The sequence below is a fragment of the Cinclus cinclus genome, chromosome 1, assembly GCF_963662255.1.
Source record: "Cinclus cinclus chromosome 1, bCinCin1.1, whole genome shotgun sequence".
NCBI classification, from domain to species: domain Eukaryota; kingdom Metazoa; phylum Chordata; class Aves; order Passeriformes; family Cinclidae; genus Cinclus; species Cinclus cinclus.
This window is the reverse complement of record NC_085046.1, coordinates 41,525,035-41,588,966: the sequence shown is the minus strand read 5'-3', so window position 1 is coordinate 41,588,966 and position 63,932 is coordinate 41,525,035. Positions and strand designations below refer to the sequence as shown.

The 63,932-nt window shown below is 43.2% G+C and overlaps 1 protein-coding gene across 1 annotated transcript; it reads left to right on the top strand.

Annotated features, from left to right (window-relative positions):
- The first annotated feature begins 4,996 nt into the window (after positions 1-4,996).
- Positions 4,997-32,307, top strand: ABHD5 (abhydrolase domain containing 5, lysophosphatidic acid acyltransferase). The gene is made up of 7 exons (XM_062509017.1): positions 4,997-5,127; positions 17,880-17,965; positions 18,242-18,614; positions 22,047-22,201; positions 26,418-26,529; positions 27,054-27,240; positions 29,236-32,307. The coding sequence occupies exons 1-7, from the start codon at positions 4,997-4,999 to the stop codon at positions 29,323-29,325; spliced, it is 1,134 nt and encodes a 377-aa protein (XP_062365001.1). The 3' UTR covers positions 29,326-32,307.
- Positions 32,308-63,932: the final 31,625 nt, after the last annotated feature.

Genomic DNA, 63,932 nt, shown 5'->3' with positions numbered 1-63,932 from the left:
AAAATGTTAAGCAAAGCAGAATTCCTTGCCAGGTCTTGCAAACTCTAATCCTCATAATACATCCTACCAGAACACTTACCTTTTTTTTCGGCAATAACAAGCCATGGTTGACTCACACCTAGTCTATGACCACTCACAGCCTGAGTTGTTATTGTACAGATTTTCTGCCTAATCAGTTTGCCCCACCAGCTGATTATTCCTGCCCAGGGCTGCATCAGTTTTGGCTTAATAACTTTCCATTTTTTTCATACTTCTAACTGAAGATAATTTTTTATTTTGTCCCTGTCCTCTAGCACACCTACTCCCTCCCAGCCTGATACATATGTGAATTGGATAAGCATTTTCCCTTTTATAAGCATGCATCCATGACACCAGATTCTGAATCTGTGCAGTCCAACTTTGATGGACAATTCCATTTTGATAGAAAACCACTCTGTAACTTGTTTTTCAACAAGTGTTGCACGCACCTAGCTGCAGACCAACATGGAACACACATTATTAACCAACATGGACCACACATTCCATATGGGAAGCACATAAAAAGTTCCCTGAAAATCAAGACATATTGAATCTAGAGCTCTTCTCTATCCATAAGGTATGTCATGTAGTTGTAATGGCAATTAGATTTTTGAGATGTGAGTTCTTGTTGCCAGTCACTCATGCCTATATTATTTTTCAGGAATGTACAAATATATTTTTCACTATTTTTCTAGAAAAAATAATTTTCTTAATAATGTCATAAATTTTTTTCTTCTTCCTCTCTTCACCAGGCTTGTCACTTACAACCTCCCTCTACCCTACCAAGCACCCATAACTTCTCAAATATGCTGATTACTGACACTGGGATTCTGTTAGTGAGAGCTTTAAATACTCTAGGACATAGTTAAAGAGAGAATTCAGGCAATTTGAAAATACATGGCCTAAAGATTCTACCCTTTTCATAACTGAAAATGCACCTCACTATTGCATTCACTTCCTTATTTTGCTACCTTAGATAGTGAAATCTAGAAGGTACTGCATTCCTGACACCTTTTAGTCTTCTCACTTTACAATTAGAGTACAGTTTCTATTTCGCACAATTAATGAGCTTCTGGAGTGATATAGGCGTTTTATTTCACTCGCTAATTGCATTTCATGTCATGCTCATCTCTCTAATTTCGTTCTCACATGCTTCTGTTGTACTTTTATTCTCACCCTAACAACCAACAAAAGCTAATTTACTTTCTACTTTAGTTTAGGTTTGTCTCTCCAGTTTGAGTGCTTTAGCCAAGCTGGTTTCTTAACTCCAAGTTCATTGAAAACTGCCTTCCTGACTCCTGTGGGGTTCATGTTGATCATACTCCATGTTCTAGTCCTGCAGATCACTTATCTCTCATCACTCTGCCATGTCACGTACAGTCTCAACCAATGCTTTCCCTGACCTTTTCAGCTACTTGCTTCTTTCTAGCTGTAATCAAAACTAGAATAGTTTTATTGCTCTGTGCAGACTTCTCCAGAAAATCTGGAAGGATCAATTGTCTCCAGCCTTGTGTTCATGTAGGTATTCAGATTCACAGGTGAGGGAGAAGAAACAAGAAGGTTGTGGGACAGGGACACTGCTTAAATTAATTAAACACCCTGTGTCACGCAGTAGATGTCTCATCATCAAGAGCTCTTCACAGGGACCATGTATGACCCAGACAGACACAGTTACAGCACCCTTGGCCAGAGCACCCTTTCATCCACCCGAAAACATGAGAGCTTGTCTCTTCCCCAGCCACTCCTGTGTCTAGGAGGGAATTTTAGGTTAGTCATATGTAAATCATGAACTCTGGTATAGCCAAGCATTACAAGGTGGAAGTTCTGCCTAGCAACACAGCCTATTACAGCCTCAGCTGATGAATATACTGATATATTAATAAATATGTATCTAGGTACCCCTCTTTGCAGTTCACTCACTCCTTGAACACTTAGACTTCTTCTGGCCTTGTGGTAGCTGACTCTTGCACACAGTTACTCAACTTTCTACTGCAACTGCCATGGGCATGTTTTCAAAATGTTGCCTATAGGGCAGATAGAGGGTATGAATGCAAACCCACTCTGAGAGGGTGTGAACTGCAGCTCAGTCAGGACTGCTCTGTTCTTTACCCACATCATATGATCACGGTGAAGTCAACCTACACTCATTTAAAACTCTGCCTACACCCACGTATGTCTAGGAAACAGGATAACATGTAGCAGACACACTAGGAACACAAGCATGTTGCCACTGGTCTCAAGCTGCTCCTCCAGTTTGGAGGGGAGCACTGAGACAGAGTCCACAAAGCAGTAGGACAGAAGTTGAACAAGCTGCCCAGGGCTGCTGTGGCCCTGCAGACAACTGGGGTCTGAGAGGGACCAACAGTATGGGTCTCCAGACTCCACTGAAAATGACACAATTATGACTTTTTGTTTCTTCAATGACTTAACCAGGGCTTAAACATCCAGCTGACATAGTACTTAGGTCCAAAACCAGGTAGAAGAAGCTCAGTTAATGTCAGGATTCCTCCCACACCTCAGTAACACAAAGAGCCCTCCCCAGGGAAACACAGACAACAGGGCTCTGGGCAGAGTTCCTCACTTACACCTCCAGTCTTCCGGTGCCAGTTAGGCTTCTGCTTAGGCTTAGCCACTGCTAACTCAAATTCCTGCACCTCCAGCCCCTGAGGCAACTGACAAACAAACAGCCTTCTCTCCTGAAGGAGCACAGCAGAGGAAGTCAGACCTCCAGTGACAGCAATGTATGGACAGGAGATCCCAAGGGCATTCTACAACAGCTCCAAGGTCCTCTTGCCATCAAAACCAGGTTCACTTGCAGAAACCAATCAGTTCTATTCTGCTTTCTCCCTGCTATTCTGAGGCCCCACAAAATGTCAAAATAATAGCAGGCATAATAAATGACCTTACTTTCATATAAACATGTTTTAATAGTCTTAGTCTGTAATACTTGGCCAGGTCAACCCCTTCTGCAGTTTGTTGCTCAGACTGATTTTAGCAAGCTGCAACTGATGCGGTTTGGAGAAGCAGCTTACTCATGGGTAACATACCACTTTTTTAATAGAATGGTACTAAACTAATTCAGTAATGAGGGTCAGATACAAGCCCCACTAAACATCAATGAAGAAAAGTGAGATTAAACAGTAGCAGGGACCATTCCCTTTGAGACATTTTCAGTGTCCAGAAATTTTTCAGAAATACAAAAATGGAAAAATTCATCTGAAGTATTTGCTTCTCATTACAATACAGCTGTCCTTCATTCATTGACACTCCACTGCAACATTAGCCAAGTGATGCACAACTCTTTCTTCTACCAGTATTATCACAGTCATTTCTTCATGCACAGAAATACAGCTGATTTATCCACATAATCAATCAGCTCTGAAGAAATGGAGTCATTCCTCAGTAAGAGAAAGAGGGACTGCTAAGTGGGAGTGGGCTGCTTGTACAGTTATGCTCTTAAACAAGTGTAACCAATTACTGTTTGGGTGAGCACCACTGAATTGAAATCACAGACATAATTGTGTCTGAACACTTGCACATTCCATGAGTAGGATGTAAATCTCACCTATGAGGTTTTAAACTTACTATTCCATTTAAATCAAGAAGAAATAAAATAACAGCTTTCAGAGCTATTGTTTCAGGCTGTTTGCAAATTCTAGCAGCCGTTGTTGCAAACCTTTGACGGTGATCGTGTACTTTTACACACACTGATAGTCACTTTTCTCATAAACAAAATCTTTCAGAGCAATAATAAAAATAAATACACTCTCCTGAGAAAAATATCAGATTGCCAAACCATTGTGACACAGCCAAACAAACTTTAGCTGAGATTGTGTAATCTCAACAATCGCTGTTGTTAAATTGCAGAATGGTTTTAGCTGACAATTATTTAAGCTATTACCAAATTCACCTTATACCTTTTATCAAAGGATTTCAGAAACCAAAAGAAACAGTAATCATCATTCCATCTGGTTTTCTTAAAACAGCTTTAGAGCTCACTGGCAAAATGCAGAAGAAATGCAAGACTTAAAATCTCACCACTCCTTCCACTTGCTGCACTTTGCTGCTTTGTTTCAATAAAGATTTGTTGATTGCCTAATACAAACGCAGTTCTTATGGAGCTGAACAATAGCACAAACAATATTATGAGGACAAATGCTGTCTAAAATAAGCACATCCCAGCATTCTTCTTTCTCCCCATAGGCATGGCTGCACTTAAGTCTTTCTAAACACCTGAAAATGACAAATCACAATAGATAGTCTACTTGGAATCGTCTTAGGGACAGACAATACTTAATTTGCTCCTAATTTCTTCTTACATGTAAAAACAAACACTGCTACCTGGAACACCTAGCGCTGGCTAGTCCTGCTGCCCTCTTTGCACGCCTTGCTGAGCCAGCTGGCCAAAGATCTGTCTGTGGGGGAGCTGACGCTTTAGTTTGAGTTTTGCTCCCTCTCCTGCGCTAACACTTGTCGGACGTGAGCTAGCACGGGGCCTTCACCACCTCTCCAGTGCGACTGCCCGATGTTTTGTCCCCCCTGTGCGCCACTCGGTGGGAAAACACTGGTGAACTGGCAGCCCCTCGGTAGACAGGCACAGTATGCCCGCTGTGTACACAGCACGTCTGCACAGGGTACAGCGCGCACACTACAGGATGCACACACGGGCACCGTGCGCCCCGCGCTCTCGGGGCCCGCCCGACAAAGCCGCGGCCCTTCTGCCCGGGCGTCATCTGCGCCGCCTTCCCGGCATCAGGAGCCTACCAACAGCAGCCCTGCTCCGGCCATGCCGCTGGGGAGCGCCCGGGACCCGCTCCCATAGCCAGGGGACCGTGCGCGGCACCCACACACGGCCCGGGCGCCGCAGGCACAGCCGGGCAGCGCAGGGCGGCGCTCTGGGGTGTGGGCGGCCCCGCGGGGATGACGCAGAGGAGGGAGGGCAGCAGGAGGGAGGGAATACGAGAGGGAGGAGCCCGTGATGGCCGGTGCCGCCGCCGTCGCGCTGTCCCTCGCTGCGCTGCCGGCCACCGCCGCCGCCGCCCCTCCGCCGCTGTCAGCTCCCGACCACCGCACCGCCGCCATGGCCGAGGAGGAGGCTTCCAGCGAAGGGTGAGTGGAGCGGCCGCGGGGCGACCCCCGTCCTCCCCGCGGGTGTCCTGGACGGCGGCAGGAAGCTTTTCGGGGCGCCCGGGCCGTGCCGCCTCGCCACGGGTGCTGCTCGCCCGTCTGCTCCTGCCGCCGGCCCGTCTGCACGCAGCGATTACGGGCTGCGGGGCGGCGGCGGCCGGCCCCTGTGCCGGGGGGCCGGGGACTGGCTCCCGCCTCCCCCATCGCCCGCCGGGCTCCGCGCTCCGCTCCGGCATCGCCGCCTGGGCGCTCCCCGGCGTGCGGGCACCCTGCCTGCCATGTTTTCATGCCCGCGCAGCCCGCCTTCCTGCCGCGGCTTCCCGCCCATCTGGCACGGGCAGGCTCTCGGCAGGGTTTGCCACCTGCGAGCCCCGTGTCCCCGCTGCTTCGCCTTCTGCCCCGGAGCTCCGCCGTGGCTGGCTAGCTGTTGTCATTGCACAGCTGCCCGCAGGCGTGTCCCTGCGCGTTTCCTGCCGCTTCCCTTTGGCGTACGTACGCTCTGCGGCTGTCACCGGCCGTCCCCTTTGCGCCCCAGAGGTCACCCGGCTGTACGCAGTCCTGGCGCATGCTCCTCTGTGCCCCCGCGGCTCTGCCGGTCCGTACGGATGGCCCGTCTTCTCCTTCCATCCCTGCCATACGTTCACCTTGATTTAGAGCGGAGAGTGCGCTTGTCAGCCTCTCTGTGTCATCATTCTATACAAGGAGGAGATGAGAGGACGTCTATAAATTACGAGCATACGCCGTTGCTCTGTTTTGCTACTTTTCCAGTACTGTATGGTATCCCTGCTAACTTTTTTTTGCTTTCACTGTCCCGAGGCATTCACTTCTACTGAAATGACTCCTATGGCATAAGTTACCCTGCACCCCCCGTTCTTAACATATGTCTCTAGTACTTGTTTGTAACCACTTACATCCTTGATATGTGATTTTATTATAGATAATAAACATTCTTCTGCCTGAAATTACATAGTTCTGCACTATGTGTACATTCAAATGGTTGTATGCAAGTTACTCATCAATCATCTGTTCTTCAATTCTCATATTCTTAACTCAAGTGTGCCTTCTTAGCATATGCTTTATTTCTTGTTGCGCTTAAACTTCCATTGCAGACCCATTTTTATACTCTACCATTGCCCCCAAGTATGTTGTCTGCCCGTGCAGAATAATACAGTCATCCTATCTCTGAGTTTGTTTACCAAATGTACTTAATATATCTGCTGGTCACTTATCTCAAAGTTTGTTCCGTCATATTTTATGGTTCTAGTCCAAACAATGCTGTCAGAATATATCTAACTCTGCTTTAGTCATACATGTGCTTTATTCCTTCTGTCAGATGTGTAAATATGCTTTGTATGTATTGTTTACATGAATGTTTCCTCTCTATGCTTTAAATATCAGGTGGTACATCCCATTGCTGATTGCCTAGTCCTCAAAAACTCATTTCTTGCCTTTTCTTCTACATCTCCATTCTTGCATAACTAAATCTTGTGTTATTTCGAGAAATCAGACTTAAAATTCTTCAGCTATTTGCATGAAAACCATGCCATGCATTCACAATTTCTTAATTAAGGATATTGCTATTTTTATGTTGTCATTTTATGTGTCTGTTTTGTTATCTTTCCAAACTACCTGTATCCTCAATCTTGTTCTCTCTTTAGTACTTTTTTCCAATTTCCCTTGGGATTTTGGTATTTCATCTTACATATTTTCCTGCTCTGCTAGCTCAGTCTGACCAGATCTGGACTATTTATCTTCTCCAAATTCCCTGTTGCGCCATTATCACCATATGTACACAGCATTCTCATTTCAAATGCAAACTCCAAAAGCTTCCCCTTCAAAGCACTATGCAGTTTTGTTTACTCTGTAACTCTGCACTCTCTTCTTTAACTCAAAATAGCTTTCCAAAATCTTCCCCTCCAGACAGCCTCTGCCTTCTGCAACATTACCTGCTTGAAACTACAAGTGAAACCCTTCTTGGTTCTGTGTTCTAAGTACAAGTCTTAAAATAGCTCTGCCTCAGCCTGTTTTGTTTGTGTGTTCATTCAGCACATTAGCCTGAACTGCATTAGCTGTCTGGTTTGATCACACAGAGTGCTGAGTGCTGCTGAGACGGTGCCAAGCACCCTCAACTCGAGTTGCCTTTCAGGATTGCAGGATCATAACACTCGTTGATCTGGATAGAGTTAAGCTGAATTTTCAAGAGGACTTTTGCAAGTTCCTCATGTGGTTTACACAGCTGGATGGCTTTTAAGGGGCATTGATTTTCAGAACTTCTGAACGATTAGACGTTGATGTGGTATTTTTCAGAGTAAACCTCCCAATTCACTAAAGACTTTGAAGAACAAAATCTCACCATCCTTTTCCATGAATTAAGAGAGTGCATTTGTGTTGAAATGTTAGTGCTTGTATTGGTCAGTCTCTAGAAATAATTAAAATTAACATTTGTTCATCTTTTGAAGTTGAACAAAGCTCAGTACCCAGGGGAAGTTTATAAACAAGAGAAGTATGTTAAATATTTTTTCATTTAGAATGCCATGGCTGTGATAAGAAGTTACAATATACCATCAACCCCCTAGATTAAATTACTGGTGACAGTTGCACACAAAGAATAAATGCAAAGTTTATCCGCTTTGAAAACAGTAGCGTGACTCATCTTGTTATGTAGCACACTCGCTTTGTTGCAATTTGGTAACTGTGCAGAGCATGGTGAAAACAGAATAACAGTGGTTCAGATACATTCTGGAAGATCTCTGCTGAAAAATATTCGTGGCCCTGTCCTAACTTTGAATTAGAAGATTAACCGAACAAATGTTTTAGTAGTTACAATGACAGTGATTGCTTGGCTAACATGTCATCTGCTAGTGGTTTCCAAACCTGTTTAGAGCCTTGCACCTCCTCTGTGTAAGTTTTGGATGGAGAATTCTGTGTGTGAGGCAGACAGCCTAGTTGTGAGCCTTTTGCCAGTATTGAATTCTCTTGTTCACTCTGGATGCAGCAGGACTACTTAAAGCTTGTAATATAACTAGGAAGAACAGCTACTAAATGTGTGTATACATACAGAAAAACCTCTCCAAACTGCAATACTGGGGACCTTTTTCCCCCTCTGAGATAAGTCAAATAATTTTCTTTAAAATAAAACTGTAAGTCATCTGCATTACGAGTCCACCTTAAATTGCTTGTAAGTGGCCTTTAGTCTCACAGAAGTGGTGGCTTGGAGTAAAGACATACACTCTAACACCAGTGTTTACAATTATTTTTGTGTTATCCTTCCAATTTGTTTGTATTACAGAACTCAATTTTGAAGTGAGCTGTTTGATTAATAAAGGTGGAATAGTTTATTAGGCTTGGTAGAGCCTGTGTCTTCTCCTTAGTAGGATGCTTCACAGTGTTACAGCATGAAGGGATACTCTCAACTCAGAATTTTTGCTTGCATTTTTTGCTGGTTACACGATCCAGGTTTTAAAGCAAACCGAGTGGGTAGGCTGCTGAAAGGGTCTTGCTTACTTTTCTTCTTTCCTATAGTGCTGGTGACTGAACACAGGTTTGGTTTGCATGCAAGCTACAACTTGCATTTTTAAAAACTGAGATGTAAGTGCAGCATGGAAAGCAGATGCAGTAAAAGGTTAAAGGTCATTTCCATCATCTTTTTTGACTCTTGTCTTTTTGGCTGGCAGGGTTTTGTCAGTCACAGCTTCGGTACTTAATGCCTTTTGTGTTACATGCATGAGCTCATCAGAAGGTATTTGTACAAGCAAATTTTGAGGCATTCATGGGATTATTTCTAATGATTTCTGGTAGTTGTATGAATTTGGGGAGGGAAGGTCTGTGTTCATCATGATCTCTCATTTCCCCTAGTGCAGTCTAAAGGGAGAGAGAGAAAGATAGCAACATGTAACAGGGGCTATCTTCTCATTCTGGTGGCAGAGGAAAGATGCTCATAACCCCACTTTCCAAGTGTTAAGCAAAGACGCTTCTCCAGAAGCTGCCAAAGTGGAATTAGAGGAGGTCTTAGCCTCAGTGGAAATGACAGTGAAGCTATAAATCCAGAGGGCTAACTAGCTGTGGGGCACTGTAGTTCTGGTGGCTATGGGGCACTGAAGAACACAAATTTTGGCCAGCATTGCATGTATTTGGATATATGAAAAGTTGTTTCAGAGCCTACTGGGGGCTGATAGGCCCAGATAGAGACCTACCTCTTTGAAAGGGACAGTGTCTGTATGCTGGGGGTTCTGACTGTTCTGAACTTCTATGGAAGACTCTGGGCAACTCTCCCAACTGATAAACTATTGAAATTTTGCTTCTTTTATATAGTGGTTTATATAAGATTTCTGGCTGAGGAAATTTTGATTTTTGTATTTCATAACTTCTGAGTATTTACTTGCAATTCTGACATTCTTGTGGGGTAGTTTTTTTTTTTATACATGATTTGCATTGACAGCCAGGGAGAAGAGGGCATGGGAGGAAAGGTGAGTGTCTGCATTTATATTGGCTCAGAAAGATCCAGATGAGAAGCTGAGCAGCAGGAGAGAGGTCAGTGGAGAAGAGAGATTTGTGAGTCAGTAAGGCTGTGTAAGGGAATGAGGTTGATCTGGAATAAGGTTAAGAGGGTGAAAGGAGGATTTTAAGTGGCAGCAAGAACACATGGCGACATGGTAAGGATTGGCAGAGAAGGAAGGTGCTCTCCATGTGCTGTACTAGAAAACTGAAGATGATAGGAGACTACAGAAAGGAGGGGAAGATGTGGGCATAAAAATTGCATTCTCTAAAAGGTGCCAGAACGCTTGTTGCCTTTCAGAAAGTCTGCTCATAAATTGAAGTGAGGAAGAGAAGGGTGTAGCAAAGGGCAAAATGAAGAAGTGGGGTGGGTTAGTGCTCCAACCGACCATTGCAGAATTTTTTCTTGGTTGTATTTAATAATTTATTGCCACACTGACACCAAAAGCTTCTTAATTACATCTTTACCTTTCCATAAGGGGACATTTAATGTGATGGCTTTTTAGACCCATTCAACTTCTTAACTATTTTTAAGACTACTTGTATTTCCTTGACATGTAAAGCATTTGTGGTGTAAGCATGTAGAGAAAATAGTCTGTTTTCAAAAGGGTTGAGCACCTCTTAGGTTTTCCAGAAAATGGAAATGGGGATAGGTAGTCCAAAAAGTTGAATACTTGTTTTTGCATTTTGACATAGGTAACTCTTTGTCACCTTAGGTGACTATGATAAATAAACACATCATAGAAGTTGCTCTAATGAGTTGCAGTGAAACAATCCTCAGTGTGTGTTCATACAAGTGGAGTTTGTGTACAGCATGTTTGGAGCTGAAGGAATTGATCATATACTTTAGATAGTCTTATATCTGTGTTCCTATATGGGCCCTTATGGAAAAGTGAAAACATTCACCTCTTAATGTTGTGATCTAAATTGTGCATGATACACAATGGAATTTTACCAAAAGAGAAGCAGGGTAGAGTGTGGGTGAGCAGTAGTGCAGGTTAGTGAGAAGTGCATGTTCCATGTGTGCTTTGCTCTTGTCCAGTTTGATGGAATTTGGGAACAGGCTGAAATGTGGGCTGCTGGCATGGTAGGTATGAGAAGGCTGGCAAGGATTAAGCAAGGTTGAAGTCATGCAATATCTGAAGAGCAGCAGGAGTATATCAGTTGATGTATGAATAAAATAAAAGAAGTAGAAAGTTGAATAACATCTGAGGGGCACTAAGAGGAAATTTTCATTTCCATAATTTTAATTATGCTCTTCCTCACAAAGTCTTACTGCAACGTGCAGTTGAATGTTCTGAACACAGAGTTCAAGATGCAGTAAATACATGAGGAATGCATTGTTTTCACCTCTGTCCTAATGTAGAGCAATATTCTGCAATAACCTATCATGGGTTTTGTGTTGGAATGGGGCTGATGTATGTTACACTTCCTAGAAATATTATGCAGAGGTTTTCAAAACATTCTGTTTTAATGATACTGAAGTATCCAAGAGTTTCACAACATCTACTTGCATGGAACATCTTGGCTCAAAACTCATCTAAACAGAACTTTATGGGCAGGGTTATAATGTCATCTGGAAAAAAAAAAAAAGTTATCCTTTTTTAACCTGTTGGCAATGATTTAATCCACTTTTTGTCTCCTCATGAAAAGGTAAACAGACATTTCTTAAAGCAAGGAGTTTTTTTGTTCCCATACCATATTCCTTATACTTGCTTTTGGGTCTTGCCTCTTTACTATGCACTTCAAGGTCTTTCCCTGAGGATTTTTAGTCTGTTCATGCAATGAAAGTGAAACGTGGAGTGTTTTTCTTCTCCTCATTTTTGTCTGCAACTGCCAGAGTGTTTTGTCCTAGGACCATCTCATTCAAATTGTCGAGGTTGCTGCATCTGATTTCTATTGTACGTGCAGAAACTTTGTCCCTGGATATACAGCCTTCACAACAACAGTTACTGTGTATGCATGCCTGATTGATTCAGATTATATTCACTGTTCTCAGAAGACAGAAACATTAAAGAATATGCTGCACTTCAGGGACAGGAATTAAGGACTTCAAGGACTCTTAAAATTGCTTATGCTCTTAAGGTTCTCATGAAATCATATCCTGAGCCTTGTTGTAGAAACATCTCTGCCTAGTTAAATATGGACTTGATGTCATGATTATGTTACTGTCTGTCATTGGCAGCCCTGACTTAAAAACTTGATGTCCTTCACCTTGACACCCACTCTTTCTTTCTACCTTGTTAGTTCATAAGTCTGCTGCTGGTTAACTGGCTTTTCTGTAGCTGGGTTAAACCATAATCATCTGGTCTAAAATCTAGTGGTTTTTAAACCTGAGTTTCACAAATCTGGCGCAGCGAATAGCCACCAAGATGGATATAGTGATTACTAAAATATTTTTCTTTATGTACTAGGGGTTTTTGCTATGGAGGTGTTGCTGGTAACTTAACAAAGGATCGATTCTTGCCAAAATCAGTCATGTAAACAGCAGCCAATATTCTCATATTGCAGGCTATTAAGTTAATGAAATGGGAAAGGAAAAGTTTATTATAACTCAGTTCTGTCATGGATAGAAATGAGCCAGATGTAAACCTGCTACTGCTCTCTGACATTTTGACACAGAAAGTTCTATTTGATTGTGTCATCCTTGACTGTTTCTTTAGCTTTTTATTGTTTCAGGTTATTACCTATAAACTTGAAATTTAGTAACCAAATACAGAATTTGCTCAGAAAACTTGGTGGTGTTGATGGTGGAAGAAACCATCCTATGTACCTCTTAAGCTTTGTGTAGACTGCTGCTGATGCTGATAAAAATGCAGAAAGCATCCAGTAAAAAGGAAATAATGAAAATGGTGAAGGGGTATCTGTTGTTACTTCACTTAAGCATCCATCCTATGTTAATTGTAAAGCGTTTATAGAGCATTATAGTAAATCAGTTTTATTTTTAGATTTGACAGTTTGCCATAACTTTGATATGCTGACCTCTTTCCCAGTTATGAATACCTGATGCTTCTTTTCACTCCTTTTTTGCCCACTCTAAGTATTTCTATAACAACTGAAAGGGCTGAATGAGTTGTGAGACGTAACATGGTGTTTTTATGGGATGAGGTTTATGTAAGATCTTAGAAGAGTGAACCTTATGTTACTTATGTTTAGATTTCAACATATTGGCAATTCTGAATTCCTTTGCTGGCACAGTACTGCAAAAATACTTTATGCATAAACAAGATGGTGGAATCTGAGCTGCCTTTCCAATAGTTTATCTGTTACAGTTAATTAATTAGAGTTACTTTGGAGCTAGCTCGAATTGCTGGTTGCTTATAACTGCATTGTCAGCTGAATGACCCTGAAAATCCCAATGCCATTCCTTTTGGTAAGCTGGCAGTAACCAAATTGTCTGCATTAATTTGTTTTTCTTTCCTTACTTACTTCTAAATGGCTGAAATTAATTCTGAGAGTCAGGGGAGGAGAGGGTTAGGGTTTTTGAGAGATCGGCTTCATTCCAATAAGATTTAAGGGTAAAGGGCAAAGCTTGAAGTAGTTCACCAGTGAGTTCACTCCGTGTTTCAGCTTTTTAAGTTTTTGAGCTTGCTCCATAGCTAAAACATTGGTAGTTTGCAATATTGTCTGCAAAAGTTTGGTTAAAAATATTAAATACATTTGTTTCCTGAGAGCAAGACAAAGAGATGTGCAGCTCTGTTTGTTGTGCCTTCAGTTATTTTTCCATAATCCTTCCTTTGCAAGTTACTGTGTATTCATTGTATAACCTGAACTCTGGCTTCCTTACTGATGTAATTTTTAAGTCCAAATAATTATTGTGGCAGAAAAATATGTTCTGCATGCTCCTGTCACTGCTGCATGGTTTTTGGTTAGTACTGGGAGTTTTGATTACCATAATAACTTCAAAATTCTTAGTGAAAAGCTAATTTTATATTCAACACTTTAGAAAGGTTTATGCATGTCCTGTCTTGGTGTGTTAGAAATTTTTGACAGGTGATCCTGTAGCAAATGGTATTGTATTCATTTAATCTGGTTTGATGGAGTTCTGTTACCTTTTTGCAACCTGTTTGCAAACCCCAGGTTTTTTTGTTTTGCTATTCTGCTTCACAGACTTTCCACAGGTCATGGCAGCTAGGTCTGCAATGCAGGTGTATGTGGGGAGATGCCTCAATTAATTGATTTCAAGCTTACTACATCTTGTGAGCTATGCATTCATGTAACTCTAATGTAGGTAAATTGTAGGCTTGAAAAGTGAGAGAATGAGCTCAATTTATGTACGTTTATATCTCCTGGATAGAGTTATAAGCAACTTCTGCTGAATATTTTTATGTGGTAGAGCTTCCATTTTTTAAATCCACATTACAGGTGAGAAATCAAATAGATTGTTCAACTGTTTCAGTACATACTTCGTTATTAAAATATATGTTTTCAATTCTTCAGCAGTATCCAAGCTTTCACAAACTTTTTGTGAATATGTCGAATTTGTAACTGCCTGCAGATCCATTAATAATCTTGCATGGAATCAATTCTCACCAAGCTGAATAGGGTTAATGGAGCTGACAGAAGGGTAACTGTGGTACAACCAATTTGTCATATTCTTGGTTTGGTTTGATCTGAATAGTGCAGGTGAATGGGTGGGTCAGGCTCACTGTACCTCTGCCTCTACTTGATTCTCAGTTCTTTTGAAAGTTACCCCCAGGCAATTCAAGCAGTGCTGTGACAGCAAGTCCTTGATTCAAATTAACATTCAAGCAGCTAAGGACAAGCAGTATTATCCTGAGCTGCAGTTAACACAATGTTCATTCACTCACTAAGTGTCAAAATACAGTAATAATTGTTTGTTCTTATCCTTTCTTATGCTTGCAACCAGAGTCTCAGAACACTTGCTTCAACCAGCCAGTGTGTTAGATCGTGCCTGGTGGCTTGGCCCCTGCACATGGTGGTTGCAGCTCCACTTCATCAGATGTTTGTGCTTGTGTCCCTTTTGTTTGCATTATTTATTACTGTATTTGATCATCAGCACAGGCTACTGATGGTTCCCACTAATCATCTTGTCTCACAGTAATCACTTTGACTTCCACTAAGGTCATTCAGTGGGTATCTCCAGGGTTTCCCTAGATGTGTTAGAAGAAGTGTGGAAGTCTGTATGGAGGTCTATCACCAAAGACAGTGAGACAGGAGCCCCCCCCTCCCCACCTGCTAACCTCTGAGTTTTCCAGTCTCTGGGTACTCCAGATGTTTTCAGATGGATGCGAAAAATGTAACTTACCCCAAACTGAAGATGCGAGGAATCAACCTATGCAATGTTTTGCCCTACTGCTGGTTATTGATTATTTTAGTATGGATGTGCATGGCGGTTTGTTACTATATGGCCACAAACAAAGACACAGGTTAAATTCCACTGGTTATGTACCTTGGTAATTTGATGTGTAACACCTGTAAGTACATTTGGTAAGAAACTACAAAAATTTGGGCTGTCAGTTGCCAGATTTATTTCACAATTTCTGAAATAGCAAGCAGCTGAGGCCAGTGGGACCTCTTAACTCCTCAAAATACAAGATTCTGCTCTTGATTTTATGTGAAAAAGACAGGTGGGAACAGAGTGTAAGGGAAGTGGTGGGTGATGAGAGCAGCACGGGATCTGCCTCTTCTGGCAGTGGGTAGCTAACAACGTGAAACTACTGCTGCTGGTGTGCACACTGTTTTGAAAGGTCCATTGCTTCATTTTTGACATTATGTTGGACTTACAGCTTTATATCACAGACATAAAAATTATAGGCCATGTAAGCAATGAATGTTCTCTGTGCATTTAGAAGACACATGTAGCATAGACATTCAAAATAAATCAACTATAGCCTTCCAAAATTATCAGAAAGAACATTCAAATATAATAAACAATATTATCCTGTTTATTCTCCATGTGTGAAAAATATCTAGCAATGTGGTAAATGATTTTTGGAAGGAGACAAACAAAGGATTAAGTCCTGAATATAGGTAACTGAATATTTTCTTTCTAAAATAATGCTTCTAGAAAATGCTCACTTTTTTTTTTTTTTTTTTTGCCTGGAAGTCTTCACCACTTACTCTTTTAGTTCAGCAAGTACAACAGGACAGAATTGTAAACATAGTTTAAATTTTAAAAGCTTCAGCTTGCTGACTGTATTTGTCAAACTATACATGTATGCAATGTCTCTTCTGAATTAAAATCCAAGTATTTGTAAACAGTTCTTATAACTAACAAAAGAAAGAGTGGGCAACTTTACCATTCTGATACATTTTCCCAGTTAATTTTTGTAAGTATCCAGGTGCCTCCCTAGGACTAGGAAATACAATTCTGGGACTGTGATCTGTAGATGTCACTTCTATTTCACTGTGGCCATATCCCTGCACCGTTTTCTTGTTGACATGTTGCAGCTTTACATTTCTGTAAATAGATAAATAAAACCTTTAAAGTATTTTCTTTGCTGATTCAGTGGTTTTTTTTTCTGTGAAGAAACAGTACATAGAGTGCATAGAGCTCAGGGAAATAGTGACTGGTTTTGTTTCTGACCTAAGAGTTAAGAATGAAAATGCCTAGTTGAGCATATAACTGGCAGAAGGCTTGACTCAGAAGAGTGGTGACCTAGCTGTTGTTTAATAATTTACCAGAGTAATTCATAGCACACCATTAGCGTTATTGTTAAACTAGGATTTCACTGTTATTTGCAGATGAAATTACTTTCAGCTTGTCCCAGCTTTAACTTCTTAAAAATCTTACTTTTAAAATAAATGCATAGTTTAATGTGGAAGCAGAATATTTGGATGCCCACTTTTCTGTAAGGTGCTAAGTTCCTTCATTTCATATATTGCATGAGCACGTGGCATGGAAGGATGTACAACCCAGCCCCTTAATTAAAATGACAATAACAATTCTGATGATCCTTCCTTATTACAATTCCAGTGATCTGGTGGGTCAGGAAGGTTATTTACAGAACAGCCAGATATCAGTGTAGAGGAGTAAATAATACTGAAGAGCAGTGGACCTTGAGTGGTTGGATGATGAATCCTTTCCGGTCAGCTTTGATCTGGGGCTTTTTTCTTAATGTCCCCTCACAGGTTACTATGAATCTGAAAAATTCTGCTTGCAGTTGCATTGTGCATTCCCAGAAAACCTACCATGTCATATCATAAACTTAAGGAGCTATGCAGCTGTAGTAGGTCAGCTCCTTAGAATGTGTGGAGAAGATCCTTTGGATAAAGAACTTATGGGGCCCAATCTTTGTTACTGATGTGCTGTGCACACTGAAAAACTGGACATTAGTAATCTAATAGTCTTTCAGCATCAGTTATTGTATAGCTAACATTCTCAGTGTTCAGTCATGAAAATTCTGTAACTACCTGGAAAGCAGTTCAGTGTAGAAGAGTGCTAGAGAAAAGTCATTTGGTGTCTGACATCTGCTTCCCTGTGAGGAATTGTCCTGCAATGGCAGCTTTGCACTGGTTGTCTAAGTCACTTTAAAACCTGGTGAGAGATGGAAAATTAAGATTCCGTCTTAAAAACAAGGGGTAAATTAGCTCCCAGGATGAGCTGTACCAAATTTCCGTATCTTTTGCAGCACTGGGCGAGGCAATGCTGCCAGCTGAGTCATTCCCCCTGCTCTCATGGTCAAGGTAGCAGTACCAAGATAGTAACTGACAGCTGGAAAAGCAGCTTCTGTTGTGAGAATTGCTGGTTGGTCATCCTCTGGGCCTTTGTTTCCAAGTCCATAATTAAGGTCCTAGGGTTTTGCTTTACTAGGATAAACCTACTTATTTTTCACTTTTTAAATTTAGAGTAATAATCAGTTCAGGTTATGCTGGTGAGAGCTTATTACTTTTTTGGAAATAATAAGTTCATGCAAGGTTATGCATGTGCAGGCAGACTTCCAAAGGAACTTGAGAAGAGGCTGGACTCCAGTGATTACATATCCTGCCAAGCTTGTTGTGTTGATGTGAGGGCTCGTGTCTGCAGATCAGTATGCTGTGATAGGAGGACATGGTGGAAAAACTACTCAGCCTTTGAAGAATGCCCCTGTTTGTGATGCTCCTTTATAAAAAGTCAGGAAAAAATTAATTCCCTCCCACTGTAAAATCATGTTTTTCACACCGTATGCTTAGCTTGGGGTCTCTTATGAAGAGCAGCAAAGGAAATGTCTTCAAAGCATCAGTGCCAAAAATTACCATGCCACTCAAGACATTTTTATTCTGTATTGCTCTTGTAGATTTGGATGGCTATTCAGCTGGCTTCCTGCCTGGTGTCCCACATCACTGCTACACCTTAAAGAGGCTGAGGACAAAATGCTAAAATGTAAGTCTTTGGTTTTTAGTAAGTTTCATAGATATAACTAAATTTTCTATAAATTTATATTAAATATAATGACAGAAGTTTTTCAGTATGTCTTTTGCACTGTGATGAAATATACAGGTTTAAAATCACATTTACATTTTTCACTTATTTGGATATTTGATTAGAAGTTCTCTGCTTTGAAAGGAGCTCCTATTTAAAACAGTGATTTCAGTAGAGTGTACTTCATATTTTGTCAGGTGTGTCTAATAACATAATTATTTCCCATTTTTTCTCCAGGTATTGCAAGCATGTACAATAAACGATATGTGTATATATCTAATGGAAATAAAATATGGACACTGACATTCTCTCCAGACCTTTCAAATAAAACTCCTCTTGTTCTCCTGCATGGATTTGGAGGAGGTGTTGGACTGTGGGCTCTTAACTTTGAAGATCTCTGTGAGAACAGGACCGTTCATGCTTTCGACCTCTTGGGATTTGGACGTAGCAGTAGACCACACTTTGACACTGATGCTCGGGAAGCAGAAAATCAGTTTGTGGAATCCATAGAAGAGTGGAGAAAGGAAGTGGGGCTAGAAAAAATGATCTTGCTTGGACACAACCTAGGTGGATTCCTGGCTGCTGCTTACTCCTTAAAATATCCATCACGGTATGTGAAAATAAAGGGATTCCATTTCTCTGTTTGATTATTGATTTTAATATAGATTTTGTTTCATCAAGCTCTTTATAAATAATCTTCATGTAGATGACTGTGATGATTTAAAGAAGTGATACTGAATTTTAAGACCAAAGTATTAACTGCATGGTTTGTTTCCAGGGGAATGAAATAGGTAGATGTTGTAAACATGATTTTTTTATGCTTTTCTGTATATCTTCAGTTCAGTATCCCCTTGCCATCTTACAAGGTGAAATAGCAGTGGATATTTTTATGGGTGAATGTTTTGTCTCAAAGATTGTTTTTTTGCAGGGAAAACAGGCCTGTTTCTGCCAAACTTCCCACTCTTATGGATAACATTGAAACTTCTGAATATAATTCCCTTAGGTAATTTATGCCTATATGCTAGCAGCCAGCCTGGTGCCAGAAGAATGATGTAAAAATTTAGTGACTCTTTGATTTAAATTGTCTGTATACCACTTCATATTTCTTTGCAAGACAACCCATCTGCAGCAGTTCTCTAATTGTATTTCATTGCAGTTTTCTGCACCAAGTTGTGTACAACAGTTAATACATTTTTTTTTTCCTGCTTAAAGTAGTATTTTGTTTCTTTTATGTATCTGGTTCTAAGTCTGGTTACATATCCCCCGCTGAGCTAGGATCTCACCAACTGCAGTAATTCTGTATCAAAAAAAGGATAATGTTTTTGTTGGGATACACATAGTGGTCTCCTATGAAAAACTGAATATAAGCTTAATTCTCCACATCATATAGCAAATTCTGTATTTTACTCTACACTTTATTTTACTATAACCATATCTTACTCTTTTCTATTCATGACAAGTTTTACTGTTTCTTTGTTTCTCACTTGGATATATTTGAGGTAATTTCATGCATCATTTTCCCCTAAAACACTTCGCCTTTTTCTTTCTAAACGGACAACAGTTAGCACAAGTGGCTGGAAATGATGTGTGAAAGTAGGTGTGTTTCTAAATCCAGAACTGCATTAAAATATATAAAACTATTATCCTTTTAGTTATAAACCTATTTCTAGCTAAATAGCTTTATTTAGCTTTTATTTGGCTAATATTTTTAGCTGTAGTTACCTTTTTGTAGGGATCACTTATGATTTCTTTACGTCTTTTTGCAGAGCATTTATAGATGGCACTGTCCTATCCCTATGGGATGGGATATTGGTTTTTCCCACTGCTGACTTACATCAAAAGTGATGCTTTCTTTTCATGCCTCACTGTGCTTAAGTTGGGGTTAATCAGTTTGTGCTCTCACATTACTAATGTTTCTCTAAAATTAAACTAAGACCACCAAAACTGTTTACTAAACTGTTGACTAAACGTTAAAATTGACTGTTAGGGTCTTTAAAGAGCAATTAATCAAGTGATAAATATAGCACAGCTTTCAGCCAGGTTATCTAACAATGCATTAGAGGCTTAAGGGATTCTGGATACATATTGTTAGGAAAGTAGATCTGTTTCGCCAAGCATAGATGATCCGTTAATTTGCTGCACTGTACCAGAATCCTTCATGGAAAATCTGAGGCTACTAATCCAAAAAGATTCCCATTTAGCATATTGCCGAGTTGAAGTGGGCCTTGATTTTCAAATACTGCAATTTCTGGACATTTACTTTTGGAGTAATTCTCATGGTCAGCTTTCCATTATCCTGGGTTGTGTTTTAGGCTTGATTACCAAAAGAAGAAATGCCAAGCAGGGAGAAAAGTATTAAGAAAGAAAAGAAAGGTTACTCTATTTTTATTCATTTGTTTGCTGTATTATACTTAATGCCATAGTTTGTGCACAGAGTGTGTGGCTGTCCTGAATGGCCCCTCATTTCAGGCACTGCTGTGCCTCTGATCTCTCCTGTTTGGTTTGAACAATTAGATTCTACCCTGTCCTCTCTTACAGTTGCTGTTTGCTGCAGGGTGTGAGTATGCTCATAGCTGAGCCAACAGCCAGGAAACATCTTTGTGATGTTAATGCTTTCCAAACCTTCATTCCAAGCACAGGCTTTTGGTTTCCCAACTGATCATAACCCAGAAATAACTTTTGGGATCACTTCTGGCATCATTTTAGGCACTACGAGCTCAGATTCTGTGTTAATTTATAATCTCATGACTTTAACAGAGAAGGAAGTAATGAAGCAAGAAGTAAAGATAAAAAGGCATAAAGTTGAAAATATAAAAACCATAGACAGGTTGAAGTTAGATAAGACTTTTAAGATCTAGTCCAGGTGTTAACCCGGCACTTGTGAGTCCACCACTAACCCTTGTCCTTGAGCGCTGCATTCACACATCTAAATACTTCCAAAGATGGGTACTCAATAACTTACTTTCTTGGGCATAGTATCAGAAAATGGTGTCGGTTGGAAGGGAACTAAAGGATCATCTAGTTCCAACCCCCTGCCATGGGCAGGGACACCTCCCACTAGACCACATTGAACAAGACAGCCTGTTCCAATGCTTGACAGCCCTTCCAGTGAAGAAATTTTTCCTAATATCCAGTCTAAACCTCCTTGATGCCATTTCCTCATGTCCTATTGCTTGCTACTTGGAACAAGAGACCAGCCCCCACCTTGCTATAAATATCTCCTGACAATTATCTTAAAATGGAAAACTATAGTTAAGAGTCACTTTTTTTTCCAGAAATCACCACTATCTGGGGCACTTAAGAGTAGCTGTTATTGTGGGATTAAATGGAAAAGGGACAATTCTAATCTACCGGGATGAATTAGAATTTTGCTTGGGGGGGGGACCCACAGCATGAAGTGATCAATAGCTGCATGTGCTGGAGACCCCTACAATGTTCAGTGTACTGATATTCCTTTGAGTAGTAATTTTACAAATTGCCTCTCTGATGTTTTCTTTCATGACTTAAAATAAAAAAAAATTAGAAGACTGCTGCTAGTTTTATTCTGCCTTATTCAGTTCAGATTTTACTTTGATAAGATGATTTTTCAGTTAAATTGTGTCGCTTCCTTGAACAGAGATCTTATACTTCTAGAAACTTCACTTTAATGAAGCAGATGTAATTATCCTACTTTCCATCAAATTAAACTGCTTCTGCAAATAATATTGACTGAGCATTTAGATTAGGCTATTTCTAAAAACAGAAACAAGACTATCCTGTCTTTCAAATGTTTGTGACGGTATCTGTAAAATACTGAGTTTCTCTTTGTGACACATGCTTCCATGTTTCTGGTTCATGCATATGATTAGGTGCAATTCACTCTCTAATTAGTAATTGAAATCAAAATGGTTGATGAATCAGAAACTAGGTAATAAGCTTCTGTGATAGAAGTGACTAAAGTAGGCTGTATGTATGTATCTGTAAAACAGATAGCACGCTTTCATTATGCTCAGTTGAAGAAAAGCTACTGTACATTAAACTGCTGAACCTTTTTTGCCAACAGGGTCAAGCATCTTATCTTAGTGGAGCCGTGGGGTTTTCCAGAGAGGCCCGACAGTGCTGAACACGAAAGACCAATTCCAATCTGGATCAAAGCACTAGGAGCTATATTGAGTCCATTTAATCCTTTAGCTGGGCTAAGAATAGCAGGACCCTTTGGTGAGTTTTAGCTACTCTTAAATACCATTTCTGTTTTGGTTAAACATAAACATGGAGCAGACAGCACATTATGATAAACTTTTTTGCATGCCTGTATCACCCATGGAAAAAAAAGTTGGAGGAGAAAGTGGGAGAGGTTGAAGAAAGTTTGAACTCCTTAGGAAAGAAGGCAAACTCTTGCTATTAGAAATACTAGTACAATAGTTTACAGCAAGCTACACTGTATGATCTGTACAGGCTCCATTTATAGTCAGTTGGATTATGCAGACATCTGCTGGGGAACCCTGACCCTGGCAAAGAGGTGTGAATATGAAAGGTTTTGTCTGGTTGCCTCTGGTCACAGTCCATTTAGCTTCCCTTCTAATTCCAGTTTGATGAGCAAATTGGATTTCCAAATTCTCTTAAAATTAGAAGGCAGTCTCTCATAAATACAAAAATCTTTGGCCTGAGGTTAGAGAAGTTTAAACTGCGTTCTTTCCATTAGCCATTTTCTTACTACTCTAGCAAATCTTCTGGGCCTCATTGCTGTCCTGCATTATGATAGCAGTCGATATTTCTATTTCTTCAACAGCACTGATGGAATGGTAGACAAACACTCTATACCCTAATGCTAGGGCTAGGTAGGGCTGACCAAAACTATGGTTTTGGTTCATCTGGGGAGTGGGGAGAAGAGTGTAATAAAATCTAAAAGTCATTATATGTATTCCTTCTAGAAGGACAGAGGTTATCTGATCAGTCTGTTACCCTCTGTGCTACAGAAGTATCTTCTGGAGAGGCTTGGAAAAAGATACCCTTCAGGCCCCTCTCAAGTTATAATTAACTCACCTCTTCATCATTTTTGGTATTCAATCTGAAGATAAACATGTGAGATTAACTCACCTCTTCATCATTTGGTATTCAGTCTGAAGATAAACTTGTGAGATTTCTAGGCTTTGTTTACGTTTAAACCACATCTGTTTCCTCTATCTGTTTCTATAGAATATATTTTTTAATGTGCTGCATATGCTGATTTGTTTGTTTCTTTTCAATAGTGTGACAAATTTAGGTTTTCAGACAAGCAATATGTTTTGTACAGAGCAAAATGTTTTGTACAAACAGATTATATTTTTTTAAGTAAAATGCTAATTTGGTTAACAAACAACCTGGAAAATATTGAGTGATATGCATTGCTTAAATGTGTTCTATCCAATAACAAGAGCATGCATAAATCAGTCCACATGGGAAAATTCAAAGCTGAAATCATCTTCCTTAGCAGTAAGTGGAGTCAAACCATGCTGCATAAGCAGACTCTGTCTTGGCAAGGTGTCCCCAAACCTAGCCTCGCTTTTAGGCTGCTTGCCTTTAAAATTGTTTTCATCTGTTTCTCCCTTTGCTGATAAAAAAGTTTTCTGTCACCAACTTAAGTTCTTGCTAGGTGAAACACAGATCTTGGAGAAGGGTAGGTCTAAACACTGTGCTGCAAGTAGGCATCAGATGTAACGTGTTGAAGGCACTGAACTGAACCCAGATTTCATTCCATGTACACATGTGCTTAAGATGATGGGCAGACAGTTGTTTGAACCTCACTCTAAAGCTCGTTGCTCCTGTTCAAAGGTATGATTTCAAACATGAGCCAGGTTCATTGGGATATCACAGTAGCATTACATGGATGTTTAATCAGACCTACAGGCAAATACTTAAAACTGTGAGAGAGACAGAATCCAGAGATTTTTTTTCTTTGAGTGGTTTCCAGGTAATTGAGTTGCATGTTTTCCTTAACTTAACTGGAATAGTCACCCAGGAGTCTCACAGTTTAGTGAAAGTTGGGTGCCTAGGCTGTATTTCTGAATTCCAGTCCTAGAGCCAGATGCCTGAAAATTCCTCTCAACAGAAATGTCACTGTGACCACACCCTTTTTGTGGAACTTGGTGTCTTCAGTGTTAGAACTTCTTACAGTATTTTCATAGATACTGTGAAAAATGTCAGCCAGACAATTCAGAATTTCTTCAGTAAATATTACAACAATGATTTACCATCTGATTTCGTTCCAAAATTTGTTCCAAGGTGTCTTGAATCCTTGTTTCATTCTCCCCTGTAAATTCCCAGGGGAAAAATGTTTTGAAATTGGATCCACAGACAAAGCACTTCTTACCAAAACAGAAAGTGAATTCTAAAATTTGGTAACACTACATGCCATGGCCTTTATGCTAATATTAGGACAAGGCATAGAATTAGTCTGTTTCTTCCAAGTACTCTTATTCCAAGCCAGCTCTGTTCACTTGTGTTCAAAAACCCCAAACACACAGAAAAAGAAGTCCAGCAATTCTACTTTATGTAGGGAAAATAGAGCAGAGCCAATTGTCAGACTTTTTTTTACAAAATCTTCATCACTTTGGGAGTTAAATCTCTGTTTCATAAGGGAATTATTTTCTGTTGCACTGTATTAGTTTTCTAAATCTGTTTAAAGCATGAATAAGGGCATGTTGCAATAATCTCAGGGTTACGAAAACATAGATCACTGTGACAAGGCCTACAAAAATAATATCAGGCCTTTGCCCAGGACTGGGTGGGAAGAAGTGACATCATCATAATTGCACAGATTAACAGCAGTATGAAGTTCTTACTGTCTGGAAGAAGGGATACATAACCATGAATAATCACACTCAGTCAGCTCGGTGTCCACGTGGAGACCAGTGATGGGTATCATCCCTCACAGATCATTGTTGGGATCGGCTGTTATGCATCTTTGTCAGCAACATGGATGGTGGGATTGAGTCTGCTGATGGCACCAAGCTGTGTGATCAACAAGCTGTAGGGGAGGGATGCCAGCCCGAGGGACATGGACAGCCTTGAGAGGTGGCTTCATGAACCTCACAAAGTTCAACAAGGCCACGTGCAAGGTCCTGGACCTAGGTCAGGACAGTCCTGACCACCTCTGAACAGAGAATGGATTGAGAGCAGCCCTGAGGAGAAAGACCTGGGGTGTTAGTTGATGAGAAGCCCAAAATGACCCAGCAATATGTACTCGCAGCCCAGAAAGCCAACCACATCCTGGGCTGTGAGTACACGACATCAACCCCATCAAAAGCAGCGTGGCCAGCAGATTGAGGGAGGTGATTTTCCCCCTCAACTCTGCTCTCATGAGACCCTATGTGGCATCCTGCATCCAGCTCTGGGGCCCTGGTATAAAAATGTTGGAGACATTCCCATTGGAGATAGTCAAGAGGAGTGACATGAAGGTGATCAGAGGGCTGGAGCACCTCTCCTATGAAGACAAGCTGGAAGAATTGGTTGGGATTCAGAAGAGAAGGCTTTGGGGACACCTTGTAGGAGTCTTCCAGTACCTAAAGGGGGCCTACAAGAGAGCTGGAGAGCAACATTTGACAAGGGTCTGTAGTGATAGGACAGGGGCTAATGGCTTCAAACTGGAAAGTTTTGATCAGATATTAGGGATGACTAATACTCTTAAACTAAGATTAGCCTTGTGGCAAGGCTCTTGTCCCAAAGATCCATCTGGCCAGTGTAGAAGAGGCTTCTTCCTTAGAGAAATGAGTCAGAAAAATATGCTTAAGTTTAGAAGGCCTGAACTGGCCCCTGAAAAGACCCACTTCTTTACTGGCTTATTAGGAGAGCATGAGGACAACGGTTTACAACATTAAATCTCTTCATTTATACAAGTACTTGTACCTTATGTTAAGATTTCTACAGCTGTTTTTCATCGTGGGCATCCGTTCTTTCAACCAGACACTTCAGAAGCAGACTGTTCTATAAGAGGAGAAGACGGACTTAAGAAAGAAAAACACCCAGTTTTTTCAACAGTGCCTTCTGATCCTGAAAGGTGTAGTGCATTTAACCTACCCAGTGCTGCCAGAGCAAGGAGAATGTATTGGTATCATGTGAGACTAAACTGTTGACAAAAAGACACTGCTTAGCCCTTTTGCTGGTCCCCATTGTAGGTTTCTTCTATTGCTGTAGTGACCCTACTCAAACATTTCCCATATGCATTCAGTAGGTTGGGAAAGCAGCATAAAATTCTTTACAGCATTTCTATTTCATTCCTGTAAAGTGTAATTCCATCGTGTTTCCCTAAGACATGCAAGTGGTAAAACCAAATACAAGTTTAGAAGCCACAAGTTTCAAGGGTATCTGTTCTGAGGGCTCTAATGAAAAGCATTCGGCAATCTGATAAAGTAATTTATACACATTCCCCCTCTAATAGTGTTTTCTGTTTTAACAGGATTAAGCCTTGTTCAGCGTTTAAGACCAGATTTCAAACGAAAGTATTCATCAATGTTTGATGATAACACTGTGGCTGAATATATCTATCACTGCAATGTACAGTCACCCAGGTGAGTATGAATTTCCCAGTGTATGTTTTGAAGTCTGTTGTTCATTTACTGAGTGCCTGCTACTCCCTCCGATGGCCATGGCAGCAGTGTGCATGCTATTTTTTTTAATTGTGGCATTTATTCTATTGAAGGAAAAGGTACCATTGCACTTCTTCTGAATTCCTGATACTGATCAATGTAGAAAGTATCCTAATTCTATGTTTATTCTCAATTTTTGTTAATTCTGTAAGAGTTTGGGCACTACATTTAATTAAATAATTGTTGGAGAATTTTATTGTGTAAAGAATTTCTTTAAAAACTTTAAAAAGAAAGAATTTAATTATTTTAAGTGCTACCACTCAGTCATGCAAAAACATGGGCTCTTTCTGCTGAAGATTTTATGTATACCTTGGAAACTTCTTAATTGTAAAAAAATCTCAGCCTCATGTACTCTGTGCTACCAAAAGGCACAGATACTCCATATTAGATAAAAAGCAGGTCCAATGGCAACTGAAATTGTTTTTACCCTTTTGAATGTCTTGAAGTGGTGAAACAGCTTTCAAGAACATGACGATTCCTTATGGATGGGCAAAAAGGCCAATGCTGCAAAGGATTGCACAAATGGATCAAGACATTCCTGTCACAGTGGTCTATGGAGCACGTTCGTGTATAGATGGCAATTCTGGCAGCACTATCCAGTCTCTGAGACCAAATTCCTATGTGAAGACAATAGTAAGTTTGACTTCTAACGTGGTTGTTTGCTTTTTGTGTGGATTTGTTTAAGTCTCAACTATGTGGCCAGGTTGGATGGGGCCCTGAGCAACCTGGTCTATGAGGGAGGTGTCCCTGCCCGTGGCAGGGGGGTTGGAACTAGATGAGCTTTAAGGTCCTTTCCAAACCAAACTATTCTATGAGTCTGTTTTTTCATGCCAGCTGTGGAAATGGTGTCACTTTCGATTTAGAGCCTGGGGTAATAAGTTCTGTTTTCTGTAACAGAGAGAGAAAAAACAAATGTTGCATCTGAGAAAACTTAGACAGAAGTGTTGAGTCCGCAGGCTAAGAACAAAACTTACTGTAAGCACTAGAAGCCAGACTAGATCAGTGAGTGAGGTGATTCTGTATTTTGTTCTACAGTATGTTAATAGAAGTAGGTGTTGTGATCACTGTGTTTCAAACCACACCAGTCCTACTATCACCATATATATGTAAGATAGTGAGGAGGCTGTCATAAACTCTCTTCATCTGTCTATACTGTGCATTTGTTCCTCTGATAAGAGAGTAGTTTCTACCTGGTGCTTAGGTTCTTGTGAGCATCTTTCTTTACATCATTAAAAAATACTTAGTGTTGTCTTACTACCCAAGAAATTTGTGTTAATAGGTATGATGTTGTCATTTAAAATGTGTGCAGTTAAAACTTGATATGAATGCGCAAACTGCGTTTTTTGTTGTTGATTTCTATAAAAACAAACTAATTTAAAAGTAGTATTCACACATTTTCACATCAGTCAGCTGTGATAATTGAATATCCATGCATGTTAAAATGCTGTGAGGTGATAAAATGTCTGAACACACCAGCTGTGATGTTACTAATGTCTGGAACTATCTGGACAGAAGTGTACAATATGTAATGTTGATAATATACTATAACAAGTCATCCAGATAGAATTTTATGTCTTGTTACAGCTGAATTTAGAGCTGGAACTCAGAGAAAAGACACTGTCATCAACTGCTTTAAGTGTGTTAAAGAGCACAGATACATTTCATAAATGTTGACATGCAGACTGAAATTGTCACTTAACTGCTTGACCAGAGAGAGGGCGTTGTAACAAAAAGTCACTGTTTAAAGGTGTACAGTATATTGCTAGGATAAGCTTATACTATTCAGAGAGATTTTTTTCCACTCTGGTCAGGGACTTTTAGAAGTGACTGTTGAAAATTGTATTGTATTGCAGGTTAAAATTTTGCCAAGCCAAAACCAGATTCTAAAAGGTAAATTGGGGTGGTAAAATTGCAGGCACACTCAAAAACCCATAGGAGGGCAAGGGCTCTGATGAGACCTAGATGTGGACTGGCAGTGCCATGCTTGGTAAAATGCACAGAGGTTCTATGGTTTTGTTACATGCATTTATTCCTAAGTAATTTTTACTTTGAGTTTCTGGGAGTTTTTAGTAACATAGTAATGTAGCTATACTTGTAGGAGCTTTGGTTAGAAACTTAGGAGAAGGTGTTTTAAGGAGGGGAGGAGAAAATAGTTTTAAATAAAGATTGGTCTTGGTCTGACTTTAAAATAGAAAGAAAACAGGTCAAGTACCTTTGCTGTACACTTTGGTGATGGTTTACTTTGCAGCATTTTTGCAGAGAAAAGCAAATTATAGAAACAGGCTAATTGAGTGAAGAGTGAAGGGGAGCAAGATGCATCTGAAATTTGATATGCAAGGCATACATATCTGCTAAATTTGTTGTGCAGTGACTTGTGCACGCTTCAGCAGTGGGGTTTTTTCAACAAGGTGAGCACTTGAATAGTAGTTTCCCTTTCTTTTCCTGTGTAAGAAAGTTTCTTTACAAGGAAAAGAGTATTTTTGTATTCTTTACATTTAGAGTGTTTTTAGGTTGTATGATGCCAACTCTTAGGTAATATATAAAAGCCAGGTTCTTCACCTGTCCCAGTGTTTATTTGTTTATTACACTTTTGTGATATTGACGTGCTTCTTCACCTTTATCCTCCAGGCTATCCTCGGTGCAGGTCATTACGTGTACGCTGATCAACCCGAAGACTTCAACCAGAAAGTGAAAGACATCTGTGACTCTGTGGACTGAATGTCCTCTGTTCTTTAGGAATTCATACCACAGATAGCATTTAATGGCAATACTCTCTAGGAAATCACTAAAGAATGCAGAGCTAATGGAACAGGCTCTGTTTGCACACAGTTTCTTCTAAGAAGCCTTTTTGCACACTTAAACCACTGAGTGCCTATATTTGGGGGAATGAAGAGGTTTGAAGCTAACTTTGTACAGCTTTTTTTTTTTTAATTGTCCTGTCAGACACAAAATTACTTGTAACTTCTGAAACTGGAATTTTCTTCAAAATTTATTTGAACTTTGCACATGTTGAACTCTCTAAAAATGCTGAATTCTCCAACGTGGAGAACTGTATCAATAGAGATACAATGTACAAAATGCAATTTGGTTTCTTGGTGTAGTGTCATACTTTTTAGCTGATGTCTCGTAGCAAGACTGCGAAACTATATATGTTTTCTTTTTTTTTCTTTTTTTTTTTTTGGAACCCAGAACTCCATATACAATATTTTAAGAGGGCTTGTTTTTTTAATCGGAGTGGTAACAGCTTATGAAACTGATTTTGGGAAAGGGATGGGGCCAAAATAATGAGCAGTATCTGTCACTGAAATATGTTTGTTAGTTTATAAGAAGTTGAGGTTCAATATTAGGAAATCTGTTTTCTGTTGGATTTTATTTCCATTTATCTCAAGGCATCCTTTTCCATCTGTGCAACTTTTACGGAAGACTCAGTTTGTAAGAGTCGATGATGTCACCAGCACTCGGGCTTCCATAAATATTTTTATGTGTAGATTTCTGTGATTTTAAATACAGAAGATGGCTTGTTAGTTACTCCACCTATTTTTAACACTTTACTGCAAGATTTGTTACTAGTCTAACAGTTGTGGATAAGCTGGTAAGATGTTGATTAGGGCTGCGAGATATCCACCTGGATAGTGAGCATATTTCCCATTTTCTTTCATTAGAAAGCCTAGTCCATATTTTAATGAATTTGAGCTGAAGGAGAGGCAGAGGCAGAATACTGATGTTCTCTAATTGGGAACTACAACAGCTTAATGTATTTTATTTAACATTCAGCCTCCTTATAGGAAGGATTATTATTGGAATGAGCAATACCACTGTAATGAATTGAAATTACATGTTTTGGAGATTCTTTATATATTTTAATTGAATATTTCAATATCAGAGATAGTCTAGTCTCTGCTACTTTTTAAATTATAATTTGATATTAGTATTTCACATGCCTAGTAAATTATGTTAAGAAAAATACTTTGTCACTTTAAAGCCAGATAATGTGGCGGTTTGTTTTTTAACAAGTTTACATACAACTATTGATCTGGTTTTGAATATTCAATTGACTACTGAAGAGTTCTTGATACTTTTATACAAGGAAAATTTGAATTAATGATAGCACCATCTTAAAGCTTGAATTATGTGCATTTTTCGTTGCACATATTTATGATGTGGAAGGCGAAAATACCTAAAATATTCAGAAGATAATGTGATTATGTTCCCCATCGGAACATAATCTCTCTTACTGAAGGAAATATTTATCTATATGGTGCTATGTAAACATCAAACAGCTTTCATGACTGCCTTGACTGGTAGTGCTTCATATCTAGCAAGATAAATATTTTAATTAAAAATAAGTATTGAATTAAATTACTTTTTCAGTTAGCAGATGCCAGAACTGTAAAACAAAATTTTGGGTTATTTGCTAAAATCTTGAGTTGATAATGGAAAATCAGAATTATCAATTCCATTTTTTAATATAAGCTATAAATTATCAGTCATGCCACCATTTAGGTGGATGCCTTCAGCATGTTGGTTATTTTTCACCCTTTTCAGTGTCTTATTTTGTGTTTATCATCTTACATAGCTGGTTTGGTTGTGCATAAAAATCTAATGCAAAAATAAATTTTGAGTCTCCTCCAAATAATAAAAGGTGAAACAAATTATTGGTATTTTCAGATAGCACTTACTGATGGGAATTGTAGATTCCACATCGAAAGTTGGAAGTAGGAATAAAAATTGCACACCGGATGTGAATATTGTTTTAAATATCCCTTGCTTTTTCATCTCATTGTACTATTAAGGCTTACTGTTTATGTTTTGCACAATAAAAAAAAATCTGAAATGCTATATTTGATTACTGTTAAAGACATTATATTACTGCTTTTTAGTTATGTGCAATTAAGTCCTGGAAATCAAGACTTAATAGTAAGTTGAAGTAAATGATCCAAAAATATGTTAAAAATACAGTAATGCTTATTTTCAAATGTGTCAATGTTCTTAGGCTTCCTTGTATTTAGCTGAAACTGGTGAGTGTTTGTCAACAAGTAGCTGCAAGCTGAGAATGTTGATTGTATGTATGAGGAAAAGGATTCTGTAGTGTCTTCCAGGCTGTATTAGATGCTGCTGTGAAGGTCAAGATGGAATTCTGAATGTCCTAATGTGTGCAACATAACCTGATCAAATTACTTTAATAAATGTCATAGGAGGTGCTGAACAGAAAATGAATGGCTGGAAAGACTTGGGAGCTAGACCTTTTGTGAGCAATTGCTGTCTGGAAATAATCTGTTTCACCAGAAGTTCTGTTTCAGTGCAATGACCAGTTGCTTAAATGTGCTGTGGTGAGCACTGAATGCTGATGATGCTGTTTTTATTACACCACTATAAAATAAGACAAGAATCACAGGCATAAAGGCACCCAAAGATCTGTCCCATTCTAACATCAAAATGAAGACAGCTGTGTCTAGAGCATAACAAAAGGAATCCAAAATATTTTTTAAAAATCCAAGATAAATTGCCTAAATCTCCAGGACACACTCTTCCTGTGGTTGTTGTGATAAAATTTATTTAAAGTAACTTAGTAATATTTTGTTTGCCATGGCTGAGTTCATGTTGTTACTTATTGAACCCTGCCAGATTAGATTTTAGTTCTGAAAAACTGATTTTCAGAGAACTTGTTGATAAGACTCTATAATAAAATATTTGCAACCATCCAAAGGAAGTCCCTGTTTGTATCTGATTGTGAAATGGAAATGGAAAATGTGAACTCATATGTGTTGATCTTGGGAAAATGGGTTCCAAACAGAAGAAACATCATCATCTGTATTGGATTAAACTTGGATTAAACCAATGCTGGCCTTTCTTTTTAAAAGTTATATTTTCTAAGGTTGCTGCAACAGTTTGTGCTGAACTGATGTGCCAGTCTCTGTCTGAAATGCTTTCTGTGGTCATTGTGGTTCCTCAAATTCCCAGCCTCCCAGATCACAGTTACTCAGGTTTTTTCAATGGGGTGAAAACAAGATTAATTGCAATAAAAACATCTGGAATTGATGTGTGGACAAACATTTTCAGGAATACCTGTTTAGTTAGCATTTGTAAAAATGCCAGCTTGCAGCATCCTAAGGCTCATAGTCAACTGCTCTTAAATAGGTAATTTGTTGGGGCTCCATGGCATATCTGTTTTTTTGTTGGGCTCTTTTGACCCATTGACCATCAACCCATCTTGCAATCTTTGAGCAGCACAGACATGTTGCCTTGAAGCCTTCATCGAGGGTTTTATGTTTTGTAAAAAACACAGGTGAAACTTGTGAAAGGATGAGATGAGGCACTACAGGGAGCTGAAGAGATACCACTTGGCATTGGTAGGATCAGAAGAACAGGGTGCAAGGTGTGTGCAGCGACTGCCTTCTGGTGTTAATGGCAGCAGATGGAAATGGATGGGGCCTTCAGGTTTTCAGGCCAGGCAGGTGATGGGCAGACCGGTGTGGAGTGCACAGGCACATGGCTAGAGTGACAGCCTACAGCACAAGGAACAGTAAGAACTGGAAAAGAATAAGGCAGCTGGAAACAGAAAAAATCAGCTGAAGAGCTTTGGGGAGGGAACATTCAAGAGCTAGTCAGCTCTGGAAGATTAGGGAAGCGGTGAGGGAAAGGTTTGGGGTGTCTAGTGTGCAAGTAACACAGCTTACCAAGATAAGGTGGACACCTGCAGCACTAGCTGGAGAGAAGTCTGGTTGGAGAGCTTGGATCTACACTATATGGGGCACTTTAAAGTTTTGGTATCCTTCCTTTGACTAAAGCTTGTCCTCGGAATGCAAGTGCTTTTTGCCAAGCTGGACACCATTCCCTCACACCAGTGCTTGGACAGGAGCCTTAAAGAATTAGCTCTTATGCAGCTCAAGAAAACTCAAAAAAAAAAAAAACAAACCTCAAAAAAACCCCTCAAGAAATCATGAGAAACTGCATTTCACAAATCAGAAGTGAGATGATGGCAAAGCATGTGATAGGGGGTCACTGGGCTGCCTGAGGTAAGATGAAAAATCAAGATGTATGACAAGACTTGTCACTAAAGATCATAAATTCATCTTTTTCAAGAGGAGTGGCTCTGTTCCAGTTTGCCTCATTGCCTTTGATCACAGGGATATCCTACCTTAAGGTTTGGATGTGGGTAGTAGAATGTAGAAGTTTAAAATATGGAAATATTTGCCACACATACTTTAAAAATAAAAACCACAAGTAGCAGGAATTTACTGAAGACATTTTTAGGTATGTACATAATTTACATTTGTAATTAGCAGCAAGATGAAAGTGGTGACAACACTACAAGTTAGGTGTTTATTTGCATTTTATACTTCACTTGCAGAGAAAAGCTAGCAAATTGAAACTGTTAGTTTTGGGAAGTGGGGCAGGGCTGTAAAATGGAGTGTGACCCCAAATGCATGCTAAGGAGTAGATGTGCTTTGAAAATGAACTACTGCAAAAGCAGGGTCTTGATATATTTACAGGTCTATTTCTTCACTCTCGAATTCATGTACTTGATGTGTAAATGACTGGAGCTGTGAATGGAGCAAGGTGCGGCTATCACCTCTTTTGTAGTGTTGTGATATTTAAATGCTTGCCTGATACCAACCTTTCTTTCTGCTTTGACTTTATTTAAGGATTTTCACACTCTCTCAGAGTTCAAACCTAAAATGGAGGCTAAACATCTCAGTCCATGCAGGTCCCCCATCGAGGGACACCCTCTGAAAAGGTGATTGTTACTCATGTCTAGCCAAGGTTTGTGTTCTTCTTGGTGCCTGCCAGGAGTGAGACTACTTGTCCTGCTGGACACTGAACCTGTGTTCAATCATGTGCCATGGCCAGTTCTGCCTCAGGAAAACCCCCAGTAGATGCTTTGGTAAATACAGAGTTGAGGAAAATAACCTGCAAACACAGTGGAAGGCAGACTCTGGTAGTAGGGTCATGCATGGGAGAAGAAAGACCAGCACATGGTGATTCCTCAGAGTGGTGGGATGGTGAACCCCATCCAGCACTTGACCCTGGTTTGTTTCCTGGCTTACAGGGCTTGAGCTCCATGCTGCTGTCAGATTTGCTTGCTGCACACCCCCAGCTCACAATTTATTTTCCCATGTCCAGATTCCTGAGCTGCAGGATGAAGCCTTTGAGCCTCTTGGGCATCTTAAACGCTTCTGTCCAAGCCTACTAGCAGTGAGCCTGATCACAGCTGAAGCCACTCTGGCTGTTTCCTCAAAGGAACTTGGCAGAGGAATAGTGGGTGCAGGTAAGGCACAGAGAAAAGTGAGAAGCCAGCTGGGTCATCTCCTGGCACTGACTCCTTCCTAGCTTTCAGCCCCTCCCTGTGCTCAGCAAGAGGCCTGGCCATGCTGGAGGTAGGAGCACATCTTCCTGGCCAAAAGTTGTAGAATCACAGAATGGGTTGGTCATAATAAACGTCTAAGATTATCTAGTTACAACCCTGAAAGCTGCATCCAGCCTTAATTACCTTCATGGAGATCTCCCATGCCAATGGGTAACTCTTCTGCACAGACAGGATTGAGCTGCACTGGGACTTTGTGCATTACCCTGAAGCAGCTTCTAGGCTGTGTGATGCCTGCTATAGTTCCTGACAGCAAAGCCTGCCTGAGTACATTAGTTAGGGTCACGCTTTTTTCACAGAAAACAAGAATTCAGGTGTGTCACAGGGGCAGTTGTCATCAAAATTATGCATAAACTGTTTTGGAGGTATTTTGAACACAGGCAGATTTCAGCAGCAGTTTGGGGGACAGCAGCTGCTGAGCACACGGTAGTGTTTGCCTGTTGTCAAATGACGATAGGTTTGTTTTATGAGGGTTCTAAAAATAGTTTTTTGCTAAAATGCTGGAGGTTTAGTGAGAAAATAAATGCATTTATTTTTATTCCAGCAATGTCTGGAAACAGATGAAAATCTGGCCAGGTGAATGAACCCAACTTGTCATCAAGTCACATCTTTAATTGATAGGCAAATTATTACAACAGTATTTCCCCCAGCTTCTTCAGTACGAGCCGGATCCCTAGCACCCCAGTATCTCCACGCCTGCACTGTTGCCCTCGTGGAGCAGGGGTGGCAGAAGCAAGGAGGAGACTGTCCCCTCCTTTCCGCCATCGGTTAGGAAGCTGAGGCTCTCTTCTCCTTTGGTCCATCAATTCTCCGCAGACCCCACTAGAGGGGACACGGCGCTCCCAAACCTCCCCGGCGCTTCCTCCGGGCTCCTGCTTCTGCACGGCGCTGCCTTCAAAGAAAGAGCTGCACTGCAATTTATTCTTTCACACTTGATAGATTGATACCTAAAGGCACGGGGCAGGGCTGAAATAGGGATTCCAGCCTTTTGATTCACCCCTGTCATATGGGAAAGGGCAGGCTGTGGAAGGGGTGAGTGTGGTGCCGTCCCATTAACATAGATCCCTGTAGTACTGCCTCTTTGTTTTATTTATCCTAATGCCTTTTCACAAGGCAGAAATGAAATCCACACAGAAAGACGAGATATCGGAAAGAGGAGGGAGAGCACAATGAACCTCCTCTATTGTTACAGACCAGCCCCAGAATGAGAATAAATGGTGATAAGAGGAAAAAATAACTGCGACAGAATTATTTAATAAGGGCCAACTTTTAAAGTGGCTCCAGTCTGGCTTCTAATTTTGTTCCTGTAATTTGATTGTGGGTTTAAATGGGACTGCTTAGACATTTGCTACTTGATCTGCAAGCAGCAGCAGGTAAACAGTGCAGGAGAATGTGCCAGGGCTGGGTGGGTGCTTCACCCTGCCCGTCTGCGGAGCGGGACGGAGGTGGGGAGAGAAGCTCCCATCCTGGCAGCGATCCCATCACGGGAAGACCCCTGGTGAGACCCCCAGACATGGCCCGAGTGGGACAAGGGGCACGTACCCCGCAGGAATCCCGCATTCTGTGCCAGCCTCGCCCCTCGCTCCGGGAGGTGCCGCAGCAGCAGCTGCAGCAGCAGCAGCACTTGGCCGGCCGTGCCCTGGGAAAAGCGGTGACAGCGCTGCTGCTGCTTAGCCAGGTCTGCACCCACACGGCTGTGGCAGGCCTGTGGGTGTGCGCTCACAGCTGTAACAAGGATGGAGCTGGGACGAAACGATGCCGTGGAAAACAAGGGCGGAATTCATTGCCAAGATGAAGCACTGAGCCTTGAGTACAAAGCAATAAAGGTACGGCTACAGAAGCCTGTTAGGGGCTGTAGCTGGCACCAGCACAAGGGTACCTCCAGCCTCCATTGCAGCCTGCCGCCACTGCATGTCACTGTTAGGACAGAGCGACCCACACTGAGGTCTGTGCAGCTCTAGTGGGGACAGACCCCGCTATCCCCCGGGTGGCACCACCCTGTGGAGACGGGCTGTGGGAATTCAACACCCAGCGCCTGCTGTCCCGTGGCAAAAGCAGTCAAAAAGCTGAGTGTGCCCTGCAAAAAAAGGTTGTCCCCAAAGTGACAGAAATGAATGATCTGAATTACGTGCTTCATTAAAAGAGTGGGGCTTCTTCTGAGGCAGTCGCCAAAGTAGAACCAGGTGTGGATAACTGGGGACAGGGGAGTAGGAAGTGCCTTTCCTACTGGTCATTCCAGTCAGCCCAGTTCCTCACCGGGGCAACTGAGGTGCACCAGCTCCTGCTGAGGAGAAGGGATGGTTCACCAGACCTTAATGGTAGGGTTGGTGACTGTGGGAGCTGGGGCAAGGTGGGGCAATTTCCTTCTATCAGCTCATAGCAGGGAGCAGGATTTGGCCCTACTACAACAGGATCATGGGGCTGGCTGGGGTGCCAAGGGGTGCTGGGGCAAACCTGCGAGGCTGAAAATTCACCCCCTGGTTCAGAGGATTTATGGCCATGGTAGAGCCCATATGGGCATTATGCTACTGGGCACCTGCCTTCCCAGTCTGGGTGCTTATGGTGCAAGAAGAGGTGACACCTTGGCCCAAGCCATCCCCCTTGTCTGCGTTCCTATTTCCAGTTGGAGGTGGGATTAAGGTGACAGACTGCATGAGGGATGATCATGTGTCTGCCTTAAAAGCACCTACTACAGAAACAGGGCATGATTCACAGTTCAAGGGAAAAACTGTGCCAGGCATCTGTCATCAGGGGACATGGCTGTAAGTAAAGCACAGGCTTTGCCCCTTGTGGGCCTCAGCCCCATGTGCTTCTGAACATCTAACAACACTCTCTGGAAGCAGGGTTATGTGCTGAGAGGGGAGGAAAAAATACCTGTAGCAATATCGCCTCTTTGTTTGATGGGAGATATAAAAGGAGAGGTGACATTGCTGCAGCCAGGAGTGCACTTACAGGCTCATGGTGGCCAGCAGTGTCACCATATGCAAAGCCATGTTTGATCTACCCAATGCCTATGTTCATCACCCTGTGTGTCAGCTGCAGCTAGACAAAAGCGCTTTGGATCCCAGGGGCATTTGAGGAGATGACATGGGAGATGTCCATGGCACCATATAACACCTTAGACTAACCATCTCAGCACTTGTCATATCATCTCCCTGTCCTGCAATCTGCTCTCCGTGGTCTGTTACCACTGAACCCAAGTGCCTGACCCAGACCCACTGGCTGTAACATCTCTCTGTTGCTCCTGAGGGACTCAATGTTGAGACAGGAACAGTTTAGCAGCCCAGAACTTCCTGCAATACTGAATTTCTTAGAGCACCTTTCTCATTGAAATCCTCTAAAATGCTCAGCTGCTTGGCAGACCCCCCCAGCACACTTGTACAGGCTGTTTGTCTCAACAGGATATTAAAAAGAAGAGGTTATAAAAGCAAGGCATGATACGAGGCAAGGCTTAGCTTGCAGCACCAATATTTATATCCTCTCTGCAGCTTATGTTCAGCAAGTAGGAAACATCTGCAGCCCCCACTGCCCCCTCCTCATGCCCTCCTGGGCTGCCACACTCCCCCTGGGGTCTCTGGTGCTGTGATGGCACTCAAGTACATTAGTCCCGCTGGCTTGCTTTCTCCTGGGGGACCAGGAAGTTCCAGTTCTGGCTGGGGCAGCCAGCCCTGCCTGCATTATGTTGCCTGCCTCTGGTCATTCCTGCAGCATGGACAGTAGTCCTGTGCTGTGGGTGGCTTCTCCTCTGCACAGATACTTTGCTTAAACATTGCTGCTTACCTCCAACCTCATCTTCTTTTGCTCTTGGCTGGATTTCCTGGTGGTACTCTGGACTCGGCTCACCATGCCAGGGACTGTCAGTGATCTCCAGGTCTGATCCTGCTCCAGCAAATCCCCATCACTGGTCAAGTTATGTTTACTCAGTTACCCAAAACTCCTGAAGAAATTTCTCCTTTGCTGTTTGATTCCCACCAGCTCCAAGTCTGGTTAATCATCCAGGGCAAATAGTGTTTCCCACAACATTATCAGGGATCACATCCTGCTGGGTCACGGGTACCGGTGGTGCCTCAGCTGGGACAGGGTGCAGGTGGTGAAGCAGTGAGCAGTCACCCAGGGCTACCCACTGCAATATGAAATGGCATCTCTCAGTTTTAACATCAAAGTAGCTGGCCACATTTTCTCAATGTGTGCAGAGACAAGTTAAGATAGCTTCCTGTCCAACTCCAGATCCCAGTGATCAGGAACACAAGCAAGAGAGATTTCTCTCTGTCGTGGCTGCCTCGTCTCATAATTGTTTATTCCTTTTTGCCCCTAGCCCCCCAGTCATTTTCCTCCTTCTTTCTCCCTTCTGGTTTTACAGTCACTGGATAGACAGGCTCACAGGGTATTTTTAGGTTTCTAAATTACTTTTCAGATCTATTCTAAATTTATCTCCTAATAATCTGAAATCTTGACATCGCAGGAGTGAGAACCAAGATTAAATAAGGGGAAGGAGTTTAAGGTCTGTCTTACTGGGCTGGACCCCTTTGCTGTGGCAGTCTCTTGGTCTTTCTGCTCATCCCTCACCTCTTCCACAGCGTGTACCCTGACATCCTGACAGCCTCTGCCGGGGCAAAGGGTGGTTATTCCCTCCTGAGCAGCGTCCAGGACCAGGGACCCCCAGGGGAAGTGGGGGCTCAGAGGAGCCCATGGACAGAGGGGAACTGAGACAGCATCCCAGGGTCATGCTTTACCTGGGTGCAAAGCAGGGAGCCAGGTGCTTAGCTGGGTTTGCAGCTGCAGTGCATTGAACTCCCATGGTTTTTGTACCTGCGGAGCTTCCTATAGGGGCGATGGGGGGAAGGATAATGCTTTTGAAAACGAACCAGGAAAACAGGTATTCTTGAAGAAGGTGACGCCGCAAGCCCAAGGCACAGCTAGGAAGAGGAGACAGGAGTCCTGCTGCGCGATTGCTGCGGGTTGCTCTTATGCAGAGCTACAAAATAGGAAAACTTTAAAATATTCCTTCGGGGCCGGGCACCCTTTGAACCGCTGCCAGCTCCTCCCTGCAGTGCCTGAAGGATAAAGCTTTTGTCCTCACTTCTAAATGTTCCATACCCTGCAAACAACTGACCCCCAAACCCTCGATAATTGCCCTTTTCACAAACCACGTGCAAATGATTTTATCTCATGGCCTCAGATGGATGAAATCTCTGGCTGTCGGTGCAAGGCTGCGTTCCCGACACCCCGAGCCAAGAAGCAGTGAGGGCTAAATGCTCTTAAAAATAAACTATTTCCTCCTCCGTCGTTCCCGACAGCCAGTTCCTAGGCAAACCAGCAGCAGGATGATGCGCTGGGCTGGGGGAAGGGGAGGGAAGGAGAAAAGGAGGGAAGGAGTTAACCTTCTTCCCATGGTAAAGCACTGAGGCTGCTTGCCAGTTTTCGGAAAAGCTGCAAGTCATTCTGCCAGGACGAGGAGGAGGTTTTGAAGTCTCTGGGATGTTCTCAGGAAAGTGCCGCAGTACGAGCCCAGCTGAGCTGGCATGACAGGCAGGGAGGGGGACCAGCCGAGACGGGAAGTGCAGAAAGAAACCCCAAGCAGGAGCATCCTGGCAGGATGCAAAAATGCTGCTGTCTTCAGGTTTCTTTCCTAACCTTCCCGTCTCCTTTGGCCCTCACCCTTAACGCGTCCCAGCCTCAGTGTTCCAGACACCTGCATGCAGAGAAGTAATTTGGGGAGTGAGATGGCGCTGCAAGTCCAAGGCAGGAGTGGGAGCAGCCACTGCAACCCTGATTCCCTGGATCACTGGAAAATAGTGGATACCCTCTGGTTGGAGAAGAGCTCTTCCAGGGGTCTGCAGGAGCACTGCCTCCCTGTCCTGAAGAGAATAGCTGTGCCTGGCCTCCTCCTCTTTCCCCCTAGCCCTAAAGATTCCCTTAGCCCTGAAGATTCCCCCAGGCATTCCCACGCTAGTTTCTGAGAGAAATGTGCTGGAGTTGATGGAACATAAGGGGACATCTTGCTATCAATACCCATTTCCTGGGAGGAAAAAATGTTTTCTGGAAAAAAAGTCCATGGTGCACTATATTTGGATAGAAAATAAGTAGCCACCAAGGTAAAATGTCATTGGCACAATACAAGGGGTCCCCTCAGGCACATATCAGTGGTCTCTCAGCACAGTGGCTGCACTGAGCATGTGGTGAATGCCCAGAAAGGTGAAAACAGACTAGGCAGAAGAAAATAAGCCTCTACTGAGTGGTGCCACTTTGGAGCCCAAATTAGCAGGTTTGGGAAGCAGAGGTGGCAGGATGGAGCAGCAATGCAAGGCCACTGAACTGCAGAATTCCTCTTTCAGGGAAAGATTTTTTTAGGGAAAAAAAAAAATCACCCTCACAGATGGATCCCACCTTGATTTTGTTGCTTGGCAGCGTACAACCCATTCGATTAGAGGCATGTAAAACCACCAGTGTAATTTCCTGGCTTATATTTTTTACGTTTAGAGCATATTACATCCAGCACAATCCAGTCTTTTGAGGGAAGCATGGTCAATTAAGATTAGCCGTCATTCCGCATTTATTACCATCATTTATGAATTCTTCTCATTGCCAACAGGCAGAAGGAGAAGATGGTGCACAAAATAAATAAATAATTGAGGGAGAAGCTCATCAGGGCTGTGATTACTATCCCCCTATCATCGCTGGCAAAGCTCTGTTCTATGAGTCAGCTCCGACCGGGCTCTGGAAAACCATCTCCATTTCAGCGCTGCTATTAACCCACACATAGATTCTCCTGATGTCATTGGGGTAAGTCAGGGGGGCATGAGCAAAGGCTGTCTGCCAGCTGGGGTGCCACTGCCCCTAACCTATAGAGGAAAAGGCACTGAGCCTCTGCGGCACTGGGCATTGATGGAGGGAGGGGATTGTTCTCGAGGGACCAGCAGGCTGACCTGGCAAGGGGGTTTCTGGCTATGGCTGCTCACAGTGGGACTGAAGCATATTCCTCGTGCTCCAGATGGGTGGGAAGGTGGTTGGATGTTGGCACAGCACCCTCACTGCACAGCTCCAGCGTGGCACAGGGGGAGTGGAACCCTGAGACACGCAGCATACAGAGAGGGGTGGCACTTCTCGGCCCCAGACTGGATAGGGGCTGCACCAAATTGAGAGAAAACATGGGAAATATTTCAGATATATGTATCTAAATGGGCAGTCCTAAAGGCCCTGTGCTCGTGGGAGTGAGTCAAAACCTTCTTTGTCTATTTACACCTTTAGTCCCTGCCTTGCTTGTGTAATTGCATAATAAGAGTATGACCTTGAGAGAGAAAAACGAGCAGCTCCAGGATGCTGGTTCAGATGATGAGAGCTTGTGTAACACTGAATTTCTGGCAGGCTATCACTCCAAAAATGTCTGCCCCTAATCAAAGGTAGATTTAAAAAAACATATACTTTTCCCTTCTGCTACCGCAACACTATTTCCAAGGCACAAGTTGTTAGCATCACATTCTCGGCTGAGAAGTTAAATCCTCATGTCTTCTACATTGTGTCATGTGCACCTATCATTTGTGCATAGATCTAGAGTGAAGATGGAATAGCTCATTACTCATCAGTGACAAACAAAAAGTACCATGAATCAAACTAGTGGTCATGGGGGGAAAAGGAAGATGATTGGGCTCCCATTGTTCAATGTCTTCCTTATCTTTCTGGAGCACCAAGGAACAAACAAGCCCCGGGCTTGTGCAGAGCACCTTCCCCCAGTGAGAAGAAGTAACCCATGCACTAAACCACAAGTCCTCTGCACAGTTAATAGTTAGAGAATCTGCTGAAAACAAAAGAAAATAAACACTGATTAATATGGTACCTAGGTGGAAGATTAGGGACAGATTATGGTTCTTGGACAATGGGTCTTGCAAAGCTCACAGAGGCGAGTGGGCCAGGGTGAAGATGCAGCCCACCTTATCTGGTAACCCCCTGTATGGGCTGGGCAAGGCTCCTCACTGCCTGTTTGTGAAGGGCTGCGGCAGCCCACCCGAGTACAGCCTCCCCAAAGAACAAGTAAAAAGGCAAAAGGGGCCCAGCCTGGAGGCCACAGGGCAAAGATCACTTGGTAACCTACACCTGGGTTGGGGCAAACCTCGCTGCTAATACAGGCTTGGGCATGAACAAAGATGATGCAGAGGAAGAACTTCATGGTGTTGGTAGATGAAAGGCTGGACATGACCCAACATGTGCTCCGAAGCCCAGAAAACCAACTGCATCCTGGGCTGCATCAAAAGCAGCATGATCAGCAGGTTGAGGAGGTGATTCTGTCCCTTTACTCCACTCTGGTGAGACCTCACCTGGAGTGCTGCATCCAACTCTGGGGTCCTCAGCTCAGGAAGGACATGAATGTGCTGGAGTGAGTCCAGAGGAGGCCATGAAGGTGATGGTGTGGACCACCTCTTCTATGGAGAGAGCTGGGATTGTTCAGTCTGAAGAAGAGAAGGCTGTGGGGAGACCTTCCAGCCTTGCAGTACCTGAAAGGAGTTCATAAGACAGCTGGATGGGGGCATTTTACAAGGGTCTGTAGTGATAAAACAAGGTGGAATGGCTTTTATTTAGAAGAGGGTTGGTTTGCATAAGATATAAAGAGGAATTTTTTACAGTGAGGGTGGTAAAATGCTGGAACAGGTTACCCAGAGAGGTTATGGATGTCCCATTCCTGGAAAGATTGAAGACCAGGTTGGTAGGGGCTCCGAGCAACATGATCTAGTTGAAGATGTCCCAGCTCATTTCAGGGGCCTTGAACTAGATGATCTGTAAAAGTCCTTTCCAACCCAAACCATTCTATGATTGCTGTGGTTCTATTACAGCCCTGCACATCCATTCTCATTGGGAGTGAGGATACCACAGATCTCATCCAAAGGGATGTGAAGGCCGTAGGACAACTCCCATGAGGTCACATCCCTCCCTTGTTCATGGATATGAATCAGTGTTTTATCAGACCATCTTCAAATCCACATGTGGTCACATTTTTTCTTACCTCTCTTAATTTTGAGGCACGCTCCTCACAAAGGTGACAACAGCCTCCATCTCCCCACAGCAACATTCATGGCAAAGAACTTCATTTTCCCCTGCAGCATTATCTTTCCATGTCCTTCACTTCCAACTCTTGTCCAGCACTGAATTCTTTCAAACAACTGGTGCCAGCACAAACTAATCTAGGAACCTGACTCTTCTCTGAATCTTTTTTTCAGTATCACCTCTTTGGGGTCACAACAGACCTTCAGTTGCACAGGGAAGGACTGTCACACTTTCTTTGAATTCCTGTAATTTCTGATGAGAAACTCCCACATGCTTTCCTTGGATAAAGAGTTTCCACAAGGTATGGCTCAAGAAAGTAAAACTTTCCCTTTGTTGCTGATGATTACAAATACATTTTTACGGTGATTGCCTTGGACTGTGTGGTATAGGATGACTCCTAATTGCAATATCCTTTGTGGAAGCTGTGGAAATTCAGTCCATTTGAACCCATGTGCTGCCTGGGGCCCCATCCTGCTCTGTGACCTACAAAACACAGGTCCCTGCACTGCTGAGCCACTGAGGGGACCATGGGGCAGCCAATGCTTAGAAGTCTGCTGCAAGACCTCAGCTACCTCCTGTATTTTCCCCACCATGATATGTTGCTTTCCGGTGGAGGTACACAACATTTTCAAAGCAAACTCCCGTCTACCATTTTCCCTCCCAGAAGCACCTGCTACTTATTCTTCTCACTCTCCCAGAAGAACCTTGTCCACACTGAGACGCTCCACCAGTAGCAGTTTCTGTGAGCTACCCCTTGGTTTCCTCCTGAAGCCCCTCAGCTCTGGATGACTCAAGGAAACATTTTGCTTGTGATGCTGGGAAAATTCAAAGTAACCTGGTGTGTTGTGCATGATGGGGATGCTGCTGAGAAGAACTATGATGTTTGTTGGCACTCAGAGAAATTGGTAAGTGATGTGGATGCAGCAGGTCCCTGGCACAGTTACAGCACTTACTCTTTTGAGTTGAGGTGGATTTTCAAATAATTTGCAAATAAATTGGAAAATCTGCCTGAGTTACAAGTACTTTGGAAAATACATCCTTTGACAAATTTAGCAGCAGTTTTCAGACTTGTGCCTTCTCATGCATGCACCAGAGGAAATGTGTAGAAGTTTCTCCAGCCTTCCCTTAGGGGCAAAGAATTTCACATGTGTTGCCTTCATGGGCTCACAGAGAAAGTCCTTCTCCTGCCTTTGAGCACTGAAACTTTGTCACTCTTTGAGGATAGGAAATGGCAGCAGTGGCTCTCCCAGGCATTGTCCCATTTCATAGGAGATTAAATTCTTCTGGGACAATGGGGTTGATGAGTTAGCAGAATTCATACATCCCTTTAGAGAAGAGGAAGGTGGAAGTAGGTATCTGCTGATAAATGGAGACGTTTGCTGGGGCAGGAATGGTCTTAGTGCAGTTGAAAACACTGGGAGCTGACACATTTTGGAAAAGCACAAGGGCTGTGGAATATATGGAGAGGATGTGGACAGAAGGACAATGAGGGGCATGTGAGGGGCAGGAGCTGCCGAGGCAGCAGGGAGGTCTGCAGGGTGTGCAGTTACCTGCTTGAGCAGCTCTGCTTCACAAAACCAGCTTTGTTCCTCTGCATCCCTGCAGGAAAGCCAGAACTTACAAATGAGCATGCTCATGAAAACCCAGATATAGAAATAGAGCTGGTATACTCCAGATTTAAGTAATTACATTTCCTTAATGTAAAAGTGTTCTTATTGCAATTCACTGTAGCAGTGGAAGCTCCTCAAACAGATACATACACACTAGAAGTAAATACATACATGGATGCATGATGAAAAAAATTCCAAATTGTACATTCTGCTATCCTCGTCTCCACAGCCCCTGCTACGGTAGTCTGTAGGTGTGCAAATTTGGAATAAAACATCTAAAAGTCTGGAAAGTCACAATTGAGGCATCCCCAAATCCCTGACTCTGCCCAGTGTTGTTAGCATCAGAAAAAATAGAAGAGGATGCATTAGACTGTATTTTAGAAGATAGGTTTTTCTAATGCTGGAATGAAAACTTAATTGAACTGTCATAGTTGTACAATTATTTCACTGTGTCACTAAGGGGCAGGTCTCAGTCATTAAGGTTTGTCTCAGCCTAACAAATATACAACTCCTTATTCTGAATAAGTTTGGGTTTTCTCTTGAATTTAACCATTGTTTGTGCTTTCAGGATTCACAGTGTTTTGTTTTGGCAGAATCAAAACATGTCAGTGATGCACTTTGCCCTAAAAATAGCTGCTCTAACTTACCCCTGCCAGTGCCACAGGCTTTTGGTTTTCCCTGCAGCACATAGAAACAAAGAAGCCTAAAAGTGGGTTTATGGAATTGATTAAGGGTATATAGAGTATTTTTACACCCTTTAAGGTTTCTCTAGTGTAAATTCCTTCACATGCAGGGGCAGTGACCGGCTATGAAGCAGTTCAAAAGTTCATGCTCTTAGCAATCTCAGTCATGGTTCATTATTTCCCAGGCAATTGAGGTATGGATGGACAGAATAGAGAGGTGCTGTCAGGTGGACATGTGTCCTAGAGCTTCTCACTTAATGATGCACCTGCAAATGCATCTGTATTTGTCTGCATGACAATGTAAATAAAAAAGCCTTGTTACCCTTTCCATCTCCCTCCTCCTCCTTGGGACTGCTTCCGGTACCTAAGCGCACATAGACGCCAATCACATGAGATGAAAATGGGATGAACTCTCTGTCTAGACTGAGAAGGGAGTGCTAGACAGGGAACCAGCCCACCTCTGTGCATAGTAGCCCTTGGTGTGAAATGGTGGTTTCAGCCTGGTAACCCCCAGCTCCCTCGTACATGGTCCTTGTCTCCGCTTGTGGGGACTGAGGTGGGATACCAATCCTGTCCTTGCTGTTTTCCACCAGCTCTGTGGGGATGCAGTGCTGTGGGAAGCCAGACACAGCCCCACCACCTGGTGCTTCCCTCCCACCGCTGTCCCTGCAGACTGTAACACATCCCACTCCACCATCCCACCTCACATTCCTTTAATGTAGAAGAGACACAGCCTTTTTTTGGTGGCCTTTCCCATCTGGGATTGTGGTAGCAGGTCTCGAGGCTGCTCCCTCAAGGCAGGGAGGTGGGTGGCATGGGGCTGGAGCAAGGAGACAGGACCCTCTTCTCCCTCTCTTTGCTTTTTGGAGCTGACCTCCTGAGAAGGCAAAGTGCTGACCACATATCTTCTCCTCCTCCTCCTCCTCCACTCGCTCTCCAACAGTAATGCACATGTGCTTTGTCCATAAATATATTATTTTGTGTTCCTGCCAGCCCAGACTAATAGGGCTAATGTTTCCTGAGGAGCAGCCCAAAGCTACATTAGCCGCAGATGTTTGATTGATTTAAAACAAAGAGCCTGACCGCCAAACTGCTCCATATGGTTTCTCTTCCTGTCACTTTGCCTGCAGGGTTATCTCTGAAATGCAATTAAGGTGCTTAAAAGTACATTTTCAGGAAGATGCAGAATTGATGAGGGTGGGTTTGCCGATGGGTGCCTCCAAATTGTTAGAGCAAGAGCAAGGAAAGTCATGCCCTATCCTTAGCAGCTGCAGACATGGTTTTTTCCGCTTATGTGAGGACCTTAGGAGGGCAGGCCAAAAAAATGCCCCATTGTAAAGACTTTGCCCTAGGTGTACTTTGCCAGTACTCATGTCTCTTGATATTCTGCTCATTTATTATTGAAGTCAAACATTTCTCTAATTAGATATTTACTTGTGAACTTAAGTGCTGCAGGGATTTCATTTGACCTCAGCTCTCCTCCACTCACTCCCACTGCCTGGGCACTGGTGATGAAACCCCTTGCCTGTGCAGCTCAGGCAGTTGTGTTGAAGACCCAGGGATGCTGCAGAGGACAAGCCAAGCTCTGCTGGTCATTCGCTGTGAGGAGGGTGCCAGCCCTGCCTGCCCAGGGGACTGACACTGCCTGGGGACACTCACCCAGCCACTGCAGACCCAGCCTGCTAAGCCTGGCTGCTGAAACCATCCCCCAGCTCCCTGAAGGGCTGAGTCTCCTGCCCCATCCTGCTCCTGTCAGGGCCACAGCCTCCTACACCCTGAGGCGACTGAGGAGAGTAAAGAAAATTTATGGCTTCTTTGATTTTAATGCACAGAGTAGATGCTTATAGATGAAAAAAGTGTGCTCCAATCCTCTGTTTTCCTCTCAGTTCAGCTGACACAGAGGAGGGCAACAGCCCCTTACACCACATTTTTTAAGAATTGAAATGTTCTGGTTTCTGAAAACAGACTTTTAAAATCCTTTCCAATTAAAGTTTCCAAAATAGGTGCCTGATATCTGGCACCTTAATCCATGTCTTGGTGTGTAAGGAAAGGAGAGTGTGGTAAGACACCTGCAGCGATCTAAGGCGCATCCAGGTCCCCTCTCTGGACCAAAGACAAAAACTACCCATGGATTTCAGAAGGGAATCCCAAGCCATGGTGCAGAATTAATATCCTATTACAGAAAACAGAAATAATTATGTTGCAACAGGTCTGAAGATTCATGGCAACAGTACATGCTGTAAATATACAGCCCTGCAGGATAATTATCTGCTGCTCAACTCTTCTTCAAACTAGACCTCTGTTAACCTTGTCCTTACCTCTCTCAGAATTAAAGTCCACAGGTAATTCATCACAGAATTTCTTGGTAACTTCAAGTATAATTGCTAAGCAATTTTCAAGCACATACAATTACCACACCAAATTAATCTCATCATGAGTCTTAAAACCAGGTTATTAAATAGGCCTGAGATCTAAATAAACTCTTGTGTGTTTATAAGTATAAACAAATAAATAAATAAATGTATATATGTGCATGTGTGCGAGCCGGTATTGGAGAGGAGAGCAGCTCTCAGAAATGCATCTTTCTGTGTCAACTGCTTTGTTCTTTAATTGGGCATTTGTACAAATATTACCCTGGCTACTAAATTCACATACGTGACCACCACTATCCAGATCTTGTAACTATTTAAAGCAAACTTTTTCACAGAAAACCGTCTGTACAAACAACACCATATTGCACGGTGTTTATTTTCTTTCAAGGGCTTCCAGAGCAAATGTTCTTCAGCTCCAAACAAGAGGAGTAACTTGCTTTCTTTTTTCGTCTGTGCTGTAAAATCAACCTGAGATATGAAACCTCAGCTGTTTTTTCCTTCTGGCTTTTATACTCCTCTCAGTGAAGGGAAACAAGGATTAGAAGAGTCTACCGAATCTTTGCTACCCTGAAAGATTAAGCAAATTAACTTAGCCATTTTCTGATTCACCCCTGCACTCCTGAACATCAGTAATGAAACAGCAGAAAGGCTCATTTGTTCTGTGTATGTGGGAAATGGGAGGATTTGTTCCTTTTGAGGGACGGTACAAAACACATTGCTGGCTTGAAGTATCTTCCCTGTGGCCTCTGCACTGCTGGGTGGGAATTTCATCAGCAGGAAGTTCCATCCCTTCTGCAGATACAGACCCAGGCTCCACACAGCCCAGCTGGCTGTGGTGTCACACCAAATGCATGGGCAGGCTCCTGTGTGGAGCATCCACCCACATCTGCTCTTCCCATGGGAAAAGGTCCTATCCAGGGCCACTGCTGAGTCCAACTTTGAGGGATAGTAACAGCATGGCATTTATAAGCTGCTTGAGGATAACATCTAACATGCGGCTCATAAATAAAAAGAAATTTTGCCACAAAAGTCTGTATCGGGCCAGTGGTAGGTTCTGGCACAGACATTAAGCACCTGAAGCCTGTGGTACCTGGGGAAGGTGTTAGAATAATATGATGGGTGACTGGAGTCATCCAAGGTGACACGAATTCCTGCCCAGCAATTTGCCATGTCTAAATTTGAAGACGTTTCCTTTGAACTGAAGACCCCTACAGGGACCCAAATACTTGATTCAGAAACCTCAAAGCAAAAGGAGTGGAAGTGGCCTGTACTCTTCAGAACTGAGCATGTCCTTCAGGCTTTAAATAAATTTTACAGAAATTATTTTAAATAACTTGCTAAAATGGACAGGGAGCAAGATTCACGGTATGAAATTTGAGAAAAGGTCTAAGAACTTCTAAGAAGAGAAAGATGATATTTTCCTCTCCTGTGCTCTACAGCTTTGCATTTACATACGAGGTTGAATCTGCAATTTCCTGCTGTTTCTCCTTTCTTCTGATAAATATTTTTAAAGAGAAGTTCCAGGAACATTGCCAGCCAGGCAAATGTACTGCGAGGCGTTATTGGTAATGCTCCTCCCCAACACCTGCAGACAGCTGTGTCCCCTGTCTCGCAGGGCTTGAGCCTGAAAAATACCTGTCCTTGGATGTTGCTGCTCTCGGTGCTTGCTGTGCCTGACATCAGGTTCCCTGTCCCATCTCTGGGACAGCCCTTTTGCCTTGTCTGCACAGGAATAAAGCCTGATCTTCCCTGGAATCTGTGTCTCTGGGAAAAAATGGCTGAAAACTCTGTCTGAGCAACTCCACCCAAACCGGACGGAACAAATGCAACTCTAGCACTAGAATGCTTTGAGCAGCACGAAATGTGGACGTGTTAATGGGAAATAACCATGACACTGAGCCACTGCCCACTTCGGACCCTTCTCTGGTTCCTCTCTAAGTTACAGCAAATTCAGCTGGTTCTCAGAGTTACGCTTTATCTCCCCTCTGGGAGGTTTCTGGGTCAGCTGTATTAAAATGCATTTATTCTTAAGGGGGTCAGTAATCTGACACAATAGTGATGTACGAGTGAATGGGGAGAATACATAAATTTCTAACAATGCAGAAAGAAGAATCCTGGAGTTTTGCTATCTGTAAAAATGAAGCATAGGATCTGTCACTTCATGTCACGACAGACAAATTAAACAAATGCAAGATGACAGGACGAAAAGAAACAAAGGACTTCTATCCAATTACTTCCAGAAGCATATTAAATTATGAGGGCACTTTCTTTTGTGTTAGCAAATAAGTATTTAAATTGACCTAAAATTCTTCATATTCTGAAACTTGGGTTTATCTGCATAGGAGAAATGGATGCTGTGGACACTTGTTCCTGAAAGGGAAATGGAGGACAGACAGTACCTTTTCCAGAGGCTGTAGGCTGCCATGTGCAGGTTCCATGGCCAGGAACAGTGTTGAGAGGAATGGTAGGGGCAGTGAGAACACGTGGACATCTGTTTTTGGATGGCTCCAACACCACTGCTGAAGCAACAACCTGAGGGTTTCACAGGAGTTCTTGAGATGAAGATACCAAGCAATAGCTCAAGTTTTCTTTTCACAGCAAGGGACAGATGCAAGCCACGTTTAGATCATTTGAAAATCCAGCCTGACTAGGAGCAGGTGAGTGTGGACCTGCCACTTCTAGATGATCTCAATATCAAAGTGATCTTTTTGACCAAGTTTGTGAAAGGCAGACTCTGTCAACACAAAGGTTCCTCATCAGAAATGCAGTTTGGAAAGACAACTCCCAGCAACCTCTGTCATGTCTGATGTGCTGTGCTCTGGAGAGTGCTCAGAGCAGGCTGCAGCTTGGCTGAGATGCGTCACAGGGAAAAGGGAGCGTGAGTCAAAGACACTTTCCCCTGGGTGCACACAAGGAAGAGGAAGGTGAAAGTGTCAGGAAACATCAGGAGAGAGAGAAAGCAGACACTGAAAGACAGCTGTGAGCAGTGACAGACCATGATTAGGTGCTTTCCCAGAGTGCAGGTAGCCACCCATTGCCACAGCCTGGGTACCTGCCTGAGTAACTCATGGAGGATCCAGCAGAAGATGACCCCAGCTTGGCTTGCATGGCCAAGCCTTGGGAGCCCCAGGGGGAAGGTCAGTACCTGGGACCCAGGGGGTCCATACCAGGACAGGAGTGCAATCCCAGTGAGGTGAGGTGCATTCCTGAGGGAGCAGGTCAGCACTGCCACAGCTTTTGGGCCATCTCCCCCAGCATTAAAAAAGGAAGGCAAAATCCAAGAGCTGAGGAGGGTGGAGTGGGTGGATCAAAGCCCCCTATCGCATCCACCTCTGGGCCATCCTAGTCAATGCTTCTCCAGCTTTCTGTTTTGCAAGTGGTGCAGGTGAAGTGGTGGGTCCCAGGAAAAGGGAACTCACTCTTGGCCACTGTCTCCTGTGCAGGAAATGTGCAGAAGGCCAAGGAGAAGCTTTGATTCTTCTCTAGTGGAGCGGGGAGGGCAGCAGGTAAAGGATGCCAGCGCAGAACACCCGCATCAGACCTCTGCACAGCAGCAGCCTTGGCCAAATTCTAGGCCTATGTAGAAATTGTTCAGCCATGTTATTTCTACCTGTGCAAGGCCAGAGGGGTCCCTGTTTAAGGAGAGCTGTGAAGATCCCCTTTGGATCACAAATTGGCATGACCAGACTCTTACATCATTGAATATTGAGTCAGGGAGGGAGGAAAAAAAGAGAAGGCCAAATTCCTTTGTCACATACCCTGCTCTAAGTCCAGAGTAATTACATTAAATGTAATGAGCCTCCACACTTCCTTCCCCACTCCCACTTGGGAACAGTCATTTGTAGCTGGCCAATTCCTGCAGCAGCCAATGTCCTTACCTACTGCATTGGCAGAAGTCTTGCAGCCAGAGAACCACAGAGAGAAGCAAAAGCAGCTGCCTTGCCCCGCCTTCTCCTCTTCCTCTTTGCCCAGGGAGAAGAGAAACACTGCCCCTCTATTAAGGCATCTAAAAAGCAAACATTAACTTTAAGTACACCCAAGCTCTCTGTGACTCTCAGTGGTTCTGCCACTACCAGTTCCCACACCGATCCACCACTCTGCACCATTTTCCTCTCCATTTACCTGAGGGAGGTTCTTCCCCAAAGAAACACAGTTCAGTAGTTCCTTTAGAGCAATGTCATCAGGTCTCCTGCAGGTTGGTGGTGGCCACCTGCACTCAGCTCTCCAGAGCCACAGACTGGGAAAGTGGGGAAGCCATGGAAAGAGAGGATGTGTTTTGCCTAAAAGGAGGTGGTAAGGAGAAGCAGTGCAAGAGCAGGGAGAAGAACAGTCTGACCTTCCCAAGGCCAGGAGTATATGGGCAGTGCTTCAAGCAACATTCCATTTCCTAGACCCCAGACAAAAGTTTTCCTGACAGTCCAGGTCACCCCACACAGCAAGATGCTGGGAAGCATGAAAGCATCCTCCCAGCCCGGCAAGTCTCCTCCAGGTGCAGACACATAAGACCACAAGCAGCAAATAGAGGTGATTAATCTTCCCACTTTTTGTGCCACAGGTCTGATCCCTGTGGGGCTGGTTGCCTGCAATCCTCATCACTTGAGAGTTTTGTGGAGCTGCACCTCCCAGATGGGTAGTCTGTTCCAGGGAGCCATGAAGCCATATATAACTGCATGTTGCCATTATTAACTTCAGCACCTGGAGGAGGTGACAGCAAAGGCCTTATGGAGGTGATGAGTAGCTGTATTTAAGCCTATCAGTTTCACCAGAGGAAGTTTTGGGGCTTGACATAAGAGCAAAGCTGCCTTCAGCACCTGAGCTTCCTCTCTGCTTCTCTTCCCCAAGCAGGCAAATATTTTCAGGCATGCAAATGAACTCTTTTGTGCTCAATCCTACTGCACATTTAAAGCATCAGGGTTGGGATGCATCCGTGCTCAACACAAAGCAAGGGAGGGAAAGGTGAGATGTAATCCCACCCTCCCTATATGCAGCAGCATTTGAGAAGAAAATCCTCCAGAGGAAAAAAAACACAACCAAAAAACAAACATGTTCTGCTTTCTTCTGATGGTGCAGGCTGATTTGTGCTGTCTGTAATTGTAATCAAAGTTAATTTAATCCTGGTGTGGAGGTTGCTGAGCAACTGAAGACATATATCCAGAGGAGACAGGGGCTGTAATCACGTCACCTCGAGTAAAGTTGGTAGGGCAGCCACATAACACTGCTAATGCCCAGGGCAGAGAGCTGTGGGTCACGGGAAGACATTGGTATTCCTGGTTAGTACAGAAGCCAAGGGAAAAGCACTAAGGTTATGCCAAAACTGTGCTTTCTTCCATAATACAGATGTAATAAGGCCCCATATGGCACCATACATGAAGGCACAACATCCCAGAGGATGAGCACAGAGTTACAGATGTGTGGCTGTAAGCAAAAAGGTGAAACACCAGGAAAACGGTCAGTCAAGCCAGTTTGTGTCGCAGGTGGCCTCCTGATGCCGCCTTTCCTCAGAAATCCCATTTTTTTCCCCCAAGGAGCTATGAGTCCTCTGTCTCAAAACGGAGGGCACTGGGCTGTGCTATTACTGCCAGCGCCTCAAGGACTCAGGGCTGAGCATCCAGCATCCCGAGGGATGGTGCGCAGGGAAGGGGCGGGGCTGGCTCCCTGCTCCCAGCATTGGGCAAAGATGGGAAGCTCCAGCGCTGCCGGAGAAGCTCCTCTGAGCTCGCTAAGAGCTAGCCGGGCTGGCAGGGCCCCTGCTGAGCCATCATCAGGGCCATTTGCCGGTGATGAGGCGATTTCCCGAGGTCGCCTCTGTGCGCACCTGCTGCTGCCGGCGGCCAGCCTGATTAAGTGGTTCAGCAGGGAAGGAGGGGTCCTGCCATCAGCGCCTCAGCAATCAAGGAGGACTTCCCCCCCCCCCCCACCCCCGCCTCTACTTTATCTTTTTTTTTTCTTTCTAATTATTGTTTTGTCCAGAACCAAAGAGCTTTCGTGGAATTTAAAGGCCTGTGGGTGCACCAAGGGCAGGAGGAGGGTGGCAGCCTGCCAGGGAGAAGGACCAGAGCGTGGTGGGATCCCAAGCACGCCAAGTGGCTCTTTACCCCAGCTGCTTCCTCCTGTCAAACCCTTTTCCTTTGGAAAAGTAGATGCTGCAGAGCCACCAGAGGCATCTCCTGCTGCACTGGCCCGGCTGTCTCTGAAACAGCAGTTGCAGGGGGAAAAGGAATTCTTTCTGCTTTTTAAAAGACATGTTGGGTTTCTAGCTGAGAGGAGGAACAACCTGATGACTTAGGAGGAGACTGTGGATTTTCAAAGCAGAGCTGTGCTTCAGTATGTTGAAGTGACCATAAACTTGGACATATGGTGGGAAAAGGACAATGCACTGAGCAATAGCATTGCTGCATGTCAGACCTTGTGAAACAGTGACAGCTCAACCCAGGCAAAGAAGGAGAATGAAGCAGGTAAAGCCTAGTTTCAAGAAGATTTCCCGAAGACAGGCTTTTTGAAACCAGAAAAGCCATAGGAATTAATTTAGATTATTACTTTTTGCTGTGAAGTTTGCTACCTTTTCCATAATTTTGCTCTTTTTCATAGAACTGTTTAGGTTGGAAGAGGCATTTAAGACCATTGAGTCCAACTCACCACCATACATTGCCAAGTCCATCACTAAACCATGTTCCTAAGTACTACATCTACACTGCTTTTAAATACTTCCAGGTGTGGAGACTCCCAGCCACTTCCCTGGGCAGGCTGTTCCAAGCCTTGACAACCCTTTGGTTGAAGAGATTTTTCCTTCACATCCAGTGTAAACTTCCTGTGGTGCAACTTGAGGACATTTCTTTTCATCCTATCCCTTGTTACCTGAGAGAAGAGGCTGACACTCACCTCATCACAATCTCCTTTTAGGTGGTTGTGTGTTGTGCCCAAAATGGCCAAGATTCAGTCATTTGTTTTCAATGCGTAACAGACACCTCTCCTTCTTCATCTCACACCTTTCAGGGTTAGTAAAGGCATGGCATACTGGGTATTCACCTGCCAACCACCCACCCCAGCACCCTCCAAAATGCACCCATTCCAGGTGGAGGTGGCTCTTCCTCACTGAGGGAGGCTGTGCTTCTGCTTGCCAGCCAGGGTATTTGCCAGCCCCCACTGCTCATTTGCTTTGCTTCAAGCACTTGGTGGTGACAGCAACAGTGAGAGTTTGCCTGCCCTGAGGAGTGCCAGGGAAGCTTCAGGGTTCTGTGCCAAGCCAGCCAGGAGAAATGCACCAGCCACGCTCTGCTGGGCTCAGGGCATGCAGAGCTCTTACCCAAGGAACCCCGGACAGGTGGGAAGGGTAAGGCAGTGCTGAGATGTGGTTGTCAAAAAAAAAAAAAAAAAGAGGGTGAGCAAAAATACAAATTAAAAAAAAAACAACCAACCAAACAAAAAAAACCAACTGAGCAACTTTCTTCTGGGAATATTAAGATACAGTTTTGATTAAATCCCATACCTCTTGGGTTGTCCAGGCTCTAGTTTCACACCCCAGTTTTGGTCAGCCCCAGTGCCAATGGTTCCAATTATGAGATCTTTTGGAGCAGTTCCTTAAAGGAAGTGGAGAGATGAAGAAATGCAATGCATTTAATGAAATCCCACCATGGAAGCAAAATTAACCATTGATGCACCACCCTGCACAAGACTATTTCCCATTTTCTCCAAGGGAAAGCCCCTGATGCCCCACCACCTTTTTGTGGTGTCTTTTGGTCAAGAGTGGCCCAGCAAGGGTCCCATCCTGATCCATTCCTGGAGTGTTTCAGGACTTGCACAGGCCCTACCTATGCCTCATGGGTGAAGTTTTCCCAAGGGAACTGAGAATATAAGACCTAAAGGTATTTCACCCAGGCAGCAGGTTGGGTATCACAGTCTAACTCTGTGCCACATCCTAGATCTCTTCAGCACCATGTTGCTCAACAGCAAGAGAAGTGAAACAGCCAAAGCATTCCCCTTCCCACAAGGAGATTCAAAGCCTGTCCCCAGGCTTTCAAGTTCAAGTTTACATTTATTCCTATGCTACAGGCTTCAGGCTTCTTCTTTTCTTTTTTTTTTTTTCTATAAAGGAATTCTTAATTTCATGCTTGGCTTGGTTCTCGAGCAGGAGCATTCTCCCTTCTGCATCATGACGTGCACTTTTTTCTCCACATCAGGAGCTGCTGAGCCATTTCCTCTCCTTGAGGCCATGGGGATGGGCTGCAGACAGTAGACTTTTATGGCTGCCACGGGGTTGTTTAGCACAAGCATGTAGGCAGCAACCCACCTCCACCTACAAACCTGACCCCGTGTGCTGACTGGTGACATCCCTGTGCTGGAGCCACACCACTGTGTACAATGTTTGGGAGAAATGCAGCATGTCTCAGCTTTCATTAAATGCTGTTTCTGATAGAATCTAAAGTGTTATTTGATCATGCTAGAATCTGTTTAGATAATTTTCTGGGCTTTTTTCCTGAATATTTGCCTCAAAGTCTTCAGACTTACAGAGCCATGGGTGGTCCATTTGCAAAAATAAATCTGTGTTGTATGTATGCCAAGAAAAATGGAGTCTTTATCTCTTTTCTTAATTTTTCTAAGTGGCATTTGTTCCTAACACCTTTAAAGCCCTCTGGTTTTCAGAAATTTCTTTCTTTAAGTCAGTGAGTACAGAGAAAGCAAATGCAGAAGCAGCAGTTTCAGTAGCTGGCGAGGCTACTGAAGATTTATGCTGACATATAAGCTGTGCCTATGGCTGAATTAATAGTGCCATCAAAGCATTTGTATTTTCTGGGGTTTTTCACTCTGACATTAGAAATGGAAGCACAGCCACACCTGCACACAGAGAGTGTGGGTGGAATGGATACGGAATTCACTTGCCATTCTTACTTACCCTCTAAATTAGATCATTGTTGAGGTTACAAGTCCAGAAATATCATCCAACTCCCCTTTGTTTCTCTCCTCCATAGGTGAGGATTTGTCTTTCTGTGGAACTGGTTTTCAGACCAGTTTCAAACCAAGGTATTTTTATTTTCTTCAGATAAGTTTATCTTCATTTATCTCAGTGTAACTGACAGCAGAATCTAGCCCAGACTGAGGAATTTCATTTTCCTCCTAAATATTTTATTGCTTGTTATTTTAATAAAAACCAAACTAGAAATATTTCCTTCCAGTGAAAAATTTTGAAAAATAATTTTCTTCTTTCACCTCCAGAATTCAGTGTATTTCAAAGCCAGAATTCAGCTTCCCACACAGCAACATGAACCACTTGGAGATGTCAAGCAGTCTATTCATTGCTCACATTGTGTTTTGATGCTGCTCAGAGTTCCCAGGTAAGAAAATGTATTCAATCATTTACAGCTGTGAGCCAGAGCAAAAGACCAGTGTTTTAAAGGGAAAAGAAGGAAAAAGAAGGAAGAAAAGAAGAGATGTAGGTTGTTAAGTGAAGGTGGAGAGCAAAACAGATGAAATTGATAAAGTGGAAAGCTATATTATTCACTCCAAGACTCCATTTAGTCCCTCTGGCCTGGTAGTTTCAGTAAAGTGAAACTCTTGCTGGAATCAATACTGCTATCATTTCACAAAATTACAGTGGTTTGAACAGAAAACTAGTCATAAATCAACTTCACGCATGGACAGCTGGAGGAAATATTTCTTGTTTTGAAGATTTGGGTACTTCAGAACTAGTAAAGAGGATCTTGGCTCTCCAAGAATCCATATTTACTGCATTTCTTGGAAATAGAAGCTGCTGTTGCATATTCAAACAAGTCAAAATAGCAATGTGAAAAAAGGCAGTGCCTCCATTTTAATCAGATGAGGAAAGAGTGTGCTTGATTTCAGTGAAACTTGGGTGTTTTGGAGATGGTCCCACTCTCTGGGAGACATTAGGAGTTCCTTCAAACTAGGCCAACACTGTGTCTTTGCTGCTTCTTTTTCATACCCCTAGCCTAGATCCCATAGATTTTGAGGGACCTTTGCACCTCACTACTTTCAGCTTAATGACTAAACAGACATATGGATAGAGCCTTTCAAGTCTTTGTCACAGGCAGATGTCCAGCCCTCAGCTTCTAGGGAAAGGGACTGGACTTGGAGACTGACCTAGTCTTCATTATTTTAGGAACACATCCTTGAAGATTCTTCAAAGAAAAGCATGAAAAGCACAGCTGATGCCCACCTCAGGAAGGTTTCACTACGTTCTTCTGTGCTTTCTTTAATAATTCTGAAATTCAATATTTTCTGTAATTCTTGTTTTCCAATAAAGATATGTCAGATGGCAAGAAATTATCTGTGTGGGTGCTGGAAGCTTCAGCGATATAATGAACAGTAGCAAAGAAGTAGGGAAAGATAATGTCTCCACATCTAATTCCTTGGTCTGGGCAGAATAAACGTCAGCCACAGCTCCATGACCACTGACTGGCCAATGCATTAAGCCTGAGGGACTCTTAGACATCCCTGTTACTGCTGGAATCCCATTCCTCTTTCCCCGTGAGGCAGAAAGGGGTGGCACTGGTACCAGGGCAGAGCTGAGAAGGCTGCTGGAATGAGGCAGCCCTGCTTGTGAAACCACCTCAAAGCCTGAAAGCATCCCAGGTTTCTAAACTACAGCTTCTATCAGAGCTGTCTTGAAGAGACAGACCTTTGGATGTCTTTGCTCAGTCCTGCTTGCAGTGAAAAGGCCAGTCCACTGTGTCCTGACTGGGTGCTGCCAAACTGAAGAGGTGGAGATATAGTATTTTCTAATTTGAGATTGCATCTGAGGTAACTCTCTGCTTGTTTTCCCTCTAAGGTGCTTGTGAAACACACATTTGTGCAATATGTAAGCACCACATAGCCGTAATTATTTCTAATGGTTTCCCCTATCTCTTGCATTTAGTGCACTGGAATTTTCTCTTAATTTTGTCAGATATTTTTGGAAATTGCTTAGCTAAATTTGAATTCGTTAAAGACAGCAATCATCATTATTTGATAAATAGCACCATTAAATCCATTACACAATAAAATATTGCAAATAAGAGCACAAGTAAATATTTGCAAGAGTATTCACACTGTAGTTCCTCTCCTGGCATTTTGAAAAGCTCTTTTATTGTCTCACAACAGAATTGCCAAGTAGCTACAAATGCTCATGCATCATCTGCAAGCACAGGAGAAAGAAGGCTGCTGTTTAATAAAATTTGATTCATCCAATCAGGGAAGGGAGGGAATAACGTATGATGTTAAGAGCCAACTGGGTAGCATGTGCTCTGATGATTAACACCAGACAATTTGCTAACGAGACACAAATAATAATCTGTAATCAAAAATAATTCAAGTGACCGAGGCGAATAGACATACTTACTTGAGCCCTGACCTGTTCCTTACTTAATTGTCATAAAAAAAAAAAACGGGCTGAGGTTATTGGGTGAGCTACTTGTGAAGGACTTAGTTATCTCAGATATTTAGAAATTTGGAAAGTGGCAGGGAAGGCTGGGAAGTGCCCCAAGAGAGGCATGGTCACTCTGGACAAGGAGGGGAAGAGTACCTGTCTGAGAGTCCTGGGGTCATATGGAGAAGACCTCATGGGACCCCACTGAGGTTGGTCCTCACCTCCAGAGCGCTCTTCTACTGCCAGCTTCCCACTGCCCCTCTGAAAAACAAGCAGAGAAGCTGAAAAGCATCTACACCTCTGAAGAGGGTTCAAGGGTGGCAGTGGTTCCATGGGCCCCTTGTCCTGCCCTGGTGTGGTGCCCCATACTCCATGTGCTCTGTTGCTGCTGTCCCAGGTGCAGGCACCCAGCAGCAGGGTCATCCAGCTGCCCATAAAGAGGGGTCGGAAGGCAGCAACAGGGTTTTACAGCTTATTTCAGCCAACCAGCCACACTTTAGAGCTGAGGCACTAGTAACAGTGAGCAGCAGGACACTTCCCTAACACTTAACAAGTCAAGGTCCGCTGCGCTGGAACTGAGTCAAGGAGGCAGGAGCCGTTTAATTAGACCAAAGTAACTGACAGCCACTCCGCCGAAAATCTTCCCTTGCTGCCTTTGAGGTCTGTGGTCCTTTGTGTCTTAATAGTAAATAATATCTCAGTGATGGGAGAGAAGGGAACAAACATGCCTCTGCCTCTTGCTCTGATGGAAAAGGACAGCAGGACTTGGAAGGGATCAGCTCATAGGCCTGGGTAAGAATGGGGGACTTCTACCCAGGTTTCCTGGGTAGCTACAAGATGATGCTCACAACAAAAACTGTCCATTAGAGACTCAGCTGTGGTTTAGTGTGTGAGGAAGAGGGAAAGCACCTTTGCCAGCATGTTTGTAAAACCTCTCTGCTGACCTGAACCAGTCATTTCCACAGTCTGCTCCATCAACACCAGTGCTGGCACCAATGCCATGTGGGATTTCTTTTCCCAGTCTGTTTCCTCTGTGCCTGCCAAAGAAATTAAGATAGGAGTTCAAATATCCTGATGAAATTTGGTGAATACTGATGTAAGGACTATTCTCCCCTACCATGCTTCATCTGAGGTATATTAAAGCAAATGTGTTCACCTGATTGCTTAAAACAGTGAGCAATGGGCATTAATTTCTTGCAAATGGCAATAAATTGCACCTACTGTAAGTCAGGAGTGGATCAGAGCTATTAACCTCACAGGAGACAAAAAAGACAGACATCTTCAATAAACAGATCTCTGACTTGTCTTCTCTTCAGCAGTCTACTACTGCTCATTCCTTCAGGTCCCATGTCCTGTCTTCTTGCTGAGAGGCAGAGCAATTGTTAAATATTCACCAATCTACATAGCAGACTGAAGATGTATCCTCAAAAAGCAGCCTCACAACTCATTCCTGGCCATTGATGAGTGGTCTGGCTCCTCTTGGCACTCATGTTTCCCATGTTCCTGGCAGCAGAAGGCTCTGCCTCGATGTCATGTCCACCTGCTCACTCCTTTCCATGCCATGCAAAGACTATGTGAGTATTAGAAGGATGGTTGCCCAGTTTCCTTCCAGATCTCTTTCCATTCTATAGGAGTATTTTCCTTCACTGGTCCCCCCAAGTCTGTATCTCCCCATGGTTAATAGCAGTGTAGATATCCCCTCGGGGTGGTCACACTCCTGGCTGTCTCCCATCTGCCTCCTGGGGAAGCCTTGAATGCCTGAGCTGGGAAAGGCATCATCTTCCAGCAGTATCTGGGACCAATCATCCTCTCACTTCTAGCCTGCAGACAGACTCCCATCTCTAAGTCAACTTTACTGAAATTTTTATTTTGAGCTCAGGCACTGACCCCACAGGATATGTAAGGGCATTTCAAGGTCTGGACTCTCTCCTGCCTTCCCTTTTTCTTATTCCTGTTGTGACTTTTTATGACAGCACCCAGACTGTGCTCAGGACACTGTGGTTCACACAGGTCCAGCCCTGGAAAGTCATCTCCTTCCCCTTCCTAAATTACCAGTGCTGCAAACTGCTGGCAAGGCAGTGAGCTGCAGTGATGCCATTGCACTGCTCAAGAGATGGCACACTGTGAGGCTGCAGGCATGGCATGGCTCTGGTGCTCTTGTTCCTGTCCTGCTTCTCCCACCATGTGGCATTTGCACCCATACTTTATATGGATGCAACCAAGCTACAATACCTTTTGTTGGGGATTTTTTTTAAGTTTCCTTCCACAGACCAGCTCTTCCCACACACACTTCAATTTTGCTTTGCTCCTGAAGTCATTCTCCTGAAATAACTAAAAGGGGCTCATGAGAGCTTCTACCAGCTGAGGACAGAAGGTATCTGCTCATCACCCACTGCCATGGCTGCTGACATTCATCTACACTACAGCTCCTTCCCACAGTATCCTTCCAGTCCCAAGAGCTTTCCAAGGGCTTCCTTCTCCCACCCTGCTGCCCTCAAACCAACTCTCTCCCAGCCTTGGCCTCTTCCCTGCACCTTTCCCACACCTCTGAGCCACACTCACTCCCACTCTGGTGCTGACCCATCCAGCATATCAAGAGTTTCTCTGCAAGTCACTGAGCCACCATTTAAATCTGATATTAAATTCTCCTTTCAACCTTTAGCCAGTGCATTTCTTATCCCATAAAGCATTCAGTACATATATATATATGTATATGAAGGAGGGGTGCAATGTTGCAATGCATAAACCATCATCTCTTGCCATCTCTCACTGCATTTTTCCAGCTTTTTTCACCAGTGGCCTTATATAAAATGATTTGCAAGCAGCATGTGGGTTAAATTATAACCTTTCAAGGCAACCTTGTTGAGAAGGGTTCAGAAGGATCAAGCCCTCTGCCCTGTAATGGTCCCTTTTTGAATTCCTGAAGTAATTTGTGCCTAATGCCACTATACCAAATTGTACAGAGGACATTACTCTAGTACCTGGTTGGAGGCACATGGGGGATTAGGAAAACCTGCCTTGGCCACTGCTGGAATAACATAATCTGAGCCTTGCCTTGCCTGGGACTTTGGTTACTCCTGGCTGGCATAGGTTAGCCAAGTCCCTAAACTGCAATTGTGGAAAAAAAAAAAGTATTGCAGAAAGGTAGGGAGATGGGGTGGGGGCAGCCAGAAGAAGGGCTGCCAGGATCTGGCACCATGGGCAGGACCACCAAAACGTGGCAGAGCAGCATCAATGGGGGCAGTAGGAGTGTGCAAAGGGTAAGGCACAGGGACTTAGGGGTACTGCCTGGTGCTTCCCCATGACTTTATCCCATTTCCCTGCCATAAGGAATGGTAAAGCCCTTGAAGCTACTGAACAGCCCAGGACTGAGACCAACTGTGTGGTTCAGACAGATTTTCTGAAGTGACAACTATTTGGACCAGCCCTTCATTAAAATGTCTTATGTAAAGCAGTGCTGAAGGTGGCCTGCTGGTAAAATCACAACCGAAGACATTGCATCAAACCCATCAGACAGAAAGTTACTTTCCAACTGTTTTCTACAGCTCCCCTCACACAGACACTTTGCAGTGACAAATTGTTTTCCCTGCAAATGTCTGCATGAAGCCAGGCTGCAAGTGCAGATAGACATCTTGAAAGAGAAAGGCAGGGCTCTGCTAAGTCTGATCCAGGCAGACAGCACAGCATCTTGGGTGGCTTCAGCCTTCTCGCAGTACCAAAATTTAATAGGCCAATAATCATAAGGTGCTGGCCAGACCACAGCTCTGGCAAATGGCATCAGCATTTCCCTGAGGTACAGCAGAAGATTGTCCAAGGAATTTCCTGACAGACAAGATATTTTGAGATAAATTTGGGATGCAATGACCATAATTTCCAGAATTATTTTCTTTCAGGGTGAAG

Excerpts from the sequence above, each read along its gene's own strand:
- ABHD5 (XM_062509017.1), top strand. The coding sequence starts at position 4,997 with ATGGCCGGTGCCGCCGCCGTCGCGCTGTCCCTCGCTGCGCTGCCGGCC. Across the intron at positions 18,615-22,046 it reads TCCTTAAAATATCCATCACG|GGTCAAGCATCTTATCTTAG; the intron begins GTATGTGAAAAT and ends TTTTGCCAACAG. Across the intron at positions 26,530-27,053 it reads TGCAATGTACAGTCACCCAG|TGGTGAAACAGCTTTCAAGA; the intron begins GTGAGTATGAAT and ends AATGTCTTGAAG.